Below are 66728 nucleotides of genomic sequence, written 5' to 3'. Positions count from 1 at the left end.
ATGTACGAATACTCATCTCAGCCAGTGATCTTTAGTAAGAAGGGCTTCTCAGCCAATAGCATTAGCGGAAAGTACATAACTAATACTTCTGTATTTGTATAATTCCTTCACATTTTTACACATTACAAAATTCCAGCATGTTTAAAAGCTCTTTCATCAGTGTTTCTGTATAGGAATTTTGAAAATGGATGTATGTGTTAGGTAGAAATAGTTCTGTAAATGAGGCTCCATCAGGCACCTACCTACCATTATATATCTAAATCACAAGTTGTTCAGCTGCTCCTGGTGAAATCACTATAAACAGATATATATGAATATAAACAACAGACAGCGCTCAGACAATATTGTTCAATAAAAATTAATATATTAAGCAAAACATATAATATATGAAAACCAAGTTACACTATAACAAAATATATAAAAACAAGGATACTTACATAAGCTTAAAGATCCACAAATGTAGTTAGTCTGGCCAGACTATATTACAAACACAACGCGTTTCAAGGTTCCTCCTCTTCATTGGGTCATTGTTTGAGAGCTATCTGTTGTTTCTATTGTTTTTTACTCCTATCTAATGTTTTTTTTCTTAGAAAACTTGCAGCTTGAACAGCTAGATATTGTTCTTTGTTTTCTTTTTTTGTGGTACTGCTGCTACTTTGTGTTTTAGACAGGGGTGTAATTTGGCTTAGGCAAAGAAAGGCACTTGCCTAGGGTGGCAGATTTGGGGAGCAGCACTTTTTGAGTCTCTTTTGTGAGCAGCAGGTGATTTAACAAGCGCTAGCTGTCTGTATTATATATAAATATATATATATATATATATATATATATATATATATAAGTAGATAGAGAGCACTCTCACTTGCAAATCCTGGTGCCAGGGTGCCAGCAGTTAAATATACACGGTGAAGGAAGGCACTCACTGGTCTTTAATTCAAAAGAAAACTTTTAATAAGCGTGACGTTTCGGGGACACACTCCCCTTCCTCAGACAAAAAACAAACTACAAGTGACTGAACGTATAAAGCCAAACAAACCCCTCCCAGTGAAAATTGCGCCAAAACGGTTACCATGGTGATCCTCAACAACATTCTAATCATGTGATGAGTGTTACTCATTATTATTGAACAGCCTATGTAATATTCACACTCATATATATAAAAGACATATTAAAAATCTTACTAGGCATTATATCAAAATACATGTGAACAAACTTATATTGTAAAGCAGTCTATACATATAGCCATATATAGTGAACAAGACAAACAAGTATAGTGAAACCATATCGTATTAATAGGTTAAAATAAGGAGAATAGCATGTAAATCCTCCTACTTTCAAAGTAAGTGAAGTGCATAAATAAATGTCTGTGTGTCCCCTAACACATATATTGTATCTCTAAACAAGTGCAATGGTGTTTGTATATTACAATATTACATAGGCTGTTCAATAATAATGGAGTAACACTCATCACATGATTAGAATGTTGTTGAGGATCACCATGGTAACCGTTTTGGCGCAATTTTCACTGGGAGGGGTTTGTTTGGCTTTATATGTTCAGTCACTTGTAGTTTGTTTTTTGTCTGAGGAAGGGGAGTGTGTCCCCCGAAACGTCATGCTTATTAAAAGTTTTCTTTTGAATTAAAGACCAGTGAGTGCCTTCCTTCACCGTGTATATATATATATATATATGTAGAGGTACTCCGCTAGGGGTCTCCCTTCCTCTGTCCAAACCCAGGGATGGCCACCTGATAGTGGGACCAGAGATATAGTTGCTGAGACCGGGGTCAAGCCAGCGGTTGTATCTCCCCCAGCTGGGCTGGTCTCAGTGGACTCCCAGTCAGGAAGCGTCTTCTCTGCCCTGAAGCTCTTTCCTGGCAGGTATCGTCGCCTCTGCCTGTCTACTTCTAGGCAGGAATACATCCCTCTGCCTGGCTGCTTCTTGGCAGGAATAGATCCCTCTGCCTCCAAATAGTGGGACCAGGGCTATCGTGGCTGAGACTGGGGTCAAGCCAGCAGCTGTATCTCCCCCAACTGGGCTGATCTCAGTGGGCTCCCAGGCAGGTAGCGTCCCCTCTGCCTGTCTGCTTCTAGGCAGGAATAGATCCCTCTGCCTCGCTGCACACTTCCGGCAGGTAGCGTCCCCTCTGGAATAGATCCCTCTGCCTTGCTGCTCCTTTCAGGCAGGTAACGTCCCCTCTGCCTCACTCCTTTCTTCAGGTAGGTATTGATTCTTTTCCCTGCACTGTCTTTAAAAAGACAATTGGGGCCCACAGACTCTGTAGCAGGTCTCTCTTGCAGGGAAAGCTGCAGCCAGAATGCAGGGTCGAACCTCTGCTACTGGTATACCTGAAAGAGTCAGACAGGACTACCTGTTCCAGAAGGAACTACTCCTAATGCTTTATTTCACCCAGGACTAGCTTTTACAAACACACCAGTAAGCTTATGGTGACACACACTCCTTAAAATATAAACATAAAAACATATAGGAAACAATATAATAAAGGAATATAACTTTGCCAACAGGATGGAGGATTTAGGTAGTTCTAAACAGTAAAAATAATAAACATCTGTTTGTATTTTCACCCTATGCAAATTATTAATTCCTTCTCTTGTACCCATTTTGGTGGTGAACTTGCAACCAATAGAGGGCGCTGTGTTATGTTTTTGGCATAGTTCAACCAATAGATGGTGCTGTGTCACACATTGTCCATGTATGTGACTAAAGAACCGTCACAGTGCCCCCCCTTGACCAACGCTCCGGCAGACCGGGCTAGATCTTGAACGGATCGGCTTCGGGCTGTCCGGGAAAGAACATGACCAAATGCAACATAACTCAAACAAAACCAGTAATTCTCAGAATCACATATTTCTTGACGATCCAATCGCTAGCCCCACTGTCCTCCCAACCTGGCTCAAAAATGCTCCCAGGCCAAACATAGAGGCATCTGGGCCCACTCCATGTGCTGGCTGGCTTTAGTTTGTGCTGGGGTTTGAGTGGTGATCTTTCATGACCCCAGCCTCTATTGTATGGGTTCCAGCTCCCCAATCCAAATGCACCCAAGTGGTGGGTAACCGATGTATTGCTCCCCCTGCCACCCAGATGAGGACAGTGTGTCCGGTCCTCCGCTTTGACTGAGCTCGATTTGTCTTTACTAGGGTTAGGGTAGCTCCAGTGTCCCGTAACCACTGAGCTGGTTGACTGTCTAATAGTACTAGCTGCCGGCGGTTGTCCTGAGCAGCTGCTTGGATAGGGTCCACTCCATGGAGCACCCCCCATAATTCTTGAGTCTCAAGGGGGTCTGCTCCTAAACCAATCAGCGGATGCTGGTTCCCTTCTGTAAACGAGCTCACTGGGGCAGGTTTTCCGGTCACCAGGTGGACAGCATCCCGCACAGGTCCTAGTGGGGGCCGGGTCCATACCTGCCGGGGTTTACCTTGTGTGCAATTTCTCTGGATGTGTCCTATCTGCTTGCATCCATAGCACCGGGGCCTGGAACCTCTGTTCGGGGTTGCTGGGGTTCTGTTAGGGCGAATTGCCGTTTGTGGAAGGGGTGGTGGTGATTGAAGAGACATGGGCCAGGGTATTTCTCGAGGACCTGATTGCTCCTCCCGCCTGGTGTCCTGGTATTCATCAGCCAGACGAGCAGCTTCATCCACAGTTAGTGGTCTCCTGTCTCGGACCCAGTCTCTAACCTCTGAAGATGTGTAATCATAAAATTGCTCCAGAAGTAGCAGCTGCAGTGCATGGTCCAGGGTAGTTGCCTGGCACCCCTGAATGCAGTTGCATGCGGCCCGGTGCATCCGGTAGGCCCATTCCACATAAGTGTCTTTCTCCTTTTTCCGCAAATCTCTGAATGTTCTGTGGTAGGCCTCCGGAGTAATGGCATAACGGGCCAGCAGTCTTTCTTTTACCCGGCTGTAGTCCAGGTTATCATCATCGGGAACTGCCCGGTAAGCTTAAGCAGCTCTCCCTGTCAACTTACTGGCCAAAATTGTAACCCAGTATGTGGAAACCACACCTTGTAGAGTACACTGCCTCTCAAAGTCCTGCAGGTATGCATCAATGTCCCCCTCTGCCTCATTGAAAACTTTAAATGCAGCAAAGGGCAGCTTCTTTGTTCCTTTATTGCCCCCTGGCAAGAAGAGGCCCCGTTTCCTAGCCGATGCTGTATTTCTCTCTCTGCCTGCTGCATGGCAGTCACATCAGCCATATTTTTTTCAATAGTCTCCTGAGTGGGCTCGGGGCCCAAAAGGGCCAATCGTGCTTGGACTTCCCACTGAAAATCTGACTCACCAGGGGTCTCCAAGAGCGGTGGGCAAGACTGGTCGCCTTCCATTAGATCAGCAATTAGAGTGTTTTTGGATTTATTTTTGGCTGATCTTCCTCGGGCTTCCAACAAATCCTTAAGGGTGCTTCGTTTTAGGACCCGGTACAGCTGTTCCATCCACTATTTAGCTGCTACTCGTGAAGGATCTCCCGATGGAGATCAGATCCCAGTGGTGGTTTGGACCTTCCCTGTACAGAAGGGATGATCCCACCACTGCCACCAAATGTAGCAGTACTCCGCTAGGGGTCTCCCTTCCTCTGTCCAAACCCAGGGATGGCCACCGGATAGTGGGAACAGAGATATAGTTGCTGAGACTGGGGTCAAGCCAGCGGCTGTATCTCCCCCAGCTGGGCTGTTCTCAGTGGACTCCCAGTCAGGTAGCATCTTCTCTGCCCTGCAGCTCTTTCCTGGCAGGTATCGTCCCCTCTGCCTGTCTACTTCTAGGCAGGAATAAATCCCTCTGCCTGGCTGCTTCTTGGCAGGAATAGATCCCTCTGCCTCCAAATAGTGGGACCAGGTCTATCGTGGCTGAGACCGGGGTCAAGCCAGGGGCTGTATCTACCCCAGCTGAGCTGGTCTCAGTGGGCTCCCAGGCAGGTAGCGTCCCCTCTGCCTGTCTGCTTCTTAGATCTCTCTGCCTCGCTGCACACTTCCGGCAGGTAGCATCCCCTCTGGAATTGATCCCTCTGCTTTGCTGCTCCTTACAGGCAGGTAACTTCCCCTTTGCCTCACTCCTTTCTTCAGGTAGGTATTGATTCCTTTCTCTGCACTGTCTTTAAAAAGACAATTGGGGCTCACAAGGCCAGCTCTTTGCTTACAGGCCCACAGACTCTGTAGCAGGTCTCTCTTGCAGGGAAAGCTGCAGCCAGAATACAGGGTCAGAACCTCTGCTACTGGTATACCTGAAAGAATCAGACAGGACTACCTGTTCCAAAAGGAACTACTCCTAATGCTTTATTTCACCCAGGACTAGCTTTTACAAACACACCAGTAAGCTTATGGTGACACACACTCCTTAAAAATATAAACATAAAAACATATAGGAAACAATATAATAAAGGAATATAACTTTGCCAACAGGATGGAGGATTAGGTAGTTCTAAACAGTAAAAATAATAAACATCTGTTTGTATTTTTCCCCTACGCAAATATATGCAAATTAGTCATTCCTTCTCTTGTACCCATTTTGGTGGTGAACTTGCAACCAATAGAGGGCACTGTGTTATGTTTTTGGCATAGTTCAACCAATTTAACCCACCAGAGAGTATGCAAGTGTTCTACAGGCCCCAGTGAACATTTACTTTGGAAATGCCATGAAAAAAAAGTCACATTACACCCTGATCAAAAAATATTAATGCCAAAAAAGGCCTAAAACCTGGAATGGGGAGGGAGCAGAATTGTGAGTGCCTAGGGCAGCACAAAACCTAAATACGACACTGGTTTTAGATATTTATGAATGTATTACATTGTTGCATGCACTACTGCCATCAAGTGCTCGGTACATGTGTGCTCCTGAGTCTATATCTGTATGCTGTCATGAAATGGAGCTATTATAACATGGCTACACCTATTGCTTTAAAGAAAATAAAACTTTGCAATATTTTTTTGAACATTTAGACAACTAATATAACTAACAAAACACATCTCTACTTTTCTCAGGCTAATCTCGACTTTGATTATATTATTCTATCTAGTATCTATTTAGTAATGTCTACAGTTTTAAAAACAACAGTATTTGTTTACATCGCATGTGACGTATGTTATAGTAATTTCACATCACTTGATCTTGTTAGTAGAGTGGTTTGGGCAGCACCTCTCGCAGGCACGGACAGGGAAGGCCTTGTGTAGAAAGATGCCCATTCAATTGTAATAAACTGCAGCCACCGTTGTTCTGTCTCTAAGTTTACTAACTATCCCACTCTCTGACCACCATCTCTTGTAATGTAACATCACTACATTGACTGCACCACCTAACCCGTCAAATAGAGCCCACCATAAACACAGAAATACTCTCTCACACCCTAAACCCCCTTCTCCCTGCAATCTCCTTCCTTTCCTCTTTCTGTATAATTCCATACTGACCTTACATAATAGCTCCTCCTTCCATAGCTCGCACCCGACCGAGACTACGCCAACCTTGGCACACACATCTCACATGCTTCATACAGAAATGCACTTGCTTCACTGCTAGCTTCTAGCATTACAAATTTATGCTGATCGCCTCTTCATCTGCCCTCAAGCTCTCCAAACAGAACTACTTTGCAAATATCATTTTTTCTATGTCCCACAGAGAAAGGTACATGTACGGATGGGGACAGAGTGACAAGAGACAGACTTATAGACTTACCCTGAGAGTCTTTTAGAAAGGTACATGTACAGATGGGGAAAGACTGACAGAGACAGACAGACTTATAGACTTACCCAGAGAGTCTTATAGAAAGGTACATGTACTGCCAGGGACAGACTGACAGAGACAGACAGACTTATAGACTTACCCAGAGAGTCTTATAGAAAGGTACATGTACGAATGGGGAAAGACTGACAGAGACAGACTTATAGATTTACCCAGAGAGTCTTATAGAAAGGTACATGTATGGATGGGGACAGACTGACAAGAGACAGACTTACCCAGAGAGTCTTAAAGAAAGATACATATACTGCCAGGGACAGACTGACAGAGAGAGACAGACGTATAGACTTACCCAGAGAGTCTTATAGAAAGGTACACGTACTGCCAGGGACAGAGTGACAGAGACAGACAGACTTATAGACTTACCCAGAGACTTATAGAAAGGTACACGTACTGCCAGGGACAGACTGACAGAGACAGACAGACTTATAGACTTACCCAGAGACTTATAGAAAGGTACATGTACTGCCAGGGACAGACTGACAGAGACAGACAGACTTATAGACTTACCCAGAGAGTCTTATAGAAAGGTACATGTACTGCCAGGGACAGACTGACAGAGACAGATTTATAGACTTACCCAGAGAGTCTTATAGAAAGGTACACGTACTGCCAGGGACAGACTGACAGAGACAGACTTATAGACTTAACCAGAGAGTCTTATAGAAAGGTACATGTACTGCCAGAGACAGACTGACAGAGACAGACAGACTTATAGACTTACCCAGAGACTTATAGAAAGGTACATGTACTGCCAGGGACAGACTGACAGAGACAGACTTATAGACTTACCCAGAGAGTCTTATATAAAGGTACATGTACTGCCAGGGACAGACTTATAGACTTACCCAGCGAGTCTTATAGAAAGGTACATGTACTGCCAGGGACAAACTGACAGAGACAGACTTATAGACTTACCCAGAGAGTCTTATATAAAGGTACATGTACTGCCAGGGACAGACTTATAGACTTACCCAGAGAGTCTTATAGAAAGGTACATGTACTGCCAGGGACAAACTGACAGAGACAGACAGACTTATAGACTTACCCAGAGAGTCTTATAGAAAGGTACATGTACTGCCAGGGACAGACTGACAGAGACAGACAGACTTATAGACTTACCCCGAGAGTCTTATAGAAAGGTACATGTACTGTCAGGGACAGACTGACAGAGACAGACAGACTTACCCAGAGTCTTATAGAAAGGTACATGTACTGCCAGGGACAGACTGACAGAGACAGACAGACTTACCCAGAGTCTTATAGAAAGGTACATGTACTGACAGAGACAGACAGACTTATAGACTTACCCAGCGAGTCTTATAGAAAGGTACACGTACTGCCAGGGACAGACTGACAGAGACAGACAGACTTACCCAGAGTCTTATAGAAAGGTACATGTATGGCTGGGGACAGACTGACAGAGACAGACAGACTTATAGACTTACCCAGAGAGTCTTATAGAAAGGTACATGTACTGCCAGGGACAGACTGAAAGAGACAGACTTATAGACTTACCCAGAGAGTCTTATAGAAAGGTACATGAACTGCCATGGACAGACTGACAGAGACAGACAGACTTATAGACTTACCCAGAGAGTCTTATATAAAGGTACATGTACTGCCAGGGACAGGCTGACAGAGACAGACAGACTTATAGACTTACCCAGAGAGTCTTATAGAAAGGTACACATACTGCCAGGGACAGACTGACAGAGACAGACAGACTTATAGACTTACCCAGAAAGACTTATAGAAAGGTACATGTACTGCCAGGGACAGACTGACAGAGACAGACAGACTTATAGACTTACCCAGAGAGTCTTATAGAAAAGTACACGTACTGCCAGGGACAGACTGACAGAGACAGACAGACTTATAGACTTACCCAGAGAGTCTTATAGAAAGGTACACGTACTGCCAGGGACAGACAGACTTATAGACTTACCCAGAGTCTTATAGAAAGGTACATGTACTGCCAGGGACAGACTGACAGAGACAGACAGACTTATAGACTTACCCAGAGAGTCTTATAGAAAGGTACATATACTGCCAGGGACAGACTGACAGAGACAGACAGACTTATAGACTTACCCAGAGAGACTTATAGAAAGGTACACGTACTGCCAGGGACAGACTGACAGAGACAGACAGACTTATAGACTTACCCAGAGACTTATAGAAAGGTACATGTACTGCCAGGGACAGACTGACAGAGACAGACAGACTTATAGACTTACCCAGAGAGTCCTATAGAAAGGTACACGTACTGCCAGGGACAGACTGACAGAGACAGACAGACTTATAGACTTACCCAGAGAGTCTTATAGAAAGGTACACGTACTGCCAGGGACAGACTGACAGAGACAGACAGACTTATAGACTTACCCAGAGACTTATAGAAAGGTACACGTACTGCCAGGGACAGACTGACAGAGACAGACAGACTTATAGACTTACCCAGAGAGTCTTATAGAAAGGTACATGTACTGCCAGGGACAGACTGACAGAGACAGACTTATAGACTTAACCAGAGAGTCTTATAGAAAGGTACACATACTGCCAGGGACAGACTGACAGAGACAGACAGACTTATAGACTTACCCAGAGAGTCTTATAGAAAGGTACACGTACTGCCAGGGACAGACTGACAGAGACAGACAGACTTATAGACTTACACAGAGAGTCTTATAGAAAGGTACATGTACTGCCAGGGACAGACTGACAGAGACAGACTTAACCAGAGAGTCTTATAGAAAGGTACATGTACTGCCAGGGACAGACTGACAGAGACAGACAGACTTATAGACTTACCCAGAGAGTCTTATAGAAAGGTACACGTACTGCCAGGGACAGACTGACAGAGACAGACAGACTTATAGACTTACCCAGAGAGACTTATAGAAAGGTACATGTACTGCCAGGGACAGACTGACAGAGACAGACTTATAGACTTACCCAGAGAGTCTTATAGAAAGGTACATGTACTGCCAGGGACAGACTGACAGAGACAGACAGACTTATAGACTTACCCAGAGAGTCTTATAGAAAGGTACATGTACTGCCAGGGACAGACAGACTTACCCAGAGAGTCTTATAGAAAGGTACATGTACTGCCAGGGACAGACTGACAGAGACAGACAGACTTATAGACTTACCCAGAGAGTCTTATAGAAAGGTACACGTACTGCCAGGGACAGACTGACAGAGACAGACAGACTTATAGACTTACCCAGAGAGTCTTATAGAAAGGTACATGTACTGCCAGGGACAGACTGACAGAGACAGACAGATGTATAGGCTTAACCAGAGAGTCTTATAGAAAGGTACATGTACTGCCAGGGACAGACTGACAGAGACAGACAGACGTATAGACTTACCCAGAGACTTATAGAAAGGTACACGTACTGCCAGGGACAGACTGACAGAGACAGACAGACTTATAGACTTACCCAGAGAGTCTTATAGAAAGGTACACATACTGCCAGGGACAGACTGACAGAGACAGACAGACTTATAGACTTACCCAGAGAGTCTTATAGAAAGGTACACGTACTGCCAGGGACAGACTGACAGAGACAGACAGACTTATAGACTTACCCAGAGAGTCTTATAGAAAGGTACATGTACTGCCAGGGACAGACAGGCGGAACGGTGTAAAAGCCGGAACGGAACAGGCCTTTTATGAAGGAAATTGATTTAAAATATAATGGGATGTGTTAGAAACTCTTGAGAACAATTTTAGGAACACAAATCTTTGTGATATAATAATTAATTAACCCTTTAACTACCAAAATAGTGCCTGGAACCAAAAATAACAGCCCGGAACAGCACCTTCCCAGAAAACCAGATACACCAAATTCACAAGTCACCCATGACTAAATATAATAAGTGTAATCAGCCACAAACCATCCACAGAAACCACGTTCCAACACCCGTTCCGGCCTGTAAAACTCTTTTTCATGAAAAGTGACGGAACAGTACCTTCCCAGCAAACTAGATACATCAAATTCACCAGTCACGCTTTGCTAAATGTAATAAGTGTAATCAGCCACAAAGCATCCACAGAAACCTCTTTATGATATCTGTTCCGGCCAGTAATACACTTTTTCATTAAAAGTGATAAAACAGCACCTTCCCAACAACATATACAGACCAAATTCACCAGACACACATAACTAGATAAAATAAGTGTAATCAAACACAAACCATCCACAGAAACCACGTTCCAATAAAGGTTCCGGCTTTTAAAACGCTTTTTCATGAAAAGTGACAGAACGGCACCTTCTCAACAACATATACAGAACAAATTAACCATCCACATATAACTAAATGTGATAAGTGCAATCAACGACCAACCATCCACAGAAACCATGTTTCAATACCCGTTCCGGCCTGTAAAACGATTTTTCATGAAAAGTGACGGAACGGCACCTTCCCAGCAAACCAGATACATTCAATTCACCAGTCACACATAACTAGATGTGATAAGTGTAATCAACCACAAACCATCCACAGAAATCACGTTCCAATACCCATTCCGGTCTGTAACACACTTTTTCATAAAAAGTGATGGAACGGCACCTTCCCAGCAACATATACAGTCCAAATTCACCAGACACACATAACTAGATGTGATAAGTGTAATCAACCACAAATGATCCACAGAAACCACGTTCCAAAACCTGTTACGGCCTGTAACACACTTTTTCATGAAAAGTGATGGAACGGCACCTTCCCAGCAACATGTAAAGACTAAATTCAACAACAAAACATAACTAGATGTGATAAGTGTAATCAACCACAAACCATCCATAGAAACCACATTCCAATACCTGTTCTGGCCGGTAATACACTTTTTAATGAAAAGTGATGGAACGGCACCTTATCAACAACATATACAGACCAAATTCACCAGCCACATATAACTAAATGTGATAAGTGTAATCAACCACAAACCATCCACAGAAACCATGTTTCAATACTTGCTCCGGCCTGTAATACGCTTTTTCATGAGAAGTGACGGAACGCCACCTTCCCAGCAACATCTACAGACCAGATTCACCAGCCACACATAACTAGATTAAATAAGTGTAATCAACCACAAACCATCCACAGAAACCACGTTCCAATACCGGTTCCGGCCTGTAATACACTTTTTCATGAAAAGTGACGGAACGGCACCTTACCAGCAAACTAGATACATCAAATTCACCAGTCACGCTTTGCTAAATGTAATAAGTGTAATCAGCCACAAAGCATCCACAGAAACCTCTTTATGATATCTGTTCCGGCCTGTAATACACTTTTTCATTAAAAGTGATGGAACGGCACCTTCCCAACAACATATACAGACCAAATTCACCAGACACACATAACTAGATAAAATAAGTGTAATCAACCACAAACCATCCACAGAAACCACGTTCCAATAAAGGTTCCGGCTTTTAAAATGCTTTTTCATGAAAAGTGATGGAATGGCACCTTCTCAACAACATATACAGACCAAATTAACCATCCACATATAACTAAATGTGATAAGTGCAATCAACAACAAACCATCCACAGAAACCATGTTTCAATACCCGTTCCGACCTGTAAAACGATTTTTCATGAAAAGTGACGGAACGGCACCTTCCCAGCAAACCAGATACATTCAATTCACCAGTCACACATAACTAGATGTGATAAGTGTAATCAACCACAAACCATCCACAGAAACCACGTTCCAATACCTGTTCCGGCCTGTAACACACTTTTTCATGAAAAGTGATGGAACGGCACCTTCCCAGCAACATATACAGTCCAAATTCACCAGACACACATAACTAGATGTGATAAGTGTAATCAACCACAAATGATCCACAGAAACCACATTCCAATACCCGTTCCGGCCTGTAAAATGATTTTTCATGAAAAGTGACAGAACAGCACCTTCCCAGCAAACCAGATAAATCAAATTTACCAGTCACACATAACTATACAGTGGGGCAAAAAAGTATTTAGTCAGCCACCAATTGTGCAAGTTCTCCCACTTAAGAAGATGAGAGAGGCCTGTAATTTTTATCATAGGTATACCTCAACTATGAGAGACAAAATGTGGAAACAAATCCAGACAATCACATTGTCTGATTTGGAAAGAATTTATTTGCAAATTATGGTGGAAAATAAGTATTTGGTCAATATCAAAAGTTAATTTCAATACTTTGTTATATATCCTTTGTTGGCAATGACAGAGGTCAAATGTTTTCTGTAAGTCTTCACAAGGTTGTCACACACTGTTGCTGGTATGTTGGCCCATTCCTGCATGCAGATCTCCTCTAGAGCAGGGATGTTTTGGGGCTGTCGCTGGGCAACACGGACTTTCAACTCCCTCCAAAGGTTTTCTATGGGGTTGAGATCTGGAGACTGGCTAGGCCACTCCAGGACCTTGAAATGCTCCTTACGAAGCCACTCCTTCGTTGCCTGGGCGGTGTGTTTGGGATTATTGTTATGCTGAAAGACCCAGCCACGTTTCATCTTCAATGCCCTTGCTGATGGAAGGAGGTTTGCACTCAAAATCTCACGATACATGGCCCCATTCCTTCTTTCATATACACGGATCAGTCGTCCTGTTCCCTTTGCAGAGAAACAGCCCCAAAGCATGATGTTGCCACTCCCATGCTTCACAGTAGGTATGGTGTTCTTTGGTTGCAACTCAGCATTCTCTCTCCTCCAAACACGACGAGTTGTGTTTCTACCAAACAGTTCTACTTTGGTTTCATCTGACAATATGACATTCTCCCAATCCACTTCTGGATCATCCAAATGCTCTCTAGCATACTTCAGACGGGCCCGGACATGTACTGGCTTAAGCAGGGGGACACGTCTGGCACTGCAGGATCTGAGTCCCTGGCAGCGTAGTGTGTTACTGATGGTAGCCTTTGTTACGTTGGTCCTAGCTCTCTGCAGGTCATTCACTAGGTCCCCCCATGTGGTTCTGGGATGTTTGCTCACCGTTCTTGTGATCATTTTGACCCCATGGGGTGAGATCTTACGTGGAGCCCCAGATCGAGGGAGATTATCAGTGGTCTTGTATGTTTTCCATTTTCTAATTATTGCGCCCACAGTTGATTTCTTCACACCAAGCTGCTTGTCTATTGCAGATTCAGTCTTCCCAGCCTGGTGCAGGTCTACAATTTTGTTTCTGGTGTCCTTCGACAGCTCTTTGGTCTTCACCATAGTGGAGTTTGGAGTGTGAGTGTTTGAGGTTGTGGACAGGTGTCTTTTATACTGATAACAAGTTCAAACAGGTGCCATTAATACAGGTAATGAGTGGAGGACAGAGGAGCATCTTAAAGAAAAAGATACAGGTCTGTGAGAGCCAGAAATCTTGCTTGTTTGTAGGTGACCAAATACTTATTTTCCACCATAATATGCAAATAAATTCTTTCCAAATCAGACAATGTGATTGTCTGGATTTGTTTCCACATTTTGTCTCTCATAGTTGAGGTATACCTATGATGAAAATTACAGGCCTTTCTCATCTTCTTAAGTGGGAGAACTTGCACAATTGGTGGCTGACTAAATACTTTTTTGCCCCACTGTATGTGATAAGTGTAATCAACCACAAACCATCCACAGAAACCACGTTCCAAAACCCGTTACGGCCTGTAACACACTATTTCATGAAAAGTGATGGAACGGCACCTTCCCAGCAACATATACAGACCAAAATTACCAGCCCCACTTAACTAGATGTGATAAGATTAATCATCCACAAACCATCCAGAGAAATCACATTCCAAAACCTGTTACGGCCTGTAACACACTTTTTCATGAAAAGTGACGGAACGGCACCTTATCAACAACATATACAGACCGTATTCACCAGCCACATATAACTAAATGTGATAAGTGTAATCAACCACAAACCATCCACAGAAACCATGTTTCAATACTTGCTCCGGCCTGTAATACGCTTTTCCATGAGAAGTGACGGAACGCCACCATCCCAGCAACATATACAGACCAGATTCACCAGCCACACATAACTAGATTAAATAAGTGTAAACCACAAACCATCCACAGAAACCACGTTCCAATACCCGTTCCGACCTGTAAAACGTTTTTTCATGAAAATTGACGGATCGGCACCTTATCAACAAACCAGATACATCACATTCACCAGTCACACATGACTAAATTTCTAAAGTGTAATGAGCCACAAACCATCCACAGAAACCACATTATGATATCTGTTCCAGCCTGTAATACGCTTTTCATGAAAATTGATGGAACAGCACCTTCCCAGCAACATATACAGACCAAATTCACAAGCCACACATAACTAGATGTGATAAGTGTAATCAACCACAAACCATCCACAGAAACCACATTCCAATATCTGTTCTGGCCGGTAATATGCTTTTTCATGAAAAGTGATGGAACGGCACCTTACCAGCAACATATACAGACCAAATTCACCAGCCACACATAACTAGATGTGATAAGTGTAATCAACCACAAACCATCCACAGAAACCACATTCCAATATCTGTTCTGGCCGGTAATATGCTTTTTAATATGCTTTTTCATGAAAAGTGACGGAACGGCACCTTATCAACAACATATACAGACCAAATTTGGTCTGTATATGTTGCTGGGAAGGTGCCGTTCCATCACTTTTCATGAAAAAGCGTTTTACAGGCCGGAACGGGTATTGGAACATGGTTTGTGGTTGATTACACTTATCACATCTAGTTATGTGTGGCTGGTGAATTTGGTCAGTATATGTTAATGGGAAGGTGCTGTTCCGACACTTTTCATGAAAAAGCGTATTTCAGGCATTGGAACGTGGTTTCTGTGGATGGTTTGTGGCTGATTACACTTATTATATTTAGTTATGGAAGGTGCTGTTCCGGGCTGTTATGTTTTGTTCCAGACACTATTTTGGTAGTTAAAGCGTTAATTATTATATAACAAAGATTCTTTTTCCTAAAATTGTTCTCAAGAGTCTCTAACACATCCCATTATATTTTGAATCAATTTCCTTCATAAAAGGCCTGTTCCGTTCCGTTCCGGCTTTTACACCATCCCCAGACAGGCTATTATGGCGGATTCCCATAGGGTTTCCTTGCTATCCATAACCAATATGGCAGATTCCCATAGGGTCCCCTTGCAATCCATAACCAATATGGCGAATTTCTATAGGCTTCACTTGCCTGCCAATCATAACCAATATGGCTCATATACCTTGCTGTCCATAACCAATATGGGAGGTTTCTTTAGATTATTTTATGTTCATAAACATGATGCTGAAATCTACCTAACCATGCAGGTGCACCTGAATAAATGTATTTTGATAAACATTGCGGGTCATTCAGTAAGGCCAAATTGTTATAAACGGCGTTAATATTACTTCACATTTCCTTAACAATCGGGCAAACTCAAAGAATTTATTCCTAATTTTCAAGTTTTGCACGAAACATCATGGGGAATTTCTTTGCGGTCACTTCCTTTCCACAACCAATATAAGGCGTCACTTCCTTACCATAACAAAGATGGCGGATGCCCCTTTTCACTTCCAGACCATAACAAAGATGGCGAATGCACCCCTGTTTCACTTCCTATCCATAACAAAGATGGCGGGTTGCGTCAGATTTACTTCCTAATGATAACTAAAACCGCGCGTCTGAACTCAGCAAACTGCTTCCTGGCTGATAAAAATCACGGGAGCTGCTCTACCGTTACCGTATTATATGCAGTGCGGCACAGGTTAACAAATGGTGGGTATAACTTTAAATAGTGTCATGTATAGTCTCACTGGTGTGCTGTTTCTCTGTGTATGTAGTGTGTGAGCATGAGGAGGGGGCGTCTAGCTGTGTATGTAGTGTGTGAGCATGAGGAGGGGGCGTCTAGCTGTGTATGTAGTGTGTGAGCATGAGAAGGGGGCGTCTAGCTGTGTATGTAGTGTGTGAGCATGAGGAGGGGGCGTCTAGCTGTGTATATAGTGTGTGAGCATGAGGAGGGGGCGTCTAGCTGTGTATGTGAGCATGAGGAGGGGGCGTCTGGCTGTGTATGTAGTGTGTGTGAGCATGAGGAGGGGGCGTCTAGCTGTATATGTAGTGTGTGAGCATGAGGGAGGGGGTGTCTATCTGTGTATTTAGTGTGTGAGCATGAGGGAGGGGGTGTCTATCTGTGTATTTAGTGTGTGAGCATGAGGGAGGGGGTGTCTATCTGTGTATGTAGTGTGTGAGCATGAGGGAGGGGGTGTCTAGCTGTGTATGTAGTGTGTGAGCATGAGGGAGGGGGTGTCTAGCTGTGTATGTAGTGTGTGAGCATGAGGAGGGGGCGTCTAGCTGTGTATGTAGTGTGTGAGCATGAGGGAGGGGGTGTCTAGCTGTGTATTTAGTGTGTGAGCATGAGGGAGGGGGTGTCTAGCTGTGTATGTAGTGTGTGAGCATGAGGAGGGGGCGTCTAGCTGTGTATGTAGTGTGTGAGCATGAGGAGGGGGCGTCTAGCTGTGTATGTAGTGTGTGAGCATGAGGAGGGGGCGTCTAGCTGTGTATGTAGTGTGTGAGCATGAGGAGGGGGCGTCTAGCTGTGTATGTAGTGTGTGAGCATGAGGAGGGGGCGTCTAGCCGTGTATGTAGTGTGTGTGAGCATGAGGAGGGGGCGTCTAGCTGTGTATGTAGTGTGTGAGCATGAGGAGGGGGCGTCTAGCTGTGTATGTAGTGTGTGAGCATGAGGAGGGGGCGTCTAGCTGTGTATGTAGTGTGTGAGCATGAGGAGGGGGCGTCTAGCTGTGTATGTAGTGTGTGAGCATGAGGAGGGGGCGTCTAGCTGTGTATGTAGTGTGTGAGCATGAGGAGGGGGCGTCTAGCTGTGTATGTAGTGTGTGAGCATGAGGAGGGGGCGTCTAGCCGTGTATATAGTGTGTGAGCATGAGGAGGGGGCGTCTAGCCGTGTATATAGTGTGTGAGCATGAGGAGGGGGCGTCTAGCCGTGTATATAGTGTGTGAGCATGAGGAGGGGGCGTCTAGCCGTGTATGTAGTGTGTGTGAGCATGAGGAGGGGGCGTCTAGCCGTGTATGTAGTGTGTGTGAGCATGAGGAGAGGGCGTCTAGCTGTGTATGTAGTGTGTGTGAGCATGAGGAGGTGGTGTCTAGCTGTGTATGTAGTGTGTGAGCATGAGGAGGGGGCGTCTAGCTGTGTATGTAGTGTGTGAGCATGAGGGAGGGGGTGTCTAGCTGTGTATTTAGTGTGTGAGCATGAGGGAGGGGGTGTCTAGCTGTGTATGAAGTGTGTGAGCATGAGGAGGGGGCGTCTAGCTGTGTATGTAGTGTGTGAGCATGAGGAGGGGGCGTCTAGCCGTGTATGTAGTGTGTGTGAGCATGAGGAAGGGGCGTCTAGCTGTGTATGTAGTGTGTGAGCATGAGGAGGGGGCGTCTAGCTGTGTATGTAGTGTGTGAGCATGAGGAGGGGGCGTCTAGCTGTGTATGTAGTGTGTGAGCATGAGGAGGGGGCGTCTAGCTGTGTATGTAGTGTGTGAGCATGAGGAGGGGGCGTCTAGCTGTGTATGTAGTGTGTGAGCATGAGGAGGGGGCGTCTAGCTGTGTATGTAGTATGTGAGCATGAGGAGGGGGCGTCTAGCTGTGTATGTAGTGTGTGAGCATGAGGAGGGGGCGTCTAGCTGTGTATGTAGTGTGTGTGAGCATGAGGGAGGGGGCGTCTAGCTGTGTGTGAGCATGAGGGAGGGGGCGTCTAGCTGTGTGTGAGCATGAGGAGGGGGCGTCTAGCTGTGTGTGAGCATGAGGGAGGGGGCGTCTAGCTGTGTATGTAGTTTGTCACTTAGGGCTAATTGGTTAAGGTGTGTTTAAAAAAAATAAAGTAAGTTAATCCGTAGACAGACTATGTATACGTTACCAGAGCAGTTATGAAATAAATTATCCATTCATTTTTTAGTGTTGTTACTACAGGGCTGTGTTATTCCTTTTGTCAGTGCATCTTATCAAGTGGTCGTGGTTTGTGAACACTAGATAGTAGTGATACTGGCCAGTAGTCAGTGCTATTTATACTACTTGTGTATAAACATAGTACATTATGCTGTGCTAGTTAGGCTTTGCATTGGGCTGGACAGACAAACTCAGGTGAGCCTGTCCTGTTTTGTTTCTCACCTCTGGATGCACGCATGAAGACCGGCTCCTGATTCTCCACACAAACTCTCACGCTCAAAAATGGGCCGGCTCCTAAGCTTACATTACTGCATTTTTCAAATAAAGATACCAAGAGAACGAAGACAAATTTAATTGGAGTAAATTAGAAAGTTGCTTAAAGTGAATGCAAATTTTGATGCTAAAGTGCCCGGTTTTTAAAAATTCAATTAAAAACAGGGGCACTTTAATTCATCAAAAATTACATTTCACTCGTGAAAAAATACTTACCTTTTAATCTTGACAGCTGCTCCAGCTTCCTCCGGTCGTCGCAAGCCATTTCTGATGTCAGAAATGATGGATGGGACATCCTCCAATCACGACTTCCCCCCCCTGGGGGAATCAGTGTCTGATTCAATGCCGTGATTGGAGGAAGCCGGTTTCCTCATTTAAGACCCAGGAAGAGGCTTTGCGACGAGTGGAGGAAGCTGGAGCTGCTGTGAAGATTAAAAGATTATTTTTTTTTTTCTCAACAGAAGTGAAATGTAAATTTTGATGAATTAAAGTTCCCCTGTTTTTAATCGAGTTTTTAAAAACCGGGCACTTTAGCATCAAAATTTACATTCACTTTAATCACTGCTGTATCTGAATCATGAGAGAAATAAATTGGGTTTAGTATCCCTTTAAGTGTTATTATAAGATATTGATACTGTAACTTTAAGATGTATTTCTCTTTTTGTTTGAAGGAACTGACTGAGTTTGATGAGGTCGCCGTTTACTTCTCTGAGGAGGAGTGGGGCAGTTTGAGAGCAGATCAGAAGCAGTTGTATAAGGAGGTGATGATGACGAATTACCGGACCCTCGTGTCGTTGGGTAATACACAAATATGTCTGTACACGTTATCAGAGGGTAGGAAATATAACCTACAGATGAAATGGATGCTGTATCTGGTAATAATAGATTTCATAACTATCATACAAACAAGAGTTCAGTTAAGTCCATTAATGAGATCAGATTCCTGTAGCTCTCCCTATACTGGTGGGAAAACCTTTCCAGAAATCCGAGACGTGGATCCGACTGTAGTAAGACGTGTTTATTACTGTGTCATATCTACCTATATGATGTGAGGTATGATCAGTAGCAGACGTGTTTATTACTGTGTCATATCAACCTATGTGATGTGAGGTATGATCAGTAGCAGACGTGTTTATTACTGTGTCATATCTACCTATGTGATGTGAGATCAGTAGCAGACGTGTTTATTACTGTGTCATATCTACCTATGTGATGTGAGATCAGTAGCAGACGTGTTTGTTACTGTGTCATATCTACCTATGTGATGTGAGATCAGTAGCAGACGTGTTTGTTACTGTGTCATATCTACCTATGTGAGGTAGGATCAGTAGCAGACGTGTTTATTACTGTCATATCTACCTATATGATGTGAGATCAGTAGCAGACGTGTTTGTTACTGTGTCATATCTACCTATGTGAGGTAGGATCAGTAGCAGACGTGTTTATTACTGTGTCATATCTACCTATGTGATGTGAGATCAGTAGCAGACGTGTTTGTTACTGTGTCATATCTACCTATGTGAGGTAGGATCAGTAGCAGACGTGTTTATTACTGTGTCATATCTACCTATGTGATGTGAGATCAGTAGCAGACGTGTTTGTTACTGTGTCATATCTACCTATGTGATGTGAGATCAGTAGCAGACGTGTTTATTACTGTGTCATATCTACCTATGTGATGTGAGATCAGTAGCAGACGTGTTTGTTACTGTGTCATATCTACCTATGTGATGTGAGATCAGTAGCAGACGTGTTTGTTACTGTGTCATATCTACCTATGTGAGGTAGGATCAGTAGCAGACGTGTTTATTACTGTCATATCTACCTATATGATGTGAGATCAGTAGCAGACGTGTTTGTTACTGTGTCATATCTACCTATGTGAGGTAGGATCAGTAGCAGACGTGTTTATTACTGTGTCATATCTACCTATGTGATGTGAGATCAGTAGCAGACGTGTTTGTTACTGTGTCATATCTACCTATGTGAGGTAGGATCAGTAGCAGACGTGTTTATTACTGTGTCATATCTACCTATGTGATGTGAGATCAGTAGCAGACGTGTTTGTTACTGTGTCATATCTACCTATGTGATGTGAGATCAGTAGCAGACGTGTTTATTACTGTGTCATATCTACCTATGTGATGTGAGATCAGTAGCAGACGTGTTTGTTACTGTGTCATATCTACCTATGTGATGTGAGATCAGTAGCAGACGTGTTTATTACTGTGTCATATCTACCTATGTGAGGTAGGATCAGTAGCAGACGTGTTTGTTACTGTGTCATATCTACCTATGTGATGTGAGGTAGGGTCAGTAGCAGACGTGTTTATTACTGTCATATCTACCTATGTGATGTGAGATCAGTAGCAGACATGTTTATTACTGTGTCATATCTACCTATGTGATGTGAGATCAGTAGCAGACGTGTTTATTACTGTGTCATATCTACCTATATGATGTGAGATCAGTAGCAGACGTGTTTATTACTGTGTCATATCTACCTATATGATGTGAGATCAGTAGCAGACGTGTTTGTTACTGTGTCATATCTACCTATGTGAGGTAGGATCAGTAGCAGACGTGTTTATGTTACTGTGTCATATCTGCCTATGTGATGTGAGGTAGGATCAGTAGCAGACATGTTTATTACTGTGTCATATCTACCTATGTGATGTGAGATCAGTAGCAGACATGTTTATTACTGTGTCATATCTACCTATGTGATGTGAGATCAGTAGCAGACGTTTTTGTTACTGTGTCATATCTACCTATGTGATGTGAGATCAGTAGCAGACATGTTTATTACTGTGTCATATCTACCTATATGATGTGAGATCAGTAGCAGACGTGTTTATTACTGTGTCATATCTACCTATATGATGTGAGATCAGTAGCAGACGTTTTTGTTACTGTGTCATATCTACCTATGTGAGGTAGGATCAGTAGCAGACGTGTTTATGTTACTGTGTCATATCTACCTATGTGATGTGAGGTAGGATCAGTAGCAGACGTGTTTATTACTGTGTCATATCTACCTATGTGATGTGAGATCAGTAGCAGACGTGTTTGTTACTGTCATATCTACCTATGTGATGTGAGGTATGATCAGTAGCAGACGTGTTTATGTTACTGTGTCATATCTACCTATGTGATGTGAGATCAGTAGCAGACGTGTTTGTTACTGTGTCATATCTACCGATGTGATGTGAGGTAGGGTCAGTAGCAGACGTGTTTATTACTGTGTCATATCTACCTATGTGATGTGAGGTAGGGTCAGTAGCAGACGTGTTTATTACTGTGTCATATCTACCTATGTGATGTGAGGTAGGGTCAGTAGCAGACGTGTTTATTACTGTGTCATATCTACCTATGTGATGTGAGGTAGGATCAGTAGCAGACGTGTTTGTTACTGTGTCATATCTACCTATGTGATGTGAGATCAGTAGCAGACGTGTTTGTTACTGTGTCATATCTACCTATGTGATGTGATGTGAGATCAGTAGCAGACGTGTTTATTACTGTGTCATATCTACCTATATGATGTGAGATCAGTAGCAGACGTTTTTGTTACTGTGTCATATCTACCTATGTGAGGTGGGATCAGTAGCAGACGTGTTTATGTTACTGTGTCATATCTACCTATGTGATGTGAGATCAGTAGCAGACGTTTTTGTTACTGTGTCATATCTACCTATGTGATGTGATGTGAGATCAGTAGCAGACGTGTTTATTACTGTGTCATATCTACCTATATGATGTGAGATCAGTAGCAGACGTTTTTGTTACTGTGTCATATCTACCTATGTGAGGTGGGATCAGTAGCAGACGTGTTTATGTTACTGTGTCATATCTACCTATGTGATGTGAGATCAGTAGCAGACGTGTTTGTTACTGTGTCATATCTACCTATGTGAGGTAGGATCAGTAGCAGACGTGTTTATGTTACTGTGTCATATCTACCTATGTGATGTGAGATCAGTAGCAGACGTGTTTGTTACTGTGTCATATCTACCTATGTGAGGTAGGATCAGTAGCAGACGTGTTTATGTTACGGTGTCATATCTACCTATGTGATGTGAGGTATGATCAGTAGCAGACGTGTTTATTACTGTGTCATATCTACCTATGTGAGGTAGGATCAGTAGCAGACGTGTTTATTACTGTGTCATATCTACCTATGTGAGGTAGGATCAGTAGCAGACGTGTTTATTACTGTGTCATATCTACCTATGTGATGTGAGGTATGATCAGTAGCAGACGTGTTTATTACTGTGTCATATCTACCTATGTGAGGTAGGATCAGTAGCAGACGTGTTTATTACTGTGTCATATCTACCTATGTGATGTGAGGTATGATCAGTAGCAGACGTGTTTATTACTGTGTCATATCTACCTATGTGATGTGAGGTATGATCAGTAGCAGACGTGTTTATTACTGTGTCATATCTACCTATGTGATGTGAGGTAGGATCAGTAGCAGACGTGTTTATTACTGTGTCATATCTACCTATGTGATGTGAGATCGGTAGCAGACGTGTTTATTACACTCTCATATAACACACACCACACAAACTCTCATATAACACACACCGCACGCTCTCATATAAAAAACACACACACACCACACACACTCTCATACACGCTTGACTGTCCCTTTAAGGTCCTTTTCTCATTCCTGTGTGTTTATTTGATAACATTTTTGCTGTGAAGAAGAGGCATGTTCTCTCTGCAGAACTGCAAAACCAAGAATCTGTGGCAACGATGATCCAACTCTCAAAAATATAATGAACAAATGGGCACCACATAGCGTAATACTACAAGTAAATCAAGGTAACACTTCCCAAAGGGAATCAACTCACACTTTGTGTTGGCACCTATGAGAGAAGGTGCATATGCGCAGTTGAGCACTCAGTTACCAACTGACTGAAACATCTAGGACACCGCATCCTCAGCATTGGTCCGGATCACTTCGGACTGGTGACGTGGCAGTAGTGGAAACCTGCAGAGTATTTGCAATCACAACCTAGTGCATCAGGAGTCACTCTGTAGCGCCACATACAATGAGAACACCAACCGCCAAACTCTGGATAAAACACTTTATTTTTTTTTCAGCGGTTCGTTTCTCAGCCCTTTGACCTTTTCCTCAGGCTGATTCAATTTGGGAATTATTTCCTAGATTTACTTGCAATATCGCGTTATGTGGCCCCCCTTTTTGTTCCTTCTATTATATACATGACATAAGAGCTATATGTATAGAAGTGTAGTATGAAAGTTTAACACCACCACTCTACAATGAATTGACCTGAAAGTTGCTGATACCTCCCCATTTGTAGGACATCTTCTGGCCTTACCGTGTGGTGTAGTAGATGATTATGATCTGCAGAATACAGTTTATGTTGGTAAATTTATTTTGGAAGAACTATCTGTCAGTATTGGCATGTAAACAGCAGACATAGCACAATGAATGATTGTCCGATGAATTATCCTGTGTTTTTTTTGTTTGCTTTTTCTCTCTGTATGTCCTTTTCGTTAGTCCAGCCACTCTCGTTCTAATGCAAAATAATGGCTTTTTAGGAAGGAGCACAGTATCATTGGCAGATAATTTGTGCAGTCTTTGATTGCTCAAATCGGGTGACAACTGCTGAGGCAGTCTCCACCTATACCCGGTGACATTGTCTAGTGGTTACTTATTGGCTTGTAAACATTAAAATTGGCCACTTACATCTATAATTGACTACGTCTTGTGACGAGATATGAAAATGTGAGATACTAGAAGAGTGAATTGAGATTCAGAGAACAATATTGCCATATTTACAGCTACAAAAAAAGTATAATGTATTGCACTATTAACTTCAATGCACCCCGTCCAGTCCTTGTGGAAAAGTGTCCCTACTTAAGCGTAGATTAATGAAATATTATTTTTTAATTAAGTAGGTCCAAGTCTGCCCTTCCCCTCCCAATAAGTTAATTAAATAATGATATATTAAATTTACCAATGGAGCCAATTGCAGCGCCCTTAGTATTCTACACCAAGGAGTAGTACTCAACTGGGGTCTGAACAAAAGCATAATATCTTGTTCTATGGCAGCAGCCTCTTAGCCCAGTATGTGCCTTCCATAATGAAGAACTTTCCTGCAGTATATTAGTCTGTTTCTATCTAAAATGTTCAACGCCAAGATATCATGCAGTCCTTCTCTGGGTAAGAGACAGCCCCTGACGTGTTTCAGGCTTCTGTAGACCTCGTCAGGCAGCTGACCCTTAGAAATTAGTTTCCCTAAGAGAGATAGTGGGAAACCAGACATGGACACGTTGTCCTATGTGCTTAGACAGGTTATAATAGTTGTTTGTAGAGCGCCAGCAGACTCTGCAGCCCCATTTCTGTGCCGCACTGACAAGGGCCACTGAAGGCCAAAAAAGTCATCTGCAGTTGCTGTGGCCCTAGCTCAGAGGAGGATTGCCTGGTATTTTGTGATTGGGCTCGTCCTTTATTCTGGTGCTGCCTCTTCATGCGCTAGATCAGCTGTTTAATATAAAAACAAGGGGCTGATCAGTGGTGGCTATGGAAGGTTATGCATTTAATTAAAATGTATTTTTGTTATTTTGTGTGTTCATGAAGTAAGATGTTTTTAACATGGGAAATGATATTGTTTGCATTAACATCATTCTCCTCTTAATATTTTGTTACTAGTCATTTTATGATAATACGGAGTAAGTAGTTTAATTGTGTGTCCACAGGACGGTTAACTGTGAAGCCGTCAGTTGTCTCAATGATCGAACAAGGAGTAGAGCCGTATGTGAGCAGGTGTCCGAAGGTTGAGGAGGAAGAAATTCTTATAAGTAAGATAACAGGTGAGTATGGAAAAGTAAAGAGAGAGAGAGAGTGCATTTGCATTGATTTTATACACTAGGAAATAATTGGGGAATAAGTATTTCAGGAAAATGTATCAAGCAGCATTTGCAGATTTTGAGGCTTTGCAGTACTGGTTTGTATGAGCGACCTTGTAACCACAAATTTAAGAAGGAAAAACATCTTCTTTAAACTCTTCGCCACCTCAGAAGTGGCCAAAAACAAGTGCAGAGGACCACGTGTCCAATAGGGTGACCAGATAAGTGCTCACAAGAGAAATGCTCACACACAATTCTATTATGTTATCATTGGGGAATAAAACTGAAATGCTGATACTAATATAAACTAAGATGCTCCTGGGGAGGTTTCAATCTACGCCTAATGCGCATTTCGCCGTTAGGCTTTCTCGCTTTTGAGAAAGCCTGTCGGCATAATGCGTATCAGGCGTGTTTTGTGATTCCTTACAGCACCTTATATTGTTTGCTTTATGGTCATTTTTGTGGTGACAGAGAATAATTTTGCAGTCTATGGATGCACGGACCCAACCAGTTTTAATAATTGTGTTGGTTCTACCTGTATTTAGTTTAATTGGTTTGGGGCACTATGCACTGCTGTTGATAGTTAATGGCCTTGGTGGAACAAGCACAATGGGACAACATAACTGCATCTTTGTCATCTTACTTTAATCGTTGGTATAGCTTATACTCGGGTATTTTTTGGTGCTGTTTGGATCATATCCACTTTGGATTTTTAAATGATTTTATATTAACATGATCACTTATTTTGCTTTATGTGTTTAATAAAAGTTATGTTTTATATGTAACCTGTCACATAGTCTCCACCTTATATAACTTTGTGCCTCTTGCCTTTTCATATTTTTCAATTATATTTTTTTGGCATAGAGCACCCCCACTCTCTCTTATAGATATGGAACATTCCATTAAAGGGACAGTCTACACCAGAATTGTTATTGTTTAAAAAGATGTATAATCCCTTTATTACCCATTCCCTAGTTTTACCTCTGTGATTACCTTGTATCTATTCTCTGCAGACTGCCCCTTATCTCAGTTATATTAATATACTTTTTACCTCTGTGATTACCCTGTTTCTAAGCCTCTGCAGACTGCCCCTTATCTCAGTTATATTAATATACTTTTTACCTCTGTGATTACCCTGTTTCTAAGCCTCTGCAGACTGCCCCTTATCTCAGTTATATTAATATACTTTTTATCTCTGTGATTACCTTGTATCTATTCTCTGCAGACTGCCCCTTATCTCAGTTATATTAATATACTTTTTACCTCTGTGATTACCCTGTTTCTAAGCCTCTGCAGACTGCTCCTTATCTCAGTTATATTAATATACTTTTTACCTCTGTGATTACCCTGTATCTAACCCTCTGCAGACTGCTCCTTATCTCAGTTATATTAATATACTTTTTACCTGTGTAATTACCCTGTATCTAAGCCTCTGCAGACTGCTCCTTATCTCAGTTATATTAATATATTTTTACCTCTGTGATTACCTTGTATCTAACCCTCTGCAGACTGCCCCTTATCTCAGTTATATTAATATATTTTTACCTCTGTGATTACCTTGTATCTAACCCTCTGCAGACTGCCCCTTATCTCAGTTATATTTATTTATGCCCCCTTATTTCAGTTCTTTTGACAAACTTGCATTTTAGCCAATCAGAGCTGGCTCATCTGAACTCCACGTGCGTTAGCACAGTGTTATCTATATGACACACACACATGAACTAACACCCTATAGTGGTGAAAAACTGTCAAAATGCCCTTAGAGAAGAGGTGGCCTTCAAGGGCTTAGAAATTAGCATATGAACCTCCTAGGTTTAGCTTTCAACTAAGAATACCAAGAGAACAAAGCAAAATTGATGATAAAAGTGAATTGGAAAATTGTTTAAAATTACATTTTCTATCTGAGTCATGAAAGTTTATTTTGGACTAGACTGTCCCTTTAATTACTAATAAGTAGGTTAATATTTTCCATTTACTGTTTTCTAACTCAAATGATTCAGAGCAGCAATTTTCTAATTTACAATTTTTTTTCTTTGTTCTTTTGGTATTTTTATCTGAAAAAGCAAAAATGTAAGCTTAGTAGCCGGCGCATTTTGGGTTGAGCACCTGGGTAGCACTCGCTGATTACTGTCTATATTTAGCAAAGATGGGCCGGCTCCTAAGCTTACACTCCTGTTTTTTTGTTTTTTCTTCAAATATTGATACCAAAAGAACGAAGAAAATTTGATAATAGAAGTAAATTTAAAAGTTTCTTAAAATTGCTGCTCTGACTAATGAAAGATTAATTTTGACTAGACTATCCCTTTAAGTTCCTGTTAGAAATGGAAGAACAGAACAATGTTATATTCCTCACAGCCATTGGCTGCTCACTCTAGTGACCTATTTATAACTGTCCCTAATTGGCCACAGCAGAGAAGGTAACCTAAGTTACAACATGGCAGCTCCCATTGTTTTATAGACTAAAACTTTACACTTTATTTGTCACTATTTAAACAGCTAATGAAACTTTATAAATACATCTACAGGTTATTCTCAGACTAATCGTTTCTTTGAATGCATCATTCTATTTCACATTTATTTAGTGTTTAATGTCCCTTTAAATGGATATGAAACCCAATTATTTTTTCTTTCATGATTCAGATACAGCATCTTTTTTTAAACGGCTTTCCAATTTACTTTATATTATGAATTTTGCTTCATTCTCTTGATATCCTTTGTTGAAAGAGCAGCACTGCATCACTGGGAGCTAGCTGAACACATCGGTAAGCCAATGGCAAGTGGCATATATGTGCAGCGACCAATCAGCAGCTAGATCCCAGCTCCTGGGTATGCTTTTCAACAAAGGTTACAAAGTGAACTAAGCAAATTCTATAATAGAAGTAAATTTGAAAGTTGTTTAAAGGGACGCTCAAGTCAAATTAAACTTTCATGATTCAGATAGAGCAGCAATTTTAAACAACTTTCTAATTTACTTCTATTAACAAAATGTGCACAGTATTTTTATATTTACACTTTGAGTCACCAGCTTCTACTGAGCATGTGCAAGAGTTCAGACTATACATATGTGCATTTGTGATTGGCTGATGGCTGTCACATGGTACGTGTATACATTTGTGATTGGCTGATGGCTGTCACATGATAACAGAATTTATGCTTACCTGATAAATTTCTTTCTCTTGTGATGTATTGAGTCCACGGATTCATCCATACTTATGGGATATTCTCCTTCCCTACAGGAAGTGGCAGAGAGAGCACCCACAGCAGAGCTGTCCATATAGCTCCTCCCTTAGCTCCACCCCCCAGTCATTCGACTGAAGGCTAGGAAGAAAAAGGAGAAACTATAGGGTGCAGTGGTGACTGAAGTTTTTTAAATAAAAATATACTACCTGTCTTAAATAGACAGGGCGGGCCGTGGACTCGATACATCACAAGAGAAAGAAATTTATCAGTTAAGCATAAATTCTGTTTTCTCTTGTAAGATCTATCGAGTCCACGGATTCATCCATACTTATGGGATACCAATACCAAAGCTATAGGACACGGATGAAGGGAGGGACAAGACAGGTACCTTAAACGGAAGGCACCACTGCTTGTAGAACCTTTCTCCCAAAAATAGCCTCCGAAGAAGCAAAAGTATCAAATTTGGAAAAAGTATGAAGCGAAGACCAAGTCGCCGCCTTACAAATCTGTTCAACAGAAGCCTCATTTTTAAAAGCCCATGTGGAAGCCACTGCTCTAGTAGAATGAGCAGTAATTCTTTCAGGAGGCTGCTGGCCAGCAGTCTCATAAGCCAAACGGATTAAGCTTTTCAGCCAAAAGGAAAGAGAGGTAGCCGTAGCCTTTTGACCTCTCCATTTACCAGAATAAACAACAAACAATGAAGATGTTTGACGGAAATCTTTAGTTGCTTATAAGTAGAACTTTAAAGCACGAACCACATCAAGATTGTGCAACAGACGTTCCTTCTTTGATGAAGGATTAGGACACAGAGAAGGAACAACAATCTCCTGATTGATATTCCTATTAGAAACAACCTTAGGAAGAAACCCAGGTTTGGTACGCAAAACCACCTTATCTGCATGGAAAACTAGGTAAGGTGAGTCACACTGTAAAGCAGATAACTCAGAAACTCTTCGAGCCGAAGAGATAGCTACTAAAAACAAAACTTTCCAAGATAGAAGCTTAATATCTATGGAATGCATAGGTTCAAACGGAACCCCTTGAAGAACATTAAGAACCAAATTTAGGCTCCATGGTGGAGCAACAGGTTTAAATACAGGCTTGATCCTGACCAAGGCCTGACTAAACGCTTGAACGTCTGGGACATCTGCCAGATGTTTGTGTAAAAGAATAGACAAAGCAGATATTTCTCTTGTAAGGTGTATCCAGTCCACGGGTTCATCCATTACTTGTTGGATATTTTCCTTCCCAACAGGAAGTTGCAAGAGGACACCCACAGCAGAGCTGTCTATATAGCTCCTCCCCTAACCCCCACCCCCAGTCATTCTCTTGCAACTCTCGACAAGATAGGAAGTATCAAGAGATATGTGGTGACTTAGTGTAGTTTTACCTTCAAGAGTTTGTTATTTTTAAACGGTACCAGCATTGTACTGTTTTACTCTCAGGCAGAAATTAGAAGAATTCTGCCTGGAGGTTGATGATCTTAGCGGTTTGTAACTAAGGTCCATTGCTGTTCTCACACATAACTGAAGAGTATGGGAAAACTTTAGTTGGGGGAACGGTCTGCAGATTACCTGCTTTGAGGTATGTTCAGTATTTTTATTTCTAGAGAGATGAATAAAAGTTCTAGAAAATGCTGACAGAGCCTTGTGTATTTGAGGTAAGCTAGATGCAGTGATTTAACGACTGGGATCATGCTTACAAAACAGGGTAATACTCATGTTAATACTCATATTATTTAGTGACAAAACGTTTTCGTGTTTCATAAATAGGACGTTTTTTCTCTGAGGGAGATAAGTCTTTTCTTGGGGCCCAGTTTTCCACATGGCTAGTTAGATACTCCTAGGAGTATTTTCTTAAGGCCCCTCTGACATCCAGTAAATTGTGGGAGGCACCTATTTTCGCGCTCTAGATGCGCAGTTTCCTTCAGACTGAGACATCCAGCTTCCCTAGAGGAGTCCTCTGGCATCTGAGGACCATTATAGAGGGTTTATTTCTTCCCTAAATCGTATTTGAGGGCAGGTAGGAGCCTCAGCAGAGCTGTGGCAAGGGGCTTAACTGTCTTTTACCGGTGGTTGACGTTTTTTAAATACGGTTTGGGGGCTAAGGGGTTAATCATCCATTTGCAAGTGGGTGCAATGTTGCTTTAGTCCCTTACACACACTGTAAAAATTTCTAAAACTTTACTATATTTTTACACTGTTTTGCAGTTTAAGTGCTAGTTTTTTTTCTCTTAAAGGCACAGTAACATTTTTGTTTCATTGCTGTTTCACATTTATTAAAGTGTTTTCCAAGCTTGCTTGTCTCATTACTAGTCTGTTAAACATGTCTGACATAGAGGAAACTCCTTGTTCAATATGTTTGGAAGCCATTGTAGAACCCCCTCTTAGAATGTGTACCAAATGTACTGCAATTTCTATAAACTATAAAGACCATATTATGGCACTTAAAGATTTATCTCCAGAGGATTCTCTGACTGAAAAAAGGGAGATTATGCCATCTAGCTCTCCCCATGTGTCAGAACCTATAACTCCCGCTCAAGTGACGCCAAGTACATCTAGTGCGTCTAATTCTTACCCTACAGGACATGGCGGCAGTTATGAATGCTACCCTCTCAGAGGTATTGTCCAAACTGCCAGGATTACAAGGAAAGCGAGACAGCTCTGGGGCTAGAACAAATACAGAGCTTTCTGACGCTTTAATACCTGTGTCCGATATACCCTCACAATACTCAGAAGCCGAGGCAGGAGAGCTTCTATCTGTGGGTGACATTTCAGATTCAGGGAAGACATTGCTTCAGTCTGATTCTGAGATGACAGCGTTTAAATTTAAGCTTGAACACCTCCGCTTATTGCTTAGGGAGGTTTTAGCGACTCTGGATGACTGTGAACCCATTGTAGTTCCAGAGAAATTGTGTAAGATGGACAAATACTTTGCAGTGCCTGTTTACACTGATGTTTTTCCAGTCCCTAAGAGGTTTTCGGAAATTATTACTAAGGAATGGGATAGACCAGGTGTGCCGTTCTCTCCCCCTCCTGCTTTTTAAAAGATGTTTCCCATAGATGCCGCCATACGGGACTCGTGGCAGACGGTCCCTAAGGTGGAGGGAGCAGTCTCTACCCTAGCTAAGCGTACAACTATCCCCGTCGAGGACAGTTGTGCTTTCCTAGATCCTATGGATAAAAAATTGGAGGGTCTCCTTAAGAAATTTTTTATACATCAAGGTTTTATTCTCCATCCTCTTGCATGCATTGCCCCAGTTACTGCTGCAGCGGCTTTTTGGTTCGAGTCTCTTGAGGAGGCTCTACAGGTGGAGACCCCATTAGATGATATTTTAGACAGGATTAAAGCTCTTAAGTTAGCTAATTCCTTTATCTCTAACGCTGTTTTTCATTTAACCAAGCTAACCGCTAAGAATTCAGGTTTTGCCATTCTGGCGCGTAGGACGCTATGGCTTAAGTCCTGGTCAGCAGACGTTACTTCAAAGTCTAAGCTTCTTAACATCCCCTTCAAGGGACAGACCCTATTCGGGCCTGGTCTGAAGGAGATCATTTCTGAAATTACTGGAGGAAAAGGTCACGCCCTTCCTTAGGATAGGTCCAATAAGTTAAGGACCAAACAGAATAATTTTCGTTCCTTTCGAAACTTCAAGAGTGGCGCAGCTTCAGCTTCCTCTAATGCAAAACAAGAGGGAAATTTCGCCCAGTCCAAACCAGTCTGGAGACCTAACCAGGCTTGGAACAAGGGGAAGCAAGCCAAAAAAACCTGCTGCTTCCTCTAAGACAGCATGAAGGAGTAGCCCCCGATCCGGGACCGGATCTAGTAGGGGGCAGACTTTCTCTCTTCGCTCAGGCTTGGGCAAGAGACGTCCAGGATCCCTGGGCACTAGAGATTGTTTCCCAGGGATATCTTCTGGAATTCAAAGGTTCATCTCCAAAGGGGAGATTTCACCTCTCACAACTATCTGCAAACCAGATAAGGAGAGAGGTATTCTTACGTTGCGTTCAAGACCTACTGGTTATGGGAGTGATCCACCCAGTTCCAAGGGAGGACCAGGGGCAGGGTTTCTATTCAAACCTGTTTATCGTTCCCAAAAAAGAGGTAAAGTTCAGACCAATCTTGGATCTCAAGATCCTAAACAAATTTCTCAGGGTCCCATCTTTCAAGATGGAGACAATCCGAACCATCCTCCCTATGATCCAGGAGGGTCAATATATGACTACCGTGGACTTAAAGGATGCTTATCTCCACATTCCGATTCACAGAGATCATCATTAGTTCCTCAGGTTCGCCTTCCTAGACAGGCATTACCAGTTTGTGGCTCTTCCCTTCGGATTAGCCACGGCGCCAAGAATCTTTACGAAGGTTCTAAGGCCACGGGGCATAGCGGTGGCTCCTTACCTAGACGACATCCTGATCCAGGCGTCGACTTTTCAAATCGCCAAGTCCCATACGGACATTGTTCTGGCCTTTTCTGAGGTCTCACGGGTGGAAGGTGAACAGAGAAAAGAGTTCACTCTCCCCTCTCACAAAAGTTTCCTTCCTAGGAACTCTGATAGATTCAGTAGAAATGAACATTTTTCTGACAGAGGTCAGGATATCAAAGCTTCTAACTTCTTGCCGTGCTCTTCATTCCACTTCTCGGCCGTCAGTGGCTCAGTGTATGGAAATGGTCGGGCTGATGGTAGCGGCAATGGACATAGTTCCGTTTGCCCGCCTACATATCAGACCACTGCAACTTTGCATGCTCAATCAGTGGGATGGGGACTACACAGATTTGTCTCCTCTGTTAAATCTGGATCAAGAGACCAGGGATTCTCTTCTCTGGTGGTTATCTCGGGTCCATCTGTCCAGGGGAATGAGTTTCCGCAAGCCAGAGTGGACTATAGTGACGACAGATGCCAGCCTTCTGGGCTGGGGCGCAGTCTGGAATTCCCTGAAGGCTCAGGGTTCGTGGACTCAGGAGGAGGCCCTCCTTCCGATAAACATTCTGGAGTTAAGAGAGATATTCAATGCTCTTCAGGCTTGGCCTCAACTAGCTGCGGTCAGATTCATCAGATTTTAGTCGGACAATATCACGACTGTAGCCTATATCAACCATCAGGGGGGAACAAGGAGTCCCCTGGCAATGATGGAGGTTTCCAAGATAATTCTTTGGGCAGAGGTTCACTCTTGCCATCTCTCAGCTATCCATATCCCAGGAGTAGAGAACTGGGAGGCGGACTTTCTAAGTCGGCAGATTTTTCATCCGGGGGAGTGGGAGCTCCATCCGGAGGTATTTGCCCAGCTGATTCAACTATGGGGCAAACCAGAACTGGATCTGATGGCGTCTCGTCAGAACGCCAAGCTTCCTCGTTACGGGTCCAGGTCAAGGGATCCCCAGGCAACGCTGATAGATGCTCTAGCAGTGCCCTGGTCCTTCAGCCTGGCTTATGTATTTCCACCATTTCCTCTCCTCCCTCGTCTGATTGCCAAGGTCAAGGAGGAGAGAGCTTCGGTGATTTTAATAGCACCTGTGTGGCCACGCAGGACTTGGTATGCAGATCTGGTGGACATGTCATCCTTTCCACCATGGACTCTACCGCTGAGGCAGGACCTTCTACTCCAAGCTCCATTCAAACATCCAAATCTAATTTCTCTGCGTCTGACTGCTTGGAGATTGAACGCTTGATTTTATCAAAACGTGGTTTCTCCGAGTCGGTCATTGATACCTTGATTCAGGCTCGAAAGCCTGTCACCAGGAAAATCTATCATAAGATATGGTGTAAATATCTTCATTGGTGTGAATCCAAGGGTTACTCATGGAGTAAGGTCAGGATTCCTAGGATATTATCTTTTTTCCAAGAAGGATTGGAAAAGGGATTATCGGCTAGTTCCTTAAAGGGACAGATTTCTGCTCTGTCTATTCTTTTGCACAAGCGTCTGGCTGATGTTCCAGACGTTCAGGCGTTTTGTCAGGCTTTGGTTAGAATCAGGCCTGTGTTTAAACCTGTTGCTCCGCCATGGAGTTTAAATTTAGTTCTTCAAGGGGTTCCGTTTGAACCTTTGCATTCCATAGATATCAAGCTTTTATCTTGGAAAGTTCTGTTCCTATTAGCTATCTCTTCGGCTCGAAGAGTTTCAGAGTTATCTGCCTTGCAGTGTGATTTCCCCTTATCTGATCTTCCATGCAGATAAGGTGGTTTTGCATATCAAAACCTGGGTACCTTCCTAAGGTGGTATCTAATAAGAATATCAATCAGGAAATTGTTGTTCCGTCACTGTGTCCTAATCCTTCTTCAAAAAGGAACGTCTATTACACAATCTTCTCTTTCTTTTTGGCTGAGAAGCATAATCCGTTTAGCTTATGAGACTGCTGGCCAGCAGCCTCCTGAAAGAATTACAGCTCATTCTACTAGAGCGGTAGCTTCCACATGGGCTTTTAAACATGATGCCTCTGTTGAACAGATTTGTAAGGCGGCGACTTGGTCTTCACTTCATACTTTTTCTAAATTCTACAAATTTTATACTTTTGCTTCCTCGGAGGCTATTTTTCGGAGAAAGGTCTTACAGGCAGTGGTGCCTTCCGTTTAAGTTCCTGCCTTGTCCCTCCCTTCATCCGTGTCCTAAAGCTTTCGTTTTGGTATCCCACAAGTAATGGATGAACCCGTGGACTGGATACACCTTACAAGAGAAAACAGAATTTATGCTTACCTGATAAATTACTTTCTCTTGCGGTGTATTCAGTCCACAGCCCGCCCTGGCATTTAAAAGTCAGGTTAAAATTTTTTGTTTAAACTACAGTCACCACTGCACCCTATGGTTTCTCCTTTTTCTTCCTAACCTTTGGTCGAATGACTGGGTGGTGCAGCTAGAGGGGGAGCTATATGGACAGCTCTGCTGTGTGCACTTTGCCACTTCCTGTAGGGAATGAGAATATCCCACAAGTAAAGGATGAATCCGTGGACTGGATACACCGCAAGAGAAACATCAGTGTAAACAGGAACCTCTTAGTATTTATCCATCTTACACAATCTTTCTCTTGTGGTGTATCCAGTCCACGGCCCGCCCTGTCACTTTAAGGCATGTGTTTTTATTTTTAAAACTACAGTCACCACTGCACCCTATAGTTTCTCCTTTTTCTTACTTGTCTTCGGTCGAATGACTGGAGGTGGGGGTTAGGGGAGGAGCTATATAGACAGCTCTGCTGTGGGTGTCCTCTTGCAACTTCCTGTTGGGAAGGAGAATATCCCACAAGTAATGGATGAAACCGTGGACTGTATACACCACAAGAGAGACATTTATCAGGTAAGCATAAATTTTGTTATTGCACTATGGCCTGTATATAACACACACAGCATTTAATTATTGTGCTATGGCCTGTATATAACACACACAGCATTTTATTATTGTGCTATGGCCTATATATAACACACACATCATTTTATTATTGCTGCACTATGGCCTGTATATAACACACAGCATTTTATTATTGCTGCACTATGGCCTGTATATAACACACAGCATTTTATTATTGTGCTATGGCCTATATATAACACACACATCATTTTATTATTGCTGCACTATGGCCTGTATATAACACACAGCATTTTATTATTGCTGCACTATGGCCTGTATATAACACACAGCATTTTATTATTGTGCTATGGCCTGTATATAACACAAACAGCATTTTATTATTGCACTATGGCCTGTATATAACACACACAACATTTTATTATTGCACTATGGCCTGTATATAAAACACACACACAACATTTTATTATTGTGCTATGGCCTGTATATAACACACACACAGCATTTTATTATTGCGCTATGGCCTGTATATAACACACATCATTTTATTATTGCAATATGGCCTGTATATAAAACACATACAGCATTTTATTATTGTGCTATGGCCTGTATATAACACACACACACATCATTTTATTATTGCGCTATGGCCTGTATATAACACACACAGCGATTTAATTATTGCACTATGGCTTGTATATAACATACACAGCATTTTATTATTGCACTATGGCTTGTATATAACACACACATCATTTTATTATTGCACTATGGCTTGTATATAACATACACAGCATTTTATTATTGCACTATAGCCTGTATATAACACACAGACACAGCATTTTATTATTGCACTATGGCCTGTATATAACACACAGACACATCATTTTATTGCTGCACTATGGCCTGTATATAACACACATCATTTTATTGCTGCACTATGGCCTGTATATAACACACACAGCATTTTATTGCTGCACTATGGCCTGTATATAACACACACAGCATTTTATTGCTGCACTATGGCCTGTATATAACACACACAGCATTTTATTGCTGCACTATGGCCTGTATATAACACACACAGCATTTTATTGCTGCACTATGGCCTGTATATAACACACAGCATTTTATTGCTGCACTATGGCCTGTATATAACACACACAGCATTTTATTGCTGCACTATGGCCTGTATATAACACACACCGCATTTTATTGCTGCACTATGGCCTGTGTATAACACACACAGCATTTTATTATTGCACTATGGCCTGTATATAACACACACAGCATTTTATTATTGCACTATAGCCTGTATATAACACACAGCATTTTATTATTGCACTATGGCCTGTATATAACACACAGACACATCATTTTATTGCTGCACTATGGCCTGTACATAACACACACCATTTTATTATTGCACTATGGCCTGTATATAATACACACACAGCATTTTATTATTGCACTATGGCCTGTATATAACACACACAGCATTTTATTATCGCACTATGGCCTGTATATGACACACACAGCATTTTATTGTTGAACTATTGCCTATCCCATGATGGTAAAGGAGAGTTTACCATTTATCTTACAGGCATTGGGTGGTTTCTGACTGCTTAGTCACCTTGTACAATGGGGTAATTGGGTGCAGTGTTACATTGAGGGAAGTGAAAGTGATATGAATAGTAATACGGGTGTTTTCTTCCTAATAGCATTAGCCATGAACTATCCAGATCCGCTTATATTCGTAATTCTAACTGCTTGACTTAATGTCATTTACTCTTTATTTCTTTCCAATGGCATGGAGAGTCCACAATTCCATTCATTACATTTGGGAATTCAACACCTGGCCACCAGGAGGAGGCAAAGACAACCCAGCCAAAGCTTAAGATACTTCCCATACTCCCCAGTCATTCTTTGCCTTTGTAACGGGGAGGTTGGGGAAGATGGTGCTCTGAAGAAAAATGGATAGAAGTCCTTTAATGTGTAGTTTGCCTTCAAGCTAGGACTCGGGTTAAAGGGACAGTATACACTCATTTTCATATAACTGCATGTAATAGACACTACTATAAAGAATAAGATGCACAGATACTGATATAAAAATCCAGTATAAAATGGTTTAAAAACTTACTTAGAAGCTTTCAGTTTAACTCTGTTGAAAAGGCAGTTGGAAAGCCCACTGCTAGTGGGAAATAAGACACTCCCCCCCCCCCTTCTTTTGCATATGAAAAGACCCTTTACACAAACAGGAGCAAGCTGCAGTAGGTATCTGACGGTATTCAAATAAAACTTTGAGGCTTGGTTAGGAGTTTGAAAATCAGAGCAATGTTATTTAAAAATAAGCAAAACTACATTTTTAAAAAAAACAAACTTTATGGGCTATATAAATAGATAATCTACAAAACATTTATGCAAAGAAAAAATGAGTGTATAATGGCCTTTTAATGCTGTGTCCATGTAAACCTCTTAGTGAGAGTATTGGTAGCCGTTAGCTTCTGGATGTCGCAGGAATTTTCTCTCTCCTCCTTCCAGCAATCTGTGCTAACCCCCCACCTGGCAACCAGTGTTTAGTTTACACTGCTTTCCGATCTACTTCAAGTCCCTGTCAGAAGTATGGGTGAAGCTGTCTGACCTGGAAGTGCTGTCTGCCCCACAGCAGAGGCTCCAAAGGTGTCTTTTCCTTGTATAAGGCTGAACTGTGAGGACACTGAGGAGTTTTCAGTCTCCTAGATACCGTCTACAGAGCCTGGTTACTTGTATATATCCCTTATGTTAGGGGATCTTTTATGTTTATGGGCAGTTTATAATGCGGGGCACGGTGCAACAGTTTGCTGAAAGATACGTTTAAGGATCATTTTCAGCAAGAGGGATTGAGGCTGTTTGGGCTATAGAACGTTTAGGGTATCAAACAGACTTTAATTTATTAGTGTTCTCATAGTTAGGGGAGGCGCCGCTGTCTTATTTTTAATAGTGACTCTCCACTTAGACAGCACAGGAATGGCATCGCTGACTTAATCTTGTTGTGTCTCTGCCTTAGATTTTTCACGCCTCTTTTCCTTCAGCAACCTGGGCCTTGTTAGCGCAGTAGGTAGTGCGTCAATTTCATAATCTGAAGGTCGTGAGTTCAGGCCTCACACAAGGCACTTGCTCTTTCAGTAATTTCCCCAGTAACTGCTGGGGCGTATTTAAGTGCCGTTTTTGAATGTTTTTTGTTAAAGTAAAACTTATTTTGTTGCTCTACTGTGTTTGAGCCTTTACTCCTTTTTTTTTTTGTGGGGATATTTTCCCCTTCTGAAAGGACAGAATGGATTTAGACAATAATTATCTCCCTTTACCTATGGGTGACAATTGTTTTATATGATGAGGAGGCCCATGTAATGCCTCCTGCACAGCCATGTTCCCCATCTTTACCTTCTGTGTTGCAAAGTCCAAAAAATCTAAATCTTTGTCTGCTATTTCTAAAAAGTTTAACCCCTCAGAGCCCCTACCTCTCAAGGCTCTTAGGGGTTAAACTTTTAGAAATAGCAGACAGATTTAGATTTAGCCCTTGACGTGCATCAACTTTCTCCTCAGTCCCTGTCCCTAGTAGTTGCACCGGCAGTTCCCTTCAGCTCAGTCTCTTTCTGGGGGAATTTTTTTACCAGGAGACTTTGCAGCACAGCTTCAATCTGCCTTTTATGCTGTGTTGAGTGCCTTACCCACTTCAGGTAAGAGAAAGATTAAACATGCTTCGCATGACGCAGGAATTCATTCTCCTATTAAGACTGCTTTGGTCAGTCTATCTCAATAGTAAGAGGATAAGCATACCTCTTCAGCCTCTGAAGCTGAGATCTCTGACTCAGGCAGCAAACAGGCTTGCAGAGTCTGAGGATATTAACTACAGATTTAAACTCCTTCATTTGTTGCTTAAGGAGGTTTTATCTACTTTAGATGTTCCTGATCCAAAACCATCTGAGGAACCAAAGATTCCAAAACTCAACAGAGTTTATGATGTCAAACCCAGAGCTCTGGAAGTATTTCCTGTCCCAGCCCGTATGATGGACATTATCACTAAGGAGTGGGGAATACCTGGGATTCCTTTTTCTCTGCCCTCTAATTTTAAAAAGATGTTCCTGACTCTAACTTGAAGTTATGGAGTTCCACTCCCAAACTGGATGGAGCAATTTCCACCTTGTTCAAAAGAACTACTACCCCTGAGGATAGTATTTCCTTTAAGGACTCTATGGACAGAAAGCTCAAGGGCTACTTAAGGAAGATTTTCTTCTTAAATGGAAAGAGTCCACAGCTGCATTCATTACTTTTGGGAATTCAGAACCTGGCCACCAGGAGGAGGCAAAGACACCCCAGCCAAAGGTTTAAATACTCCTCCCACTTCCTTCATCCCCCAGTCATTATTTGCCTTTAATGCCAGGAGGTTGGCAGAGAAGTGTCAGTTTTGTTTTTAGTCTCTTATGGAGGGTAGTACTCTTCGACATGGGACGGGAGTTTTATGTAAACCTGTCAGTCTCTCAGTGAGGGCCTGGATGAAAGTTAGAGTCCGGAGATGCAGGAAGAGTCTCTGCGAAACCATCCCGACTCATTTTAACAGCACCACAAGCAATCAGCGTTGTCGAACTTCGCTTTGCTGCCTGCTTTATTCTCTCAAGTCCATGGCGGAGGCGATGCTACTATCTGTCACACTTGAAGGGTCGTGTTCCTGTTTCCACGGCATAGATTCCGGTAAGATCGTTTCATTTTACTTCTTCATGAATGTACTGTCATACAATGTTTCCGGTGAGGTGCCTACCTTGCGGGATTTACTAGACTATAGGGTCTGTGGGACTCATTTTGTATCTTGGAATCAAAGGTTAATATCTCCTGAGGGGGATTATTGAATAGGGTTTTTTTTAATCATGTTTGTTATGTGATTCAATCTGCTTATGTGTAGTGTTAACTGGGCTCATGGCTTGGAACATAAACACCTTTGGAAGTGACGCGACCTTATGGTTGGGCGCACTTTTTGGACTGTATGGTTCACCTTGTGACTGGGCATGATTACGTTCTGGTCTTCCATTTCCACATTCCTAATCGTGTGGCGACGGAGAAATTCTGGTCCGCAGGGGTCTGGTTCATAGGAGGGTGGTGAGTGCCCCAGCCATTGTGCGTGTCAGGTGCCGTTTAGTTTTTGTTTTTCTTATAGTCCATATTTGCATATTCTCTATCCAGTTATGGAGGATTCTGATGCTGAGACTGTTCAAATTTCAGATTCTTCGTCCTATGGAGAATCCGGTTTGGCTTTGTTGACACGTCAATCAGTTATGTTCGGTATGCCGTATTAGAGCGCCTTGTTCTCCGGGCTCGGGGAATCAAGGGACCGCTGAGCCATTCGCCTCTGGGGGCCCTGTCCTCCGAGAGGTGAGTTCCCTACCGCTCCCTCCTACTACACATGCGGATTACCCAGATTATGTTTATCCCTCCTTGCAGGGCGGCTTGCTCCCCTCCCGGAGGTTGTGGCACGTTTTCATTTCCACATGTTTTTGGCGACTTTTTGTCTGCAAAGTCTAGACGTTTATTTGCGATTGTGCTTGTGCCCTATTGTCCTGGGTCTCCTGGCCTTGGGAGGGCCTGTACAGTTCCCTGCGGGTGTAGCTGTCCCTGAGTATTGTGCCTTTTTGTTACAGAATAACGCGCCTTCGCGTATTACTCAGACATGTTTTTCAGTTATTAGGCGACCCTATCCTTAACAGATACGGGAATCCACAGTCTTCTACTTTGAATGACTCGCCTCATTAGACATGAGGGGATGACGTAGTCTCCTTATTGTCTGTTATTGAGATCCTTCCCAGTTTTTTTGGAAGATTAGGGTTCCGTTTGGCTGGTCCTGCGGGTAGGCCTGTTTCTTCTTGGGCGTTAACCTACTGGTTGACTTATATATTTTTTTTCTCCGATTAGGATGTCTTTTATTTTTGTTTATATGTGTCCTTCGGGAACTTTCGGGATCGATGCTCACTGTTACTTCTGCAGAAGTTTATTAAGGGACATGTTAGTGCTATGTTTGTCTGTTATTCCTTCTTCCCCTCTGAGGGAGGATTTATGAAACTTGACAGGACCCTGGCGGCAGGCTGGTCCTGTTTGGGTTTTTCTGTCTCGTGGATGTTCAGACACGTGGCGCCGTTTCTGCTTGGCTGGTCCGGTCGAGGCGCTGAGTGCTCATATTATCGTTTGTGTTTCTTGTTTTTGTTTTATTATTTGCCCTCAATCTGGTTGAACTGGGAGTTCCGCTGCGTCACTCTCTTGCGTCTGATGTTATCGGGACCTAGAGTTTTCCTCCCTCATGCTGTGGAGGGTTGGAGGGCTTACCGCCATCTTGCTGCCAATTTGGGAGGTTTGGCCTTCTGAGGCTCTGGGATTGTACTTTTTTGGACTTGGTTCTTCAGCAGCTAGTAGCCTGATGGGTAGCTTAGCTGCCTAGCGGCGGACGGTTTGCAAACTGTAACCAGCAGCGGCTATTTGCACATTGTCTGTGTAATATCCAGCTCTTTTCATGAGACCTTTTTGGTCCCTCCGTTTTCTCTGTGTGGGTTAGGTCTCCTTTTAGGAACCCGGTTTTCCCTCCGAGAGATGGTTGTCCCTTTTAGGGACTCTGGGTGTGGTTCTCCTTTGGGCTCTGCTTAGGGTTCTTCCTTGGAGCTGGGGATGCGCTGCATCCTTTCTCTGTGATCCTCTGATTGTATGGAGGTGATGTGGAGACCAGCCTTTGTTCGAGTGTTTTTGGCCTCAAGGTATCCTCTTGCTTGTGGTCCGGTGGCTGTTTGAGCGTCTATGGGCTCTAGTGTTGTTGTACGAATTTTAACGCCTTAGCTCCTTGGGAGCGTTGGACTTCAACAAGGGGTGGTCTCTTCCTTGGGTCGGGACTTACGAGTTATTCTCGTTTTCCCGGTTGATCTGGATATTGCATTGATATCTCCCTGTGGATCTGTTTTTTATATCAGACAGGGTGTTAAGTTCTTGGCTATTGTTTGTCTAAACAATTGGGGGCTTGGACCTCTCTTCACCCTGGTGCTTCTGGTTGCTGAGGCTTCACTCAGCGTTTTCCCTTGTGGATCCCGTTGCGGGTTGTTACCGGACTTTTAGGCTCTAGGGCTGGTTGGGGGTTCCCCAGTTACAGGGAACTTGGGCTATGACTTTTTCTCTGACTAATGACCTGGTCTTGGTTGGCTAGGTTTTCTGAGTGCTGATGCTAATTGGTCTTGTCTTACGACTTTATGGTCGGTTTCTCTTGGTCAGCTTGCTGTAGTAACCTTATGGATTGACTGCTCTGCAGGCGACTGGGTTTGCAGTGTCACTGCTGCAACTATTGCACATTGGATGTGTGTTAGCAAGCTAGTTGTTTTTAAGGGGATTCCTTCCAAGTTTGTTTGCATTGGAGATTTGATCCTCCTTTAGCCTGTGGCTTTGTGTCTTGTGGGCAGGAGCTCTGCCTTTCTGGCACCATTCTTTTTCTTATGGTGGGGGCTTATTCTCCTTCTTATTGAAGTGTGTGGTCCCTTTCTTAGGGTTTCTCCTGGATTCAAGAGGTTGGAACTGAGAGCTGACCTTTCAGAGAGGGGTATTCTCTCCCGGTTGTTATGTTCCATCTGGAGTCTTGCTGGCTCCATGTCGAGACTATGTTGGGCCCTTTGCTAGATTCATTTGGGTCTACAGCCTTGCCGTCTGTTCTTAAGGAGTCAGGTTCGCACCCATGCTCTGTTGAGATGGCTGTGGCCATTCTTCCGCTCGTTTTTGAGCTGGTGTTGGGGTTCTTCTGTTCCCCTGGTTCAGACCTGCTGACGCTTGTGCTGGCCCCAGCTGGGAGTAGGTTCTGAGATGCGTAGTCATCTGCGGGATCTAGGTTGGCATAGTGGCTATCTGCTTGGGCTCGCAAGCAGAAGGTCCAGGGTTCCAATCCACCTTCGAGTTCTGGTTGTAACCTCTCATTCTTAGGGGTGCAGTGTGCCTCGTTGAGCTTATGTGCTTCCCCCTTTTGGAGACCTATGTGTAGGTCTGGCAGCTTAGATTGGTTAGAGTGTGCTCTCTGTCTTGGAGTTTTTTGTTTGCAATCTGGTCTCTTACTGGCCGCTTTCTGTGTCATCCTGACGATGGCTGCGTGTTCTTGACTTTTTCGTCTGGGTCTGTTACACATTTTTTGTGTTGGAATACTTCAGTATTCTACATTCTGACGATGTGGGGACTCTTTCAGTGCTTTGCACGATGTTGAGAGAAAAGTTTCTCTGTTACGATGCCCGGTCCTAACCCTCTGGTTTCTGCTTGGTCTGGGCGTAGTTTCCCCTTGTTTGTCAGGACCCATTTGAGTCTTTGTGAGCTGGGCTCGCTATTGAGGGTTTTCCTTCTATGAATTTTGTGGTGACCTTTCGGTTTCCCTTTGGTTCTTTCTTGCCCTATCCCTTTGGGAGTTTAGGCTGGTGTTCCCTTCGTTAGTGAGGGGTGAGTGGTGAGGGACCGACTGTTGGGCGACGGTATTTCCTGGAGGACTGTTGGCTCAGTTGAGTCTAATTTTGCGGTCTCTAGCTAGGCTTCTGGACTATCTGCGGGTCAGTGTCCTTGGGGCTTTTTCTTTTTCAAAGTTTTCTCGGCTTCGGACGAAGCAGAGTTTTTGTTGGGTAGTGGTTTCAGGCTTGGTGCCTTCAGAATGGGCCGCCTATTATTCCCTCTCGTCTTGGCATTCAGTGTCCTCTGTGGCTTGGGTATTGTTTCCCAAAAGTAATGAATGCAGCTATGGCCTCTTTCCATTTAAGAAGAAAAACTTAAATTCTGCTTACCTGATAATTGTCTTTTCTTCTGATGGAGTCCACAGCTCCCCACCCAAATTTTTATGTGGGGTGTCGTTATTTATTCTTCTGGCACCTTTCACCCTGAAATTTCTTTTACTGTTCCTTGTTCCTCGGCAGAATGACTGGTGGATGAGGGAAGTGGGAGGAGTATTTAAGCCTTTGGCTGGGGTGTCTTTGCCACCTCCTGGTGGTCAGGTTCTGAATTCCCAAAAGTAATGAATGCAGCTGTGGACTCTCTCCATCAGAAGAAAAGAAAATGATCAGGTAAGCATAATTTTAAGTTATTTCTTCAGCTTGAACTCCTCTGGCAGCTGGCTTCAGGTATTGCGGATGTTGCGGGAGCTGCTACATACTGGTGTGACTCCTTATTAGAAATTATTTTAGAGGAAACTCCATTGGAGGAGATTCAAGATAGGATTAAGGCTTTGAAAATAACCAATTCCTTTATTTGTGACACTAACATGCAGGTCATTCGCCTAAATGCCAAGTCATCTGGCTTTGTGGTTCTATCGCAAAGGGCCTTATGGTTGAAGTCCTTGTCTGCGGACATGGTATCTAAATCTTCTTTCCTTGCCCTTTAAGGGGAAGTCCTGTTTGGTCCGGGTTTGGATTCTATAATTTCTATGGTGACTGAGTGGAAAGGAGCCTTCCTTCCTCAGGACAAGAAGGCTAGAGTCAAGGGTCAACAGTCTGGCAATTTTTGTTCCTTTCGTACATCCAAGGGACAGAGGCTTTCGACCTTCAAGTCGGATTAACCCAAGAGATCCTGGAAACCTATTCGGAACAGGAACAAGCAGCCCAAGAAGCCCTCCTCTGACAATAAGTCGGCATGAAGGGACAGCCCCGATACGGTAACAGATCTTGTAGAGGGCAGACTCTCCTTTCAGGACGCTTGGATTCAAGACGTTCCAGACCCATGGGTTGAGGGCGTGGTCTCCCAGGGATATAGGATAGGGTTGAAGTCTTGCCCTCCAAGAGGCAGATTCCTTCTGTCTCTCCTTTTTTTCAAACCCTGTGAAGAGAGAAGCCTTTTTAAATTGTGTAAAGTGCCTATCTTTTCTGGGAGTGATAGTCCTAGTCCCTCCTTCAGAACGGGGCCTAGAGTTTTATTCAACCTTTTCATGGTTCCTAAGAAAGAAGGGACTTTCCAATTCTGGACATAAAGTGTGTCAAGTTTCCTTTAAGATAGAGACTATCAGATCCATTCTTCCGTTGGTCCAAGAGGGTCAGTTCATGACCACTATAGACCTGAAGGACGCATACCTTCGTATGCTCACTCAATGGAACAGCAATCTTTCCGACCTATCTCAGCAGATTGGTTTATAAGATTTAAATCGGACAACATAACATCTGTGGCTTATATTAATCATCAGGGGGAACAAGGAGTTCCCTAGCCATGAAGGAAGTCTCTCACATTCTTCATTGGGCAGAGTCCCACAGTTGCCACATTTCGGCCATTCATATTCTGGGAGTGGACAATTGGGAGGTGGACTACCTGAGCAGACAGACGTTCCACCCAGGGGCATGGGCTCTTCATCCTGAGGTGTTCTCCAAGATAACCCTCCGATGATGGGGTGTTCCGGAGATAGACCTTATGGCCTCTCAACTCCAAGCTACCCAGATACAGGTCGAGATCAAGGGATCCTCAAGCAGTTCTGGTGGACACGTTAGCGGTGCCCTGGAGGTTCAAACTAATTTATCTGTTCCTTCAGTTTTCTCTTCTTCCCAAGGTGATAGCCCGCATTAAACCGGCGTGGGCTCAGGTGATCCTAATTTCGCCAGCCTGGCTTTGCAGGACTTGGTTTGCAGATCTGGTGAAGATGTCCTCCTCCTCTCCCTGGAGGTTGCCTCTGAGGTCAGACCTTCTACTTCAGGGTCCTTTCCATTATCAAAATCTAGATTCTCTGAGGCTGACTGCGTGGGGATTGAAGCCTAATCCTGTCAAAAAGAGGTTTTTCTGATAGGGTCATTAATAATTTGATCCAGGCTCGTAAGCCAGTGACTCATAGGATGTATCACAAGGTTTGGCGAACCTACCTATCCTGGTGCAAGGGTCGAGGTTTCCCTTGGCACAAGGTGAGAGTTCCTCAAATCTGTTTCTCCAAGAACGTTTGGAAAAAGGTTTGTCAGCTAGTTCTCTGAAGGGACAGATCTCTGCCCTTTCGGTGTTATTACACAAGTAGTTAGCTAATCTACAGACGTTCAGGCCCTGGTTTGAATCAGGCCTGTGTTTTAAGCCTGTTGCTCAACCTTGGAGCCTTAATCTTGTTCTTTGTGTTCTGCAATCGGCTCTGTTTAAGCCTATGCATTCTGTTGATATCAATTTTTTATCTTGGTAGGTTTTGTTTTTGATGGCCATTTCTTCTGCTCGCAGAGTTTCAGAATTATCTACCTTACAGTGACCCTCCTTATCTGGCCTTCCATGCTGATAAGGCTGTTCTTCGAACCAAGTTTTTTTTTTTCTTCTCCCCTAAGGTTGTCTCTGATCACAATATCAATCAAGAGATTGTGGTTCCTTTCTTTTGTCCTAATCCTTCTTCTCTGAAAGAGTGTTTGTTGCACAATCTGGATGTGGTTCTTGCTTTAAAATTCTATCTCCATGGTACCAAGAACTTTAGACAATTTTGCTCCTTGTTTGTTGTTTATGCTGGTAAATGCAAGGGTCAAAAAGCCACTACTTTGGGCTGAGGAGTGTCATTCGTTTTGGCTGATGAGGAAGCTAGTCAGCAGCCTCCTGAGAGGATTACGGCTCACTCTACCTGTAATGTGTGCTCTTGGCTTTTAAGAACGAAACTTTTTATAGAACAAATCTTTAAGGCGGCTATCTGGTCCTCTTTACACACTTTTTAATTTTTTTTTTTTTACAAGTTTGATGTTTTCGTCTCAGCTGAGGCTTCCTTTGGGAGAAAAGTGCTTCAAGCGGTGGTGCCTTCATTTTAGGTCCATCTACCTTATTTTTCCTTCCTATCCATTCTGTGTCCTCTCTAGCTTGAGTATTGGATTCCCAACAGTAATGAATGGAATTGTTGACTCTTTCTGGCATGGAGAGTCCATGAATCCACCATTTTTACTTTTTCTAAGGTAGCGGTTTCTCTATCCTTCTGGCACCTCTTTACCCCTAGGTTTTTGCTACTTCTCCTTATTTCCTCGCCCTAATGACTGGGGGAGTATGAGAAGTGGGAAATTATCTTAAGCTTTGGCTGGGGTGTCTTTGCCTTCTCCTTGTGGCCAGGTGTTAAATTCCCAACAGTAATGAACGGAATTGTGGACTCTCCATGCCAGGAAAGAAAGAGAGATTTATCAGGTAAGCATACATTTTAGTTTTTCTGTCCAGTTCAGCTCCCCCATCTGCCCCCTCACGGTCACAGTTTTTTCTTTTCTTTTAATATACTGTGTTCAGCCAAGCAGGTACCCGGTCCCAGTTCAGTTCTATAGTGTGTGAATAGGGCATTGTGAGATCCACAGTTTTCATTCCCATCACCTTAAAGGCGCTAACTATGCATGTGTAGCATCAGCTAGAGCGCTATAGAGATTTAGTTGGAGTAAGTGGCCCCTTTCTGTTTGGCTAAGTCACTGGCAGTAAGGTGCGAGGGGGAGCTGTGGCCATAGTGGCGGACCACACACCCAAACCAGAGGAACCAAAAGGTAAATTTTATATTTTTTGAGGGTTAGGATTATGATTAAAAATAGATTTCAGTAATAAATGGCTAACATTAACTATTAAAGGGACATGAACAGGGTTTCCAAATAGCTTTGACTGTTTTATATGTATTCCTAATTTCACCAGAAGAGATAAGTTAAAATCTAGGTTTCTGCATGGTGGCACCCATTATTTTATATAACTAAAGTGGGTTTGAGTGAACCAACAATTTTCAGAATTAAGTGAAAGGTAAAAGGGCTGAAATAAAAAATGGTTATATTGCAAACTTTTATTTTTATATCTACACATAATTAAACATTTTATATTCTAAAACTAAAGTGTTTAATGTCTCTTAAAGTCTGCCAGTAAGATAAAGTTTAGAAACCAAGTTTATTTTTAACTTTTTCCCCTTGTACTGCAGATGTGTCACGTGTATTTAATACTAATGAAGATGCAAATCAAATTAACGGAAGTGCTTCATGCAAGAATCCAATCCAGTTGGGGACAACCATGACTCTTTTAATTCCATGTATTATTATGCCCTTCACGCAGCCACCTCTGACCACACACCGTTCAGTATGTTCAATGGAAACGTATAAACAGGAAATGCCCAAGAACCTTGTAGCGAAGAATGAATTCAATGGAAACACATTTGCTCTGAGTTCACAAATTAGCACTAATCAGTTCAATCAGACATTTGAGAGTCAGTTTATATGTTCTAAATGTGGGATATGTTTTTGTAGGAAATCGGCTATCTCTTCTCAAAAGCTCCCTGATATGGACAACAAAAAAATAGAAAGTTCCGTGTGTGAAAAATGTTTAGACCCCAACTCAAATATTTCCATAACTCCTTTAGATCACAATTTGGTCCGATGTCCTACATATGGGAGGGGATTTTTTAATGGTAAATCTCTTGCTGCACATCAGAAAATTCATAAGACGACGACCCCTCTTGTATGTTCTGAATGTGGCAAATGTTTTACCCGTAAATCAAGTCTTCTTGCCCATCAAATAATTCATACAAGACAGAAACCGTTTTCATGTTCTGGTTGTGGTAAATTGTTTATCTGCAAGGTCGATCTTGAAGAACACCAGGAGACCACCACAGGGAAGAAAACGCATGCATGTTCTGAATGTGGGAAATGTTTTATCTGTAGGTCACGTCTCATTAGGCATCAGAGAATTCATGTAGAGGAGAAACCCTTTGTGTGTTCTGGATGTGGGAAATGCTTTAGCATTAAATCCCAGCTGACTAGACATGAAAAACTTCACACAGCTGATAGACCCTTTTCATGCTCCGAATGTGGAAAGTGCTTCATCATGAAATCTCATCTTGTTTTGCATGAGAAAATTCATTCAGGGGATAAACCATATTCCTGTTCTGAATGTGAGAAACGTTTTATCCTTTCATCAGCTCTTGTTAAGCATCAGAGGGTTCATACAGGTGAGAAACCATTTCCATGCACCAGTTGTGAGAAGCGGTTTAACTGTAAAGCCAGTCTTATTATGCATCAGAAAACGCACACAGGAGAAAACCAGTTTATTTGTTCTGAATGTGAGAAATGTTTCTCTTCCAAATATAACCTTGCTATGCACCAGAAAGTTCATACAGGCGATAAACCGTTTTCATGCCCAGAATGTGGAAAACGTTTTAGCTCTAAATCCGAAGTTAATAAGCATCAGAGAATCCATACAGGGGAGCGACCATATGAGTGTTCAGAATGTGCCAAAAGCTTTAGGACTAAATCAAATCTTGTTATGCATCATAAGATTCATACAGGAGAGAGAACATACGAATGTACGGAATGCGGGAAGCGGTTTACCTGTAAAACGAATCTTGTTATGCATCAGATAATTCACACAGGGGAAAAACCCTTTGCATGTACAGAGTGTGGGAAATGTTTTAACTGCAAATCTAATTTTGTAAAGCATCAGAAAATTCATACAGGGGATAAACCTTACGCGTGTTCTAAGTGTGGGAAGTGCTTTACTCGCAGCTCAACACGTGATAGACATGAAAAAATACACCTAAAAGACACAAGAGAGAAATAATTATATATAAATATGTACATTTACAATATATATATATATATATATATATATGAAATACTTGTAAACAGTTTAATACACTCCACAAGGTAAAGTGGATCATTGGGAATAAATTAAATTAAAGGGGAGAAAATTTTTGAGTAAACTGTCCTTTTTAATAACAAAACATTCTTTCTATTAATTAGATGGGATCAGTGGTACATTGGGGAAAAGCGACTCATAATGTTTATATTTGTTCCCACCAAGGATTGTGATTGGTTTCTTTTTGTGAACAAACTATAGGTCCTTCTGAATTTTCTGATGTGCAGCAAGAGATTTGCCTTCAAATATTGAATGTATGGAGGGGGGATTCATTTTGGGTTTTATGTTCCTTTTAATTGAACTCAGGAGTAGGAGAGAAATAACATCTCTAATTCTAAACTTCATTATGTAAAAGTTACATAGCTATGTGTTATGTTTGAAGAGTCACTGTAATGATGCTTGCTATCTACAATATACCACTTTCTGTCCTATCTCTGTTGCAAAGGAAGTTATGTTTTTATTATATTCATTGTGGATTTAGTACAGACATTTAATATAAAATGACAAAATACAATGTGTAAATGTAACAAATGTTAGAACCAAATTAGAATCAGAAATGGTCTAGTTGACCTGTTTTCTCGCTTGTGGTCGATACAGAGTAACTGGTAGGGTCTGTCTAATATTTTGAGACATTCTTTAAAAATAAATGAATTATACAGATGGTGTGTTATTTTAACGCTGTTAAGACATTCCATGCTGTCCTAGCAAGGAAAATCCTACGTGTTTTTTGCGTCATGCACCCTCTTTCTTTTATTTAATGGGAAATCCAACTTGGGGGCGTGTCTAGCCTCATAGGCAGTCCTCCATGATCCGATCCCAGCCTTGAAATCACGTGACCACATTAATGATCGCATGATCTCATTTTTCAAGCAGGTGTTTACATCGGAACTTCGTTCTGATGTTAAACACTTGCCCCAGACATAAAAGGTTTAACCCCTTCTCACCGTTGGCATGAACAATCGAGTGATTTAAATTTTTGACATTTTAACTTTTTTCTTCAATGTAGACAAATTACTCCAGTTAGGTAAGGGTTCATTTTATGGGAGGGGATTTTTTAATGATAAATCTCTTGCTGCACAAAAATGAAATCTGCATAAAAACTGGGTTCTATAGACTTGTAAGGGATACAATTGAATACAAGGCTCATACACGGTCTGTAAAAGTTGGTGCTTGAGGCAAAATGTAAAGCATTATCTATTTAAGGGACATTATACACATTTTTTCTTTGCAGACTCCAAACCATGCCCCAAAGTTTTATGAGAATACCTTTTAGATACGTACTCCAGCTTGCTCCTGTTTGTGTAAAGGGTCTTTTCATATGCAAAAGAAGGGGGAGGTCTTATTTCCCACTTACAGTGGGTTTTCCAGCTACCTTTAAAACAGAGCGAAACTGAGAGCTTCTAAATAAGTTTTTTTAAACAGTTTTATACTGGATTTTTATATTAGTATCTGTGCATCTTATTTTTTTATAGTAGTCTCTATTACATGCAGTTATATGACATTTGGTGTATACTGTCCCTTTAAATATCCATTATGTGCTCACCTGAAAAAAACAGTATATTACTCTATAAATGGACAGGGTCTCGGATCTATTAGTTTATATGTGAGGAATCTATTATATGAAAACAATAAGTAGCCAATAGTTTGTGTAAATAATATATATGCCAACCAGCATCATAATAAGGAATTCAGTCATCAACAGTTATGGCATCTGATTTCTTCTTACATATCACAGGATATAGTCGAAGCGTTAAGCATTTACAGCCTATATTAGTCCATAGAAGGCAACATTTAACTTTAAACTGAACTTCTAACAGTGGTATAATTTACAGAAGTGTTTAACGGTAACATGCTGTAGTGGGAAGGTAAGAGCTGGCAGTAGCCATCAACGGAGTCTCAGGCAACAAGTCCTCATGTGTATCATGGCTCATTAACCTGCTACAGGTCCCATTCCAACTAGGATGTGTCTCTCTTGACCTGTAATGTCCCCCTACATCAGGTACAATAACCAACATAACTCCGGCTTGTTTAAATATTGCCGAATGGGGGAATATATATAAGGCAGTCTACCATTCTACCAATCATAGTTAGGTTATTACCCCACTCCCGTTTTTAGGGTATAGCAGGAGTGTTCGTCTGTATGACTAGGCATGGTAAGCTGTAAAAAATTTAGCAACCAGGTCATTCCCATCACGGCATTTACAATAGTCTCAGTTGCTGTGGGATGTGTCCACAACGGTGAGAAATATCCTCTTTCCAGTAATCCCGGGTTCGGTAGCCATGTGTTGCGTTCATCTAGTAGGCTCTTCAGGAGTATACGGCCTCTCTTTGCAAAAAGACCCTGTAGGAGCGTCCTAGCTTTTCCGTTCTTGCAGACGGAACTGGGTACAGCCCGATCTCCCTGAGAACAAGTGTACTTGATTGTTACAGTGGCTGTGTCGGAATAACGTACAGTTTGATGGCCATGGATCTTTCTTGACCCATGAAAGGGACAATAGGAGTGGCGCTACCTTCCGAGAGTGCAGTTAACCCCCGGTCACTACCTCCCCACTGGGAATGTGCATCAGTCTGCTCTTTATATTCCATATTGGAGTTATTGTTTATATCAGTCACATAGCAGCAGCGTAATTATAATCTTGTGGTGCAGAAAGAATGATATGCTGTGCTCCAATGCTTCAAAGTGCTTGGTAATCAGCTGAGATATTGTAGTATCCCATCTATTGACTGCCTCCATGGTAGTCATTTCTAGTTACTTAGCCTCACGTGTTATAACCTTTAGAAATTGCAGATTTCAATGATTGAGAACAAAGAACTGTTCAGTCACAGTGGAACTGGTTTGGTAACCCAGGGTCCTAGGGGGTGTATGTACGCGGCAGCCCTAACAACACTGACAATAAAGGCCTCTCAACCTCGTGGCTAGCTGAGGAACATAGGTAGGTCCGTATTATGTTAGATATTCCTAGACTCCTCTTGAGTAACGCAGGGTTGTGTTGCTTAAGTTTGCCAAAAATAAATTTAAGTTAAAGTTAGAAAATAACTCTTAAATAGCTTCACACACGTCCTGCTGCAACAGCAATAGGCTCCGCCCCCCAGGATGCTGATTTTTTTTATGCTAATTAGTAAATACATAGATACATTTATGGTGTGTAGGGTGAAAATACTGAATTACTTTAGCAATCTTGTTGCATGATTTAAATGATAAAGGGACACGAAACACAAACGTTCTTTAGTGAATCAGACAGAGCATACAATCTTTTAAAAAGTTCAAATTGACTTCTATTATCAAATTTGCTTTGTTCCTGTGATATTCTGTGTTGAATAGGTACCTAGGTAGGTGTCTCGAGCACTACAAGACAGGAAATAGTGCTGCCATATAGTGCTCTTGCATATGGATAACATTCTTGCAATATAGTGCTCCAGAATTGGGCACGCTCCTGAGTTTGTCTTCATGCTATTCAACAAAAGATATTAAGAAAACAAAGAACAATTGATAGAAGTAAATTAGAAAGTTGTTAAACCCCTTCCTGGCCGGACTTATTTGTCTACATTGGAACAAAGTTCCGATGTAAACAAATAAGTTAAAAAGGGGAATCACGTGATCGTACAGGCGATTGCGTGATTTCATTGATGGAATTGTGTCAGGGGAGGAGTGCCTATGACGCTAGGCACACCCTCCAGCCCCTGATCCCAGTCGGAAAGTGCCTTTGGCTTCAGTACAGCCAAAAGGCTAGGACGTTCTATGCCGTCCTAAGGGCATTAAAGCCCAGTGCAGTTAGGATGGCATAGAACGTTAAAATTGCTGCTCTATCTGAATCATGAATCATTTTTGTGGGGTTTCATTTGCCATTAAATGTAATGAATACATTTAAATGATTACTTAACGTGATAGGAACTTGTTCTCCTAGTAAATGAATTAAGATAAATATTTCATTCCTTAATACCAGATTAGAAATCTGACAAAACCATAAATTAATTTATACTTTTACATTTTTGAAAATAAACAAGTAAAATGGTAGTGTCACATCTTCTGTTTTTATTTGATACGTTTGCACTGCAGTGTCCCCAAAATGGTCTAAAAGGAACTTGAGCCTTGCCAAGGACACACTCAGCGAATTATATTAACCTCTTTGGGGTAAGGTTTGTCTTGAGTTCTTGTGCAATAATCTGTGCATCTAAATAATAGATATTTATTTAAAACATTAACCAAAAAAGATCAAATTGAAATCAAAAACCTTAAACAATATGGGTAGTGTTTGGTGACATAATACTAGTGATGTGTATACCAAGTGCATTTAATCTATGCTTAGTATTTGGTGTAATGGTCAAATGCCCACTTGAATAAATAAGTAGGTTTACTAATTAGTGCAAGGACATTAATGCCAGGTAACTATTTTATAATATAAATTGTGTGTATATGTGTATATATATATATATATATATATATATATATATATATATATATATATATATATATATATATATATATATATATATATATATATATATATAGAGTCACGTTGATTGGAGTAGCCGTGTTAGTCCAGAGATTTAGATATCAAAATAACAATATTGCATTGAGCAATGATACCTTTTTATTGGACTAAATGTATAGTTAGTCCAATAAAAAAGTATCATTGCTCAATTCAATACTCTTGTTATTTATATAAATAAATATATATCAAAATAACAAGAGTATTGCATTGAGCAATGATACTTTTTTTATTGGACTAACTATACATTTATAAGTTGAAAAAGCTTTCGGAAGAGTTCCTTCCTTTATCAAGTCTAAACCAATACTGACCAATTCAATGGAATTTACAGATTGTATCTTAAAACACAGAATAGCTAAGAAGACAGTGCAGGGAGAGGAGGAGGTGTCGTAAAAATCATGAGGGGGGCTTAGGTAACAGGCAGACAGTGTCCAGTGTAGGAGAACAGACAGGGGAAATATATAGCTTTACATAGAGCATATACTGACATAAATTTATATATCAACATTGAATCAATATCTATAAAGATGTGAAATTGTATATACAGGGGAAATACAAAAGTTAAAAAAAGACAAAAGTGTGGACATAGGCTTACCTGTGTACCTGTGTATAAAGAATGTGGAATATACAATGTAATTGACTAAATGAAAGTACATTACAAAATTTTTTGATAATGTGTTAAGAATCCAGAGTCCACATTTAGTCCAGAATTAAACAGGTTGAAGTGCATTAGCATTTTCATTTCAAAGGTTTTTCTTTCCATGGTGTTTTTGAAGTTGCCTCTGAGAATTTTGATGTTGAGGTTTTGGATGGAGTGGTCAGGTTGGGTGAAATGGTGACCAACAGGGGTGCAGTATTTTGTTTCACAGTGGTTTTTGAGTGTCTGTGTAAGTTCATTCGAAGGTACAGTTTTTGGCTTGTTTCTCCAATATAGCATCCCATTTCACATGCAGTGCAATGTATCATGTATACCACATTTGCAGATATACATGAATATGCCCCTTTAATGTTATAAGATTTATTATTGTGATTTGCTGTGCTGCTTTCACAAACGTGTTGACACAGTTTGCAGAGAGCTTTATAGCAGCACTTGGTTCCATTCTGAGTGTTCTTTTTCTCAAGGGGTAGCTTCCTATGTACCAGTTTCTGCTTTAGGTTAGGTGGTTGTCTGTATGCCAGGATTGGGGGTTTTGGAAAGATTTTTTTGAGTGTGGGATCCTCTAAGAGTAGTGGCTGTAAGTCTTTTATGATTTTTCGTATCCCTTCAACAGCAGGGTTGTATTTGACTACTAGTGGGATACGTGATATGTTTTCTCTTGTAAGATGTATCGAGTCCACAGATTCATCCTTACTTGTGGGATATTCTCCTCCCCTACAGGAAGTGGCAGAGAGAGCACCCACAGCAGAGCTGCCTATATAGCTCCCCCCTTAGCTCCACCCCCCAGTCATTCTCTCTGCCTGCTTAACTGCTAGGAAGGGCAAAGAGGAGTGTGGTGACAAAAATGTTAAGTTTTTATTTTCTCAAGCAAAAGTTTGTTATTTTTAAATGGTACCGGTGTGTACTATTTACTCTCTGGCAGAAAAGGGATGAAGATTTCTGCAAGGAGGATGATGATCTTAGCATTTTGTAACTAAGATCCACTGCTGTTCTCACAAGAGCTGAAGAGTACAGGAAAACGTCAGTTGGGGGAACAGTTTGCAGGCTAAACTGCATTAAGGTATGTTCAATCTATTTTTTTCTAGACAGACTATGTTATTTCTAGAAAAGGCTGGCAATATCCCCATGAGGGAAGGGTAAGCTGTATTCAGACACTTGGATAGGAATTTCAGCTTGCATGAAGGGCTCATTAGTTACTGGTGACACTGTTTGGTAAAAACGTTTTTGTTTATTCAGTGAATGATGCAATTATAACGTTTTTTTGAAGGGACTAAATGGGTCATTGTGGCTTGTTTTTGAGTTTTCTAACCCACATGGTTAATTTAGAGACACTCTAGTGTTTGTCTGTTAGGCCTCAAAACATTGAGTGAGGTGGGAGGGGCCTATTTTCGCGCCTCAGTTGTGCAGTTTCTTTTCCTCTGAGACTTCTAACTGCTTCTCCAGAGGTTCCTGCCGTGTTTAAGGGCTGTAAAAGAAGTTTTTTTCCCCACAAATTGTTCTGAAGGGCAGGTAGGAGCCACAGCAGAACTGTGGCAAAGTGCTGAAAGTCTTTTTTTACTGGTTTTGATGTTTTTTCAATCCGGTTTTGCCATTAAGGGGTTAATTGTTTATTTGCATAGCTGTGCTAAGTTACTAAGGCTATATGATACTACTGTAAAAATTTGGTTATGTTTACTGCTTTTTTACACTGTTTTGCAAAATTTGTGCAGCTTTTTTCTCTTAAAGGCACAGTACCGTTTTATTTCTAAGTGTTATTTACTTTGATTACAGTGTTTTCCAAGCTTGCTTGGTACATTACTAGCCTGTTTAACATGTCTGACACCAAGGAAAATCCTTGTTCAATATGTTTGGAAGCCATTGTGGTACCCCCTCTTAGAATGTTTCCCAAATGTACTGATATGTCTATAAACTATAAAGAACATATATTAGCACTTAAAAATAGAGCAATAGATGATTCTCAGTCAGAAGTAAATGAGGGTTTAGCATCTAGCTCTCCCCAAGTGTCACAACCAGTAACGCCCGCACAAGTGACGCCAAGTACCTCTAGTGCGTCAAATTCATTTATTTTACAAGACATGGCCACAGTTATGAATACAACCCTCACAGAGGTTTTATCCTGACTGCCTGGTTTTCAAGGAAAGCGGAACAGCTCTGGGTTAAGGAAAAATGGTGAGCAGTCTGACGCTTTAGTAGCCGTATCTGATATGCCCTCACAATGCTCTGAGGTAGGGGTGAGGGATTTGTTATCTGAGGGAGAAATTTCTGATTCAGCAAAGACGCTTCCTCAGACAGATTCTGATATGACGGCCTTTAAATGTAAGCTTGAACACCTCCGCTTATTGCTCAGGGAGGTATTAGCGGCTCTAGATGATTGTGACCCTATAGTGGTCCCAGAGAAATTGTGTAAGATGGATAAATACTTAGAGGTTTCTGTTTACACTGATGTTTTTTTCCAGTCCCTAAGAGGATTGTGAATATTATTGCTAAGGAGTGAGATAGACCAGGTATTCCGTTCATTCCCCCTCCTGTTTTTAAGAAAATGTTTCCCATATCTGACACCATGCGGGACTCGTGGCAGACAGTTCCTAAGGTGGAGGGAGCTATTTCTACTCTGTCTAAGCGTTCAACTATACCTATTGAAGTCAGTTGTGCTTTCAAAGATCCTGTGGATAAAAAATTAGAGGGTCTCCTAAAGAAAAATTTTGTTCAAGGTTTTCTTCTTCAACCTATTGCGTGCATTGTTCCTGCAACTACTGCAGCTGCTTTCTGGTTTGAGGCTCTAGAAGAGGCTCTTCAGATGGAGACTCCATTAAAAGACATTTAGGACAGAATTAAGGCCCTTAAATTGGCTAATTCTTTTATTACAGATGCCGCTTTTCAACTGGCTAAATTAGCGGCAAAGAATTCAGGTTTTGCCATTTTAGCACGCAGGGAGTTATGGCTTAAATCCTGGTCTGCTGATGTGTCATCTAAAACTAAACTTTTGAACATCCCTTTCAAAGGAAAGACCCTATTCGGGCCTGAACTGAAAGACATTATTTCAGACATCACTGGAGGGAAAAGTCATGCCCTCCCTCAGGATAGATCAAATAAGATGAGGACCAAACAAAATAATGTTCGTTCCTTTTGGAATTTCAAGAGTGGTCCCACTTCAGCTTCCTCTGCTGCAAAGCAAGAGGGGAATTTTGCCAAATCCAAGTCAGTCTGGAGACCTAACCAGGCTTGGAACAAGGGTAAACAGGCCAAGAAGCCTGCAGCTGCCTCTAAGACAGCATGAAGGGGTAGCCCCCGATCCAGGACCGGATCTAGTAGGGGGCAAACTCTCTTCGCTCAGGCTTGGGCAAGAGATGTTCACGATCCCTGGGTTTTAGAAATTGTGTCCCAGGGATATTTTCTGGAATTCAAAGGCTCTCTTCCAAGGGGGACTTTTCACATTTCTCGATTGTCTGTAAACAGACAAAGAGAGAGGCGTTCTTACGCTGTGTAGAAGACCTACATACCATGGGGGTGATCCGCCCAGTCCCAAAAGAGGAACAGGGGCTAGGTTTTTACTCAAACCTGTTTGTGGTTTCCAGAAAAGAGGGAACTTTTCAGATCAATCTTGGATCTCAACATTCTAAACAAGTTCCTCAAAGTTCCATCATTCAAGATGGAGACTATTCGGTCTATTCTACCTCTGATCCAGGAGGGTCAATATATGACCACCATGGACATAAAGGATGCGTATCTACACATCCCTTGTCACGAATATCTCAGGATTCAGCTGCTAAGGAGTTAACTTTGTGTAGCTTGAACTCAAAACAGTTATTTGTTTTCAAGAAGAATTGAATTTGAAGTGCCAGGAGCCTCCTAAATAGCCCCACCAAGTGTTATTGTGTATGCATTGAGTCATAAAGCCACTCAAGCTCTTAGTTTCAGAAAATACACAGGAAAGGGTTTATGGCTTAGGCTGTCAATAGAATACATGATGCAAAACAGGCCCTTCATTACAAAAACTGACCAGGTCACTGAAAGGACATTGGTATATTATGTACATATGTGTGTTAAAACTGTTATAACCTTAAAGGAAGGTAAATATGACAACCTATGGCATATTTGATATCAAACCGATTCTCCCAATAAAACTAAAAGGTTCTAGATATGTAAATATAGAAATTTCTTACCTAGCAGAACTTATAATGGATTGTATAATTTCAGGCAAGAAATTAGTCTATTGAAGGTCATAAAGACAGGGGGGTTTTCTTAGCCCGCCCAGGAGGGTGTGGTCAGGCAACTTGATCTGTGGAAAATGGTATAAGAATTTTATGTTTTAACAATAAGATTGTCATTCTTACAAGGGAGGCTGTGACAACACAGAGTAAGGACCCAATTGCTTCATGCCATCTCTCTGGTAACAGATTCCAAAGACTAGTACAGTGTAAGGTTTCTAATATTCTTTTTATTTTGAAAAAACTGTTTGCGTGTGTAATTTTATTTGTAACAACTTGTTTATTAATAATGCATTGTGCATAATATTTTTGGCACAATAAATAATTCCTTTATTAAGTTTGGCCTTTGTCTAATAATTGAACCACGTTACTGAAAGAGACTGGAATATTAGAACTGTATAATTTAGGTTATTTTCTGCTAAATTGTATTTCTAGAGTTAATGTGTAAAGTCTGGGTTTTTTCTTAGCATTTTCCCTTTAATACATTTTAAGTGGTGGCAGTATTGGAGCTATAGGATTGATAGTTTATTGTGGGTGGCATAGGGAGTGTGGTTAACCCTTGCACCCACTAAACTGAATCACAAGCTTGCCTGGTGTTGCTAGATTGTGACCTATTGGTAACAGTAAAAGGGGGGCTGAAAACCCTTTCTGTGCCAAATAAGTGACTGGCGTAGGGTTGGATAACCTTGGTTCGTCACATCCCTATTCACAGAATTTTCACAAGGGTCCCTTCTGGCGGTTCTACAACCACGGGGCATAGCAGTGGTGCCTTATCTAGACGACATCTTATTTCAGGCGTCAACTTTCCAGCTATCCAAGTCTCACACGGACATTGTGTTGGCTTTTCTGAGATCTCACGGGTGGACGGTGAACATAAAAAAAGAGTTCTCTCTTCCCTCTTATAAGAGTTTCCTTCCTAGGGACTCTGATAGACTCGGTAGAAATGAAAATATTTCTGATGGCGGTCAGAAAATCAAAGCTCTTAACCACTTGCCGAGCTATTCATTCCATTCCTCGGCCATCAGTGGCTCAGTATATGGAGTATGCAGTGTATGGAGGACTCATTGTAGCGGCAATGGACATAGTTCCTTTTGCCCGCCTACACCTCAGACCATTACATCTATGCATGCTCAAACAGTGGAATGGGGATTATGCAGATTTGTCTCCTCAACTGCATCTGGACCAGGAGACCAGAGATTCTCTTCTCTGGTGGTTGTCTCAGGACCACCTGTCTCAGGGAATGTGTTTCCGCAGGCCAGAGTGGCTCATTGTAATGACACATACCAGCCTGCTAGGCTGGGATGCAGTCTGGAACTCCCTGAAAGCACAGGGCTTATGGTCTCGGGAGGAATCTCTTCTCCCGATAAATATTCTAGAACTGAGAGCGATATTCAATGCGCTTCAGGCGTGGCCTCAGCTTGCTGCGGCCAAATTCATCAGGTTTCAGTCGGACAACATCACGACTGTAGCTTATATCAATCATCAAGGAGGAACAAGGAGTTCTCTAGCGATGATGGAGGTAACCAAAATAATCCGATGGGCAGAGGATCACTCTTGCCATCTCTCAGCAATCCACATCCCAGGAGTAGAGAACTGGGAGGCGGATTTCCTAAGTCATTAGACTTTTCATCTGGGGGAGTGGGAACTCCATCCGGAGGTATTTGCCCAGCTGATTCAGCTATGGGGCACACCAGAATTGGATCTGATGGCGTCCCGTCAGAATGCCAAACTTTCTCGTTACGGGTCCAGGTCCTGGGATCCCAAGGCGGCACTGATAGATGCTCTAGCAGTGCCTTGGTCCTTCAATCTGGCCTATGTATTTCCTCTCCTTCTACGTCTGGTTGCCAGAATAAAGCAGGAGAGAGCTTCGGTGATTCTGATAGCACCTGCGTGGCCACGCAGGACTTGGTATGCAGACCTAGTAGACATGTCCTCTGTTCTACCATGGACTCTGCCAATGAGGCAGGACCTTCTAATCCAAGGTCTGTTCACGCATCCAAATCTAATTTCTCTGCGTCTGACTGCTTGGAGATTGAACGCCTGATTCTATCAAAGCGTGGTTTCTCTGAGTCGGTCATCGATACCCTGATTCAGGCTAGAAAGCCTGTCACCAGGAAGATCTATCATACGATTTGGCGCAAATATCTTTATTGGTGTGAATCCAAAGGTTACTCGTGGAGTAAGATTAGGATTCCTAGAATATTGTCTTTTCTTCAAGATGGTTTGGAGAAGGGATTATCAGCTAGTTCCTTATAAGGACAAATATCTGCTTTGTCTATTCTTCTACACAAATGTCTGGCAGATGTCCCAGACGTTCGAGCATTTAGTCAGGCTTTGGTCAGAATCAAGCCTGTATTTAAACCTGTTGCTCCGCCATGGAGCCTAAATTTAATTCTTAAAGTTCTTCAAGGGGTTCCGTTTGAACCTATGCATTCCATAGATATTAAGCTTCTATCTTGGAAAGTTTTGTTTTTAGTAGCTATCTCTTCGGCTCGAAGAGTTTCTGAGCTATATGCTTTACAGTGTGATTCCCCTTATCTTATTTTCCATGCAGATAAGGTGGTTTTGCGTACCAAACCTGGGTTTCTTCCTAAGGTTGTTTCTTATAAGAATATCAATCAAGAGATTGTTGTTCCTTCACTGTGTCCTAATCCTTCTTCAAAGAAGGAACGTCTGTTGCACAATCTTGATGTGGTTTGTGCTTTAAAGTTCTACTTACAAGCAACTAAAGATTTCTGTCAAACATCTTCATTGTTTGTTGTTTATTCTGGTAAGAGGAGAGGTCAGAAGGCTACGGCTACCTCTCTTTCCTTTTGGCTGAAAAGCATCATCCGTTTGGCTTATGAGACTGCTGGCCAACAGTCTCCTGAAAGAATTACTGCTCATTCTACTAGAGCTGTGGCTTCCACATGGCTTTTAAAAATGAGGCTTCTGTTAAACAGATTTGTAATGCGGCGACTTGGTCTTCATTTCATACTTTTTCCAAATTTGATACTTTTGCTTCTTCGTAGGCTATTTTTGGGAGAAAGGTTCTTCAAGCAGTGGTGCCTTCCGTTTAAGGTCCCTGTCTCGTCCCTCCCTTCATCCGTGTCCTAAAGCTTTGGTATTGGTATCCCACAAGTAAGGATGAATCTGTGGACTCGATGCATCTTACAAGAGAAAAACATAATTTATGCTTACCTGATAAATTCCTTTCTTCTGTAGTGTGATCAGTCCACGGGTCATCATTACTTCTGGGATATTAACTCCTCCCCAACAGGAAGTGCAAGAGGATTCACCCAGCAGAGCTGCATATAGCTCCTCCCCTCTACGTCACTCCCAGTCATTCGACCAAGGACCAACGAGAAAGGAAAAGCCAAGGGTGAAGTGGTGACTGGAGTATAAATTAAAAAATATTACCTGCCTTAAAACAGGGCGGGCCGTGGACTGATCACACTACAGAAGAAAGGAATTTATCAGGTAAGCATAAATTATGTTTTCTTCTGTTAAGTGTGATCAGTCCACGGGTCATCATTACTTCTGGGATACCTATACCAAAGCAAAAGTACACGGATGACGGGAGGGATAGGCAGGCTCTTTATACAGAAGGAACCACTGCCTGAAGAACCTTTCTCCCAAAAATAGCCTCCGATGAAGCAAAAGTGTCAAATTTTTAAAATTTGGAAAAAGTATGAAGCGAAGACCAAGTTGCAGCCTTGCAAATCTGTTCAACAGAGGCCTCATTCTTAAAGGCCCAAGTAGAAGCCACAGCTCTAGTGGAATGAGCTGTAATCCTTTCAGGAGGCTGCTGTCCAGCAGTCTCATAAGCTAAACGAATTATGCTACGAAGCCAAAAAGAAAGAGAGGTAGCAGAAGCTTTTTGACCTCTCCTCTGCCCAGAGTAAACGACAAACAGAGAAGACGTTTGTCGAAATTCCTTAGTTGCCTGTAAGTAAAATTTTTGAGCACGGACTACATCCAGGTTGTGCAGTAGACGTTCCTTCTTCGAAGAAGGATTTGGGCATAAAGAAGGAACAACAATCTCTTGATTGATATTCCTGTTAGTAACTACCTCAGGTAAGAACCCAGGTTTAGTACGCAGAACTACCTTATCCGAATGAAAAATCAAATAAGGAGAATCACAATGTAAGGCTGATAACTCAGAGACTCTTCGAGCCGAGGAAATAGCCATTAAAAATAGAACTTTCCAAGATAACAACTTTATATCAATGGAATGAAGGGGTTCAAACGGAACGCCCTGTAAAACATTAAGAACAAGGTTTAAACTCCATGGTGAAGCAACCGTTTTAAACACAGGCTTAATCCTGGCCAAAGCCTGACAAAAAGCCTGGACGTCAGGAATTTCTGACAGACGTTTGTGTAACAGAATGGACAGAGCTGAGATCTGTCCCTTTAATGAACTAGCGGATAAACCCTTTTCTAAACCTTCTTGTAGAAAAGACAATATCCTAGGAATCCTAACCTTACTCCAAGAGTAACCTTTGGATTCACACCAATATAGGTATTTACGCCATATCTTATGGTAAATCTTTCTGGTAACAGGTTTCCTAGCCTGTATTAAGGTATCAATAACTGACTCAGAAAACCCACGTCTTGATAAAATCAAGCGTTCAATTTCCAAGCAGTCAGCTTCAGAGAAGTTAGACTTTGATGTTTGAAGGGACCCTGAATCAGAAGGTCCTGTTTCAGAGGTAGAGACCAAGGTGGACAGGATGACATGTCCACCAGATCTGCATACCAAGTCCTGCGTGGCCACGCAGGTGCTATTAGAATCACTGATGCTCTCTCTTGTTTGATTCTGGCAATCAATCGAGGAAGCATCGGGAAGGGTGGAAACACGTAAGCCATCCTGAAGTCCCAAGGTGCTGTCAGGGCATCTATCAGGACTGCTTCTGGATCCCTGGATCTGGACCCGTAACGAGGAAGCTTGGCGTTCTGTCGAGACGCCATGAGATCTATCTCCGGTTTGCCCCAACGTCGAAGTATTTGGGCAAAGACCTCCGGATGAAGTTCCCACTCCCCCGGATGAAAAGTCTGACGACTTAAGAAATCCGCCTCCCAGTTCTCCACTCCCGGGATGTGGATTGCTGACAGGTGGCAAGAGTGAGACTCTGCCCAGCGAATTATCTTTGATACTTCCATCATAGCTAGGGAGCGTCGTGTCCCTCCCTGATGGTTGATGTAAGCTACAGTCGTGATGTTGTCCGACTGAAACCTGATGAAACCCCGCGTTGTCAACTGGGGCCAAGCCAGGAGGGCATTGAGAACTGCTCTCAATTCCAGAATGATTATTGGCAGGAGACTCTCCTCCTGACTCCATTGTCCCTGAGCTTTCAGAGAATTCCAGACGGCACCCCAACCTAGAAGGCTGGCGTCTGTTGTTACAATTGTCCAGTCTGGTCTGCTGAATGGCATCCCCCTGGACAGATGTGGCCGAGAAAGCCACCAAAGAAGAGAATTTCTGGTCTCTTGATCCAGATTCAGAGAAGGGGATAAGTCTGAGTAATCCCCATTCCACTGACTTAGCATGCACAGTTGCAGTGGTCTGAGGTGTAGGCGTGCAAAGGGTACTATGTCCATTGCCGCTACCATTAAGCCGATTACCTCCATGCATTGAGCCACTGACGGGTGTTGAATGGAATGAAGGGTGCGGCAAGCACTTTGAAGTCTTGTTAACCTGTCCTCTGTCAGGTAAATCTTCATTTTTACAGAATCTATAAGAGTCCCCAGGAAGGGAACTCTTGTGAGTGGAACGAGTGAACTTTTCTTTTCGTTCACCTTCCATCCATGTGACCTTAGAAATGCCAGTACTAACTCTGTATGAGATTTGGCAGTTTGAAAGCTTGAAGCTTGAATCAGAATGTCGTCTAGGTATGGAGCTACCGAGATTCCCCGCGGTCTTAGTACCGCCAGAAGAGCACCCAGAACCTTTGTGAAGATTCTTGGCGCTGTAGCCAATCCGAATGGAAGAGCCACAAACTGGTAATGCCTGTCTAGGAAGGCAAACCTTAGGTACCGGTAATGATCTTTGTGAATCGGTATGTGCAGGTAAGCATCCTTTAAATCTATAGTGGTCATGTACTGACCCTCTAGGATCATAGGTAAAATTGTCCGAATAGTCTCCATCTTGAACGATGGAACTCTTAGGAATTTGTTTAGGATCTTTAAGTCCAGGATTGGTCTGAAAATTCCCTCTTTTTTGGGAACCACAAACAGATTTGAGTAAAACCCCTGTCCCTGTTCCGATCGTGGAACTGGATGGATTACTCCCATTAACAAAAGCTCTTGTACGCAGCGTAGAAGAGCCTCTTTCTTTGTCTGGATTGTTGACAATCTTGACAGATGAAATCTCTCTCTTGGAGGAGAGTATTTGAAGTCCAGAAGGTATCCCTGAGATATTATTTCTAGCGCCCAGGGATCCTGAACATCTCTTGCCCAAGCCTGGGCGAAGAGAGAAAGTCTGCCTCCCACTAGA

At 42.2% G+C, this 66728-nt stretch overlaps 1 protein-coding gene and 1 non-coding gene across 3 annotated transcripts; both read left to right on the top strand.

The window, feature by feature from the left end:
- Positions 1-16358: 16358 nt before the first annotated feature.
- Positions 16359-51328, top strand: LOC128636152 (gastrula zinc finger protein XlCGF26.1-like). Of its 2 annotated transcripts, XM_053689200.1 has the most exons (4): positions 16359-16502; positions 19616-19742; positions 25683-25796; positions 49189-51328. In XM_053689200.1, exons 1-4 carry the CDS (start codon positions 16500-16502, stop codon positions 50817-50819), a joined length of 1875 nt encoding a protein of 624 aa, XP_053545175.1. In that variant the 5' UTR covers positions 16359-16499; the 3' UTR covers positions 50820-51328. The 2 variants fall into 2 exon arrangements, with proteins under 2 accessions (XP_053545175.1, XP_053545176.1); XM_053689201.1 differs by lacking the exon at positions 25683-25796.
- On the top strand, positions 39388-39460 carry TRNAM-CAU (transfer RNA methionine (anticodon CAU)). The gene has a single exon. It is a non-coding gene; the product is annotated as a tRNA-Met (tRNA).
- Positions 51329-66728: the final 15400 nt, after the last annotated feature.

This window comes from Bombina bombina, chromosome 7 (genome assembly GCF_027579735.1).
Source record: "Bombina bombina isolate aBomBom1 chromosome 7, aBomBom1.pri, whole genome shotgun sequence".
Taxonomy (NCBI): Eukaryota; Metazoa; Chordata; class Amphibia; order Anura; family Bombinatoridae; genus Bombina; species Bombina bombina.
The sequence above is the reverse complement of the archived record's forward strand: the minus strand, read 5'-3'. Positions and strand labels throughout refer to the sequence as shown.

Bases quoted from the DNA above. Each gene is read 5' to 3' on its own strand.
- LOC128636152 (XM_053689200.1), top strand. The intron at 19,743-25,682 runs GTAATACACAAA...GTGTGTCCACAG, and splicing joins CCGGACCCTCGTGTCGTTGG to GACGGTTAACTGTGAAGCCG. The intron at 25,797-49,188 runs GTGAGTATGGAA...CTTGTACTGCAG, and splicing joins TCTTATAAGTAAGATAACAG to ATGTGTCACGTGTATTTAAT.